This window comes from Enoplosus armatus, chromosome 1 (genome assembly GCF_043641665.1).
Source record: "Enoplosus armatus isolate fEnoArm2 chromosome 1, fEnoArm2.hap1, whole genome shotgun sequence".
NCBI classification, from domain to species: Eukaryota; Metazoa; Chordata; class Actinopteri; order Centrarchiformes; family Enoplosidae; genus Enoplosus; species Enoplosus armatus.
The window spans coordinates 10715149-10776096 of record NC_092180.1 but is presented as its reverse complement, the minus strand read 5'-3'; the positions used below and the strand labels follow the sequence as shown (position 1 = coordinate 10776096).

Here is a 60948-nt window from a genome sequence, read left to right as displayed (position 1 = left end):
CAACTAAAACGACTTCTTGGTTTTGGTGAAAGCGTAAGAATGCTGTTCACAGCTGCTCCCTTTTCGAGAATAGCAAATTAATCCCAGGAAAAAGCAGCGTCTTGTCCCGTCTCTCCGCACGCACACATGGAGAAAGTTAAAAGTGAACGTTAACTACCTCAACTTAAACTGTGACGAAGACATTCATGTTTGTTGTAAACTTTTGCGTTGATTTAGCCTTTTCTTGGAGTAAAACAACAATACGCTGGATACATGGTGATACTCTAGCACAGATTTTCAGGATACCACTGGAGCACTAGAGAAGCAATGGAGAAGAAGAACAAGGCGACCAATCGGACCCGCTCCGCCGACGGTAGAGCCAAAGACAGAGTGGACAGGTAACGTTAGCAAACGTAACGTTGGGCTTTGACGGTTATCTCAGCTTGCTAAAACGTTTAAAATCATATTTTATTGATTTGAGAAGGTCAAGGGTAGATGAGTAATTTACCTGACGAGTAAATCCAGAGGCAGCTAATTGCGTTATCCCTCATTTCGTGGAAACTGGAAGCAGTAACGTTAGCCAAGTAACTACCGTAGACCGTTAACGTTACTCCAGCCGTTAGTTTAACGTACAGCTAATGGCTAACGTTACTAGTGCAAAACTCAAATCGCGATAACTGAGGTCATTCGTAGTTTTCTCTCCCAAAACATTTAATTTGCAGTACAATGTGAAATTTGTTGGGATAGGTTAATGCAACATTCTTCTACTCTGAGTATATTAGAACTAATGACGGACTAATAATCTGATTTACAGAGTAGCTAAATTAGCTAATTTTACCTAACGTTACTTTCTGTAGGAGTTGTGCAGTGGCCTGCTGATGTTTATAGTTTTGTTTAACTACATTTTTGAACGTAGCTAATGTTTGTTCATTTGTAAAACAATCAGTTTTAGAGTTTTATTTTCACTCAGTATATGCTGATCCACACTAGCGTGTAGTATATACAGTAGTTAAGTGGTTTCATGCCTTAAAGTCTGTTGGGCTTGAACATGTTCAAAGCAGATGTAGCAGCCTGCCACATTGCTGGTCTGCAGGTGCATTTCTTCTTCAGGGATGACTTTGCTCATGTGAAAGGGTTAAGCTGATTATCGTGTTACCTAAGGCATTAGGTTGAGCCACCTACACCTATAACTTTTACATCTAGAACCAGATTGTAGATGTCGGTAATGGAGATAAACATGCTACATGTGAAATATTATATTAATTTTGTGCTGTAATGGCTTTATCCAGTCTAGTTATGCATGAAGAAGGTGCAAACTGGGGATGAGGAGGCAGAAATGCTACAAACACTAGCACTTAAATGATACTGGACTAATGTCTGAGGTTTTTCTACATTAATTGGGAATTTGTTGTCAGTCTTGCCTCAAATATATTCATAATAAATAATATAGTACACAAGTAAAAGCACGTAAACACACATACACAAGTACACTTGGACAGGCTCACCTGATCATGTTCATGTTGTTTGAGGTTCACAATGCTATGATGTGAATGTTCTGTAACTCTGAGGATGATTGTGATTGTGATATACTGACTGAAAACAATCCTTTAATGTTTTTCATTAAAGTTTAAAAACTTTGTGCATTTTGGCCCAGTGTGGATCCGTATGGCTTTGAGCGCTCAGAGGGCTTTGATTATGAGTCATATGAGGAGCTCATGTCTGAGTATCTAGTCGTGCTCACCCGACGATCCATCAAGTGGTCCAAACTACTGAAGGGCAAAAGCAAGGTGCAGAAGAATGTAAAACGTGAGTGTGAAAACCGAACACAACAGTATTCTCACACAGTGAGTGCACATGATGAAACTGAACTAAACTTAAATGCTCCCCTTCTTCTTCAGTAAAGCGTTATGTACGTAAGGGGATTCCCAATGAGCACCGGGCTCTGATCTGGATGGCAGCCAGTGGGGCTCAAGACCAACTAGAGAAGAACCCAGGATACTACCAGTCTCTGCTCGGAGCCCAGCACGACCCCAAACTGGTGGAGACCATCTGCACAGGTCAGGCTGTGAACAGTTTCTCACACCCATGCGCTCACTCAGACTTCCTTAAAGCCCTGACACCCACAAAGCCAACCTCAAAGAGCGAGCTCCAGCAAAGACCTACAGTGCATCGCCTCACGTCTTCTGTTAAAAATTGCACTTGAACCTCTATCTAACCCCTGATCTGGGGAAATAACTGTTTCTACTCTAAAGACCATCATTAACATACACAACAAAAGAGCCAATTATTTTCACGCCAATGTGAATCTGATTAAAAGTCTCATTATACTGTGTTTGGAATACAAAATAAGTGATATTTATCACAATATAAGTGAAATTTGTGATTAAAAAGTTGCAGTTGGTACTGTAAAGTTTTGTTTTGCACTGGCATTGTCATCATGCAGCCTTGTGCTTGTGAAACAAGAACAGGCAGAGAGGAAAAATGAGGAGATACTGCAGTAAATGGGTAAAATAACAGATTTTGTTTGAGAATTCTTTCTAACCGACTGCCTCTGAGGCTGATTCAGTATGCTGATTCGGCTGAACTGTTGCTGATTAATGCTGACTACAGCCAACTGTGCCAGACACACTGCAAAACCTGCAGGCAGCATTCAGCCACACAGGGCACAATGATGGCCAACAGTTTTGTGTTTCAGAGCCCTTACGCTTAACATTACAGAATACTAATGTAGTGTTCAGCGTGACATACGCATGGCTTTGTGAGTCAGCGAGAGGCTAGCTCTACTGTTGATTTTATTTTTGTTTAGATTGCTTTAAAAGAACTTAACAGGCTGCGTTGGTGGAGGTGTGTTGTTTCAGGTACAGTTGAGATAAAAAACAACCCAGGAAGGCCAATTTGAACAATAGATCCTGTAGTGTGAAGGTTTGATGAGATGCTAAAACACTGCACAGTGATTTATAATAATATCACGTCTCTGAGATGGAGAGGGGGGGTAAACAATACTTTACCCCATAAGTGGTACAAGTACCTCTACCTCTGCAGTCTTTCCAGCTTTATCTGCAGTGTTATCTGCCAAAAACAACACGTATAAAAGTTATTTAGCTAGTCAAGTTTGCATTTAGACATCATTTGAACAGACTGTTGTAACAACTTCAGTTGTAAAAGGAGATTCTGTGGTGCTTCTTTTTTCAGACTTGCTTGCTATCATGCACCCATAAACACACAGCGCTAAATATGAGTGTCTGTGCTGTCTTTTTCTTTCAGACTTGAACCGAACATTTCCAGACAACGTCCAGTTCCGCAAGACATCCAACCCATGTTTGCAGAAAGCTCTGTACAATGTGCTGCTGGCCTACGGTCACCACAACCCAGCTGTGGGCTACTGTCAGGTAATATTACCGAAGATCCAGCCTGAAATGTATTTTGCATGATACTATTCTTATACCTTCTTACACGTGTGGCAAAGATTTCAAAGAACAGTGTGAGAATATCGGGTATTGTCGAGGACATTGTCTAATTTCCCCCCGGGGATCAATAAAGTATTTCTGATTCTGATTCTGACTTTGCAATATGATCAGGTGTTGGTAATGTTGGTTATAAAAACAACATACTTCATATTGTTTCATTATTGTTTATAGTGCTGAATGCAGTGAAGGATTAGCTTTGTTATTGGTGTGAAAAAATGTATAAAAATATGCAAAACTAAAGCCTAAATAAAGTAGACTTCAATTTTAGTGTTTGGAAACATATATATCCATTATCTGGTTGGTCATCATTCTGTGTAGTGTTTTTATATGAATGACTGCACAATTATTCAACGTGTATGTGTTCAAAGAAAGGGTGTTTGTGTTGATGTCACCTCAGTATAGCCCTATGTTAATCATTAGCATTTGAAAGACAAATTTCATTCACCAGCGCGTATGCAGCTTAGTTTGCTATTCAAACAGGCAGCAGGGCCTCTGTTGATGGTTCCATCTCTTATATTGTATGACTGGAACTTATCTATCTGTAATCACGCTCAGGTAGCCTGTTTCATGTCCAGTGTGCGCTTACTGACGCGTCTCTCTTTTGTCTTCAGGGGATGAACTTCATAGCTGGGTATCTACTTATCATCACAAAAGATGAAGAGAAATCCTTCTGGCTGATGGATGCACTACTTGGTAGAATTTTACCAGGTGTGTGTAGCTACATTTATTTGCCATTGTTCTGGTCTCATGACAGGTGTGTGTGTAGGCGAATGTCTGGGCTAAGAATAATCCTGTAGGCAGTCACATGGTCTTTATCTGTGGCTTAAGACCCACAGTATGTTTTCATTTGTATCACTCAGAGAATGTCATTAAAAATGAGAAAAAACTTGACAGCAGCAGTTATGACAGGAGTAATGAGCTGTTAGACACAACATGAGCAATTTAATTGAGTTTAATTTGAACTGTTTTCCTTTTAAGCTGTTTGTAGAGCTTTTGTTTTACAAAATGGATTTGTTTATATCTGTTTGCATTTAATTGAGAGCAATGTATAACTCACAATGCTATGGAGTTGATGAGAAACACACAGAAAGGTGTGTGTGTGTGTGTGTGTGTGTGTGGTTACAGACTACTACAGTCCGGCCATGCTGGGGCTGAAGACGGACCAGGAGGTGTTAGGGGAACTGGTGAAAGTGAAAATCCCCAGAGTCTGGCAGACCATGGTGGATCATAATGTCATGTGGACCCTGGTGGTCTCCCGGTGGTTCATCTGTCTCTACATAGACGTCTTGCCAGTAGAGGTGAGTGAATCTGTTGTGTGTGTTTCACAGTGAGGCCAGGAGGGAAGTCCTGCCATTGTTTTACCTTGTATCCTGGGTCAAAGTTTTTTTTATTCAAAAGTTTGATAACAGACTGTGAAGCAAGTCAGAGACAAATTCTGGTCATTCACATTCAGGACTACTACACTGTTCACTAAATCTATGTGCTTTATGTCAGCACTGCTTTTAGTGGATTCAGATAGAAATTAGTTTTTTAATCCTTCTTTTCTTTTGATTTGGACTGGCCAACACACCACAAGTAACAGTCCTTGTTGTTGCTAACTACCTCTGTTGGCCTGGAGAGGGGCGTGGACTGCTATGTTTGTTCTCCAAATACACATGGAGGGCGTAACACTTGCAGAGATTCATGCTATTCCCTCGAGATTTCACCCCCACACACACTGTGGTGAATCTGTGGGAGTTTTTCCTCTGCTCCACTTGAGAACAGCACCTGAGTTACAAATTTGAAATTTTAGTGCAACATAGGGAAGGAAAGAATATTTGGAAAATATACATGCTAACTCTGATTGAACTTTCAGTTGTAAAATTATAATTACTTAACACTATTTCTGTACCCTCTACCTTTACAGTGCAAAAAGCATTGCTTGTTTGGTTCACTAGTAATACAATAAGTCATTAGCCATAACAACCCCAAGATGATCAAGAATACGTACACACTTTCAGTAGTTTACTTACACTAACTGGTGGCACTTGGATATGACTCTTTATACAACAAACTAAAACTGGGTTTTTGATGTTGCCTATCACTGTTTCTAATTACTTTGTGCACTGAACTGAGTTGCACTTGCCTGCAGTTTAGCTGCTTAGATGTTTGTTCAAACTGCAGATTAAACTTCATATTGGGCATAATTTTGTATGTGTTTGCTGGTGGAACTTTCTTTGTTGGTGTTTTCCTGCAGACAGTTCTGCGGATTTGGGATTGCCTGTTCTACGAGGGCTCTAAAATTCTGTTCCGTGTAGCTCTGACACTGATCCACCACAACCAGGCTCTGATTCAAGAGGCCCAGTCGCTGCCAGACGTCTGCCAAAACTTCAAGCAGATCACCCATGGACCATTTGTTGATGAATGCCACACTTTCATGCAGGTAAAAGGATGGGGAGGTATCCCATCACTGCCAGTTTATTAAGAGTGTCATTTCACTGGGGGAAAGACCATGACGTCTAAAACAAACATCCCTTGTAATTTACTGTACCTTTAATCCTATAATCCTGGTGTTTCTTGCCTTTCCTAGAAAATCTTCGCTGAACCAGGAAGTCTCTCCAGGGCAACCTTGACTAAGCTGCGGGCTACATGTCGATCTCGCATCATTGCAGAAGAATCCTGAACCAAACTCGACTACCTGTCAAAGTTAAAACACATTCCACTGGGAAGATCCCACACAGCTCGTTTGCACCTTCTTTTTTTACTGACTTTATGTCACAGTGACTACTACATACTGTGTATTTTATGTCTTAAACATATTTTGAGACAATCATACAGCCTAAGTGTAAATATATGGTGAGATGAGAATATTCTAAGCAATGTGCTGTATGAGTTGACGATTCCATTTGAAATCAACATGTAGTTTGTCTTCTTTTGCTAAAATGTGGAATTATGCACTTTACTCCAGAAAGTCAGAGACACTGTAGAGTAAAAATCTTGGCAGCAAATGGCCAGCTCAGATAAATGATGTGTTGTAAGCACAGCCAAGAGGAACGTGCCTACTGTACTTCACATGGAATGATAAATGAATGATTAACTGACAAATCTCCATGCTGGCACTACCTGCTGTGGTAATCGAATGTGAATCATACTGATTTCATGATTTTAAAACATTTCAATTTCAATTCATGAATTAATTGGTTGTTTTCAGCATATGTCACAGTTCCTGACCTCAACCATTAAGTGCACTATGAAGAAATGATGTAAGCATAACTGAAAGGGCTGCTCTCTTTTTCTAACCAAGGTGTGTCCAGTTTGTTCCGTGGTCCCTTAAACTCTCATAGTACAGATATCAGATTTGGTTGCTCTAGACTAAAATAACCTTGGCGTTGATCCCAGCTCGGAGTAATCTGTGTAATGTACACCTGGGTGAGCAGCTCGGAGTAAACAGCCATGTTTATTTCATACAAAACCAGATAAAAACAAATCATACTGTTGCATGAAAAAATGTAGTGCTGGACTTTTAGATTTTTATTAACTTTCAGTAAGATGCATAGTAATAGAAAATGAAATCAAACCATTTTCTATAAAAATAAAACATCAAATCACTACAATTCATATTAACATTTCTTTAAGGAGTGGGTGAGGAAAGGTAAGAACAGAAACTGAACCCATGCACCTGTTCACTTGTTCACAATATTAAATACATTTTAGTAATGCAGAGTAGCACTCTGTATGCCCAGAGCACTACACACTGTTTACACAAAGCAGCAGTCCACCTTTTTATCACCACAATTACCAGACTGTGTTAAATTAGTTGGATTTAACTGTGCCTCAGTGCTCTATTGGGACAGTTCAGGCTTTTATCAGTCTCCGCTGTGGAGGAATATGTTTGGAAAAGACACACATTCAGAGCTTTCCCTTTTCTTGGAGTCACTGGGATTATTTTATGCTCATGAAGTTTTTAAAAAAAATGCTAGTGAGCATGTGTAGGTGTAAGAATAAAACTCCACCTAACCTGAAATGTTTTTACTTGCAAAGACATTCTTCTCTTTTAAACTTTTGATCAACAGTGGACAAGCTATTGGAGCTTTGTCCTGCAGTTCATTTGACCCTCTGTCTCATTAATTGCATGGGATGTTAAATAATTACACAGCTAAAAACAACAACAGCAGTTCAAGCAAAGTCAACCAATTCCTAGAACATAATGAAACATGAGTAGAGACAAACAGCTGACTGTGAGCTTTCCACAGCAAATTCAAACTGCCTCCATCCTTGATTATGTGACTCCGTCCTCTCGGGCTTCATCAAGATGCACACCATCTAAAGTTAAGCAGGTCTTTGGCTTTTCATCATCATCATCTCACAAAGAAAGTGAAAGGAAAATAAAATATCCAGGTCACATAGGATATGCAAAAACATGCACTCACCACAGAGTAACAACTGCCTCCATTCACTCATGCTCGTGTCCACAGTCTATTACTTGCTCACTTACACACTCGGGTTCATCTCTCCACCATTCAGTCTGTCAGGCTTAAGTTCAATGAAGGGGTCCATTCAGATGGTTTGGTATCCGGCATGGCTCCTCTTCCTGCCTATTAGATATGCAATGAGGACGATCAGCACCAGGCCGGCAAGAGCTGCTCCAACAATGATGGGGATCAGCATCTGGTCTTGGTCCATCTGACACTCCTCCGCTGGAGACAGAAAGAAAAGAGGGAAAATAAAGATATGTGCAGTAGCTTTCTTTACTGACCACTTTTAGCAAATAATGGTTAGATGCTTTATCAAAATGCAACTTAAATAGAGGGATTACTGATTCTGAACCCTTGGCCTTGTTGATGCTAACCTGGCTCTCTCCAAAATTAACAAACATGACAACCAGCATCAAAAACAAGTGAAAAAACTGAGTTACATGCTATAACTATTTCTTATGTCATTAAGGTCAGAGAACAAAGATAGAGAAAACTTTGGAAAATAAGTGGATAACAGCAGGGGCGATGAAAAGAAAGCATTTGTACCCGTAGCAAACTGGTTGGTGGTGACTTCAAAGGGCTGCACCTGCAGTCTGAATGTGTTGAGGGAGAAGGTTGGCACCACAGCCAGAGTTTGCTCCGCGTTGCACATGTAGGAGCGGCCCAGTGTGCTCCGCAGGTAGTTCAGACTGGTGTTACTGGCTGAGAAGGGAGCTGAGCGGAGAGAGATGGGTCAGTAATTCTTTGAATTAAGTAAATGAGAGGCAAGAAAAAAAGTATGTTGCTTGCTGCAAATGACATACCAGTCATATCAGTCCAGTTAGCGAGCAGAGTGATCTCACTCAGGTGGTACTTGTTGCTTGTGGAGTTCTGTGGACGGGAGTAGAGGGGTTTAATAAACACTTATATCCACACACGCACAAACAAAAAACAGCTGATAATGTAGCTAAATTCACAAAAGAGCAGAGGTGATCTTACCAGAGTGAAGGTAAAGTTGAGCGTGGTGGCTCGCTCCTGTGTCAAAACCAAGGAAGCACTGCTGGCTTCACATGATCCTGATGAACTTGTCAGATTGGGAGTCAAGTTTACTAACTCTTGGACAGTCTGGCAAAGTAGACAAAGATACATTTGGTTTATTTGAGGTTTGTTACGCAAAATAGACTGAAAGGGTATTTTACTATGAGCTGTCCTTGCTTGTAAAGCTCTCTTTTACCTTATTCTGAGATAAAGAGAAATAGGAGATGTTGAGCTGCAGTCCCATTTGGGCCAGGAGACATGCGGTGCCGTTGCTGTTGTTTACAGAGTAGGTTCCCCGTTCAGGCGTTCCTGGAGGGGTTGGTGCTGGAGCTGCAGTTGTTGTAGTACTGGCAGTGGTAGGTGGAGCTGTGGTACTGGCCTGATCTGCCATACATACGCTTTCTGTGACAGGAGAAATGATAAAAAAAAAAATATATATATAATCGACTACAAAGAAGCAGGTCAAACAAGCTCAGAAACAAAAACCCAATCAGAGTGGTACCTTGTGGACTAAGGTCATTTCCTGGCATGTACGCCTCCAGCCTCATGTCAGAGAAAGTGACAGTTGCTCCTCCAACTCCAAAAGCGGCGGGACTCACACAGCGGTAGGTAGTGTTGATAGTCGCCCAGATCCCAACTGAAGAGGACACCACAGTGACCACATCTAGGACAAAATCAAACAAACAGCAAATCTGTTATAAATCTGATATAATACCAGCGGAATATGAGCCCATGAGTTTGAACTATGTTTTCTTTATTTCTTTATTGATATAAGATTTAAATACTATAATGAAATAAGTAACATTGTCTTTACTTACTTCACATATTTAGATCTGGTGTGAATGTAATTGTCTATACAGGCACCACATGAATTTAACCACACTCGACAACAGACGGAATCTGCACTGTGCTGGACAGTTTGTTGCAGTATTTGTTCTCACCAGAGCTGTTAGCCTCAGGGAAGATTGAAGCGTCGCTGAGGTTATACTGCAGTGTCAGGTTAGCGACACTGTACAGACTTCCATTGGTTGAAAAGCTCAGCCCCAGCGTGTGGCCAGGTCCAAACATCGCCACCAGCCACGGTGAGCTGCCGTCTGTGCCACATGAGCTGCTGCCTGGATCGACGGTGGCCGAGTCGGGCATAAAGACCTGCACTGTTCTCTGAGGAAAGACAAGTGATATGACTGGTGTTCACAACGAGATACAATCGATTAAATCAATACCAATGCTTTCAGAGATGGAAACCACTTGTTGTCATTGTACATACCGTGCTGCTGGAGGTGTTGTATGTGATGGAGAATGATGCCGAAAGCTCAGCCTTAATGCAGGTGGAGTTCCCTTCATTCACCTCGAGAGTAACCGCCTGAATGCAACCTGTTGAGGAGAACATAATGAGAACTCAAACTGAAAATATATTAGAAAAATTCTTTTCAACTGTCAAATTTTCAAATATATGACATTTATTTGTGTGTCATAACTTACAATACTAAAAACATCCCACAATGATTAACAATAAATATATATGTTGCTCAGCACATATTATTAATGCACAATGTGACCCGATGATGAGTTAGACTGCTAATACAGATCTGTTTGCTGGTAACCATCTTTACTGTATTGACATTATAATACACACATATTGAATAAGTCTTCATTATCTCTGTCTTGTGTTTGTTTTTTTTATTTGACTTGCCCGGTTAGATAATACGTCACAAAATGAGTACAAATTATGACAGTGAGGATTATTACAACATAACTGATTCTATATGATACCATGTCCTACACACACAATGAAGCAGTTCACACAAGCCACCACCAGAGGTCAGCAAACAGCTATAAGTGAGAGACCAAGACCAAAAACCCGTCCTGACTCTTTCCTGACAAAATTGCAGAGCTTATTAGAGCTGCTGCTCCACTCCAGACTTGTGACAGGTGTAATTGAACCTCTCCTGAGCGATGGAGTCAGGTGCCATGCTTGTTAGCTATACTAAGTGTGGCTCCTATGAACAGAATTATCAAGTAGCATTTACCAACTCAGCCAACTTTCACTCTTTCATTGTGGGCTATTAATACCTTTATGCCCTGGAAACTGCCAACTCACCGCTGAGTGTCTATGTGTGTGTGATAGTGGCTGTAATTCTCAAACATATTGTTTGGAAGCTACAGTAGCTATTCAGGGATCATGTACTTATCAACCCCACATCTCGTATCCTTACAAAGACGCACTCACCTATTTTATAATAGAGTAACGCAATACAGGAGTTTCACCACTTGCTTCACACTTCCCAGAATGTCTACAAAGAAGTTGAGGCTTAAATGTGGTTGTTGTATGACTACGACTATTCCTCTTTGGTGAACATTCAAACAGCACAGACACAGACTCTTATTTACTGTATGTTATTAGATTGTATTTTTTTTATTAGGTTCTGTCAGACATAAGACTTATTAAATGATTTTTGGAATTGAAAAGATACTCCAAATAGTAGCTGGTTATGTAAATATGAGAGACATATTTATTCAGCATTTGGCTTGTGGGCGGTGTTAGTTGCTATTGCTAAATTCAAAACTCATTACACAGTGATCTGACAAAGCTCTTCCCTCTTTCATAGTCTTCTCACTTCCCCTCCCCTCTCTTCCCTTCATTGTGAGCGTTCTCCATCAATATAATCTATTGATCCTAGTGGAGAGAGACACTGTGCTTCAGTCATGTGTCGGTCTCTGTCAATCACACACTTCCTCCACTGCTGCCTTTGCTGAAACTTGACCCCGTTGTCACCTCTCTGTTCACCCTGAAAACACACAGCAGACGGTTGACACAACACCGCAATCTGATCATGAGGTAAAAGCTGGCTGTGTGTACAAAGTATCAAGCTGCAGATAGCAGCCGGGTGTGGAGGGAATAACAAAACAGAAAAGTATCCCACACTGCCACTTGTGTTGTGAGGATATGCTGGCGCTGGCGGAATTAAACTCTAAGGTCACCAGCGTCGTCAGCAGAAGTCCTCAATATGTTTCAGGGTGGGAAACAAAACTAAACACCAAGTTAGTGATTACTTACAAAGAACTACAGTAATATATATATTTTAGGATGAGCATTAAGAGGTTATAATAAACATACTCAAGCTATATTGGCCTGTTTTCCTGTGTCAGCAGCAGGGTGTGTGTCTGTGTGTGTTCAGGGCGATTAAACTGGTCATAAACTCACTGTCAGTAGGCCTCTACTGGGCTGTGTGCAACACAAAGCCATCACAGCGGTCACATGAAGCTCTCAAATGACACAACAATGAGACCAATCTGCTGCCCCACAACATTAACAAAACCTGGGCATTACATTAGAATAGCATAGAATAGAATAGAATAGAATTGAACTGAATAAAGTCCAGCAACTTCTCTGGTAAGTCTGGTCTGTTTTGACAGAGGACAGCTGACGTTTGGATTTTTTTCAAGTTTTCAAAGTCCATGTGAAACTTTAAGAGACTGTAGGTCCAACAGCACTGATCCACTTTTTGGTCAAACTTTAAAGGATATGTCTGAGTTACACCAGGTCCCTTATTATATTCATATATTAAGTCAAGCCATAAATTAATATGAGCTATTACTAATGTCTACATCCTACACAGGTGGTTCAAGGTGTAACGTTAATACTCCTCGTCTTGCCTAAATAATGGCCTACCTACCGTAAGTACATACATATGACTATATAGCTACATTTAGACAACACTTGGCTGCAACTAACAATATAGTTACAATGTCAGCATTTTCTATAATGAAAGACAACAGGAAAAAATCTAAATTGTCACAATTTGAGAAGCTGGAACAACAATGATTAATCGATAATCAAAATAGTTGCCGGTTATTCTTCTGTCGATATATACGATTAGCTAGCTAACTAACTGACAACTTGTTTCGGCTAAACGAGTGAACCCCTATAAGCTAACGCTGACGCTACAACTAACCAACGATAGATTTCGTGACGTCGTTTGGTCCAACGGTAACATTAGCGGCAGGATGGTGATGAGTAGCTGTAAACCGCAAAACACTCACCTAAAACCGCAAACCAGGCGATGATAAGCGCAGCCAAAGCGTGAGAGAGTTTCATCTTTCAGTTCAGATCACACAACAGGGCACACTTCACTTATTTTGTTCCCGTCGAGGCAAGAAAAAAAACAAGCCCGGAGAGGTGTTGTTGTATCGCCGCTGTAGGCGCAGGTGGGTCGACACGTCGCACCGCGAACTGCACTTGACTTCACGAACCGTTAGCTAAATCCGAGGCGTCACTGTTGTTCTTCCTGTTGTTGTTGACGTTTCTCCGCCGCACGTAGGTAGACGATAGGAGTTATTTTATGCTCCTAAAGCACTTCCTGCTTGTTGTAACGCTCACTGAACGCAGTTAGATGTCGGTCACAACCACACTGACTGCATAAGCCATGTCTCATCATGTGAACTGGTAGCATTCAGATCTACCCAGTCACGTGAGACCGCCCCCCCTTTCTTTCACGAGGACTGAGCTCTATTCAAGGCAATACTAATCAACTGTCTGCTCCGTGACAAAAACAAAATGCCACAAATATGCACAGTAGAGTAAGAAACACCACAGTTTTGTCCCTCGTGACTGCATGAAAAAGTGTTGATTAATATGACTTATTACATCATTACATAACTGTACATGATGTTGGGTAGGTGATACCAACAGGGTGTGAAGAGACACCTAATGAGAAAATAGTGCACTTCCGGGAATAATATTACAAAGAAATTACTTCTTTTTCGGGGAACTCTAAGTGACACATGTCAAGGCTGATTAATTAAACGTAATTTAAATGTAATGAGCGGGGAGGAAAAACACCAAACCAAACGCAATAATACATTTGCTTCGGTTAGTTGGTTTGCCTTCACTTCTTGACACTTTTTACTCAAATTTATATGAAATATCAAGTATATAATTCTATATACAATAGCTGCCTTGTAAAATAGTGACCATGAAGGCACCAACTAACTAACGCACACTTGAACACAACATTCCAGGAATGATTTAAATACATGGCATGTAAAAAGATAAATTATATGGTGGATTATATGAAATGTATGATCTGGAGCACATTATAGTTTGCTATAAGAGTTAGTCCACACACCCTGTGCTGTGCAGGCAGCAAAGTGCTTGTGTTGTGGGTAGTCAGCTGACACCTTCATCAATTCACGAGGGGGTGCAAAACCCTAGATGGAACGCAGAGGTTGCTTTAATGCTGCTGTCCAAGACTTATCAGGAGCCTGCTACATTCTCCGTGCATACTTCAACCACAAAACACATGCCATTTTCTTGTCTTAAAATGAGATTGTAATGTCAGACAATTAGCTATTGTTGACATATTTGTTTAAGATCTTTTTCTTAATAACACAAAAGCTGTACATTCCCTGATGTGATAGTGAAAGTATCAAGAAACACCCTTTCATTTTCACTTCCATCTTTCAGTAACTTGAGGCATTAAAATTCGGAATGGCTAATTTCTATCAAAGTGATGACTATTATTTATTGAAAATAGCCTTTAAATCTCAAATTATTTCATCATAGCTCAAAAAATAGTTTATGGAAAGAGAACAGACAACAATCCACTCCTTATTGTATTAGTTGGGGCTGAGTGATACAAACTGGAAGAGGATGACATAGTGATATGTATGTGTATAACACACTGTGGTCTAAATAGTGTCCATGTTTTGATGCTGCACACCACAGCTGCATACAAGAAAAAAATCCTTTGTTGCTCACTTGCCCAAACTGCCCTTATTCCACTACTATTAACTTGTTTTGTTTTTACTGAGATTCATTTGATCTCCATCAGATTAGACTGGGAGGAGTTGCACACTGTGAACATGAGGAACTACATACTGAACTCAAACTGACAGGCAACAGAGCAGTCATGTTAAAACACACACACACACACACACACACACACACACACACACACACAAAACCCCACCACTAGCTGGTTATCTACGAATCATTCAATGAATCATTAAATATCCATTTATTCAGGTTCACTTTTCTCACTCTTACATAGAATACAATCTGATCTACAAAAACGTCAGCACATGACATTGGACATTTGGACATTTTGGTCAAAACATATAAGGTACCCAAAGAAATACCCAAGTGGCTTGCCTGCATGTCATTTAGCTTCTGTCACAAGCAATGAACCCTCCCTCTGAGCCAAACGTGTGACCCAACTCCTCTGGCCCACTTCATCATTTTCAAGTCTCTTCTTGTCCTCAACAGCTGTTTCTCTGCCAAATCAAGCAACCAACCAATCAGGTTTACACTCAGCAGTTTATGCAGCCAACTTTAAGGAGAACGCCTTGAACAAAAAAAATAAAAATAAAACAAAAAAATCTTAAAACTCAAGACAAACCAACTATAGTAGAAAATAAGTGATTTTAGAAGGACGTGATGGAGAAAAAAAATTCAAATCCCGAGGAGGAAAATAAACCAAACAAAAACAGGAAAGTGCTAGTTATTTTCAGTTGAGTTTTGCATTAGCAGATTCGTAAGTCACATAAACCAGCCATCAACAACCCAGGTCACTCCTCCAGCCCCGTCCCACTAAAGATGACGCAGCGTGGGAACAGTACAGCCAAGTCTCTTTTGTCTCTCTGGAGCTCTGTGGGATCTGGACACTGCGTCCAGGATCGTGGATGGAGGGAAAGATGGGCACCAGAGGAGAGTCGGGTGGCTGAAGGGCTGTAATGCTGTTTTTGGGGGGCCAGCTGTACGCTTGCTGTGAGGAAAGCATGGCAGTGGTACCCCTTCAGGCAACATAGTGGTACTGGTTAGGAGTCTCCTTGTCACGTTCCATGTAGTCTCTGTCTATGAGTGACTCGATCCGCTTCTTCAGGTCACCCGGCTGTGGAGAGGAAAGCAAGTCAGATGCTGATGAGCTGTGTGTGTGTGCGAATGTGTAAAATAATGAGAATGAGAAGCTTAAGATACATCACCTTGACAGGGAACTTCAGCTGGTTGTAGAGCTCTGATACCAGGAGGTTGTGACTGAGGGTCTTCCTCATCTTCATGATGCGCACCACAGCTGCATCGATCTGATACTGCCTATCTTGAAACACACGCTCTGTGGTGCTTACCTGCTCCTCTACCTGTAAGGAAAATATCTTTTAAAAACGGGTAAGAACCACCATTTTGCACAAGAAGACATATTTAAGTGGTAAATAAAAAACAGCAAAGTAAAACCTGGCTGAGGAGGACGCGTATGTGAAGAAATTTGGAAAGAAATATGCTAGTATTTTTACCGTTTCCTTCATTTGGATCTGGTTGATCTTGATGCGGAACAGTTTGTGTTTAAAATCATTGTTGAAATTGAAACGGTCTCCATCCTCCACGTCTTTCCCTCGAGGGTTCTTGTTGAGGACGCGTGCTTTTCCGCAGGCCAGGGACTGCAGTGTACGCCTGAGCTCTCCCTCCTCTGCGCAGGACAAGAGAGGATGATAATGTGATACAGCAGGTGCCTCTTCCACAATAGAATAGTTGCACTACATATTTAAAGACATGTGTAACCTATGCCAGTGGCAGTGCGAATCTCCTCCATGCTGAACTCCTCTCCCTCATTAAACATCAGCAGCACCAGCGTCTGGAACAGAGACACCTGCAGCTCCTTCTTACCCTGCAGGATAAAGTAGTCATTGTAAGAGTTGTTCAGACGTTTTCTCAAGTCAATTTGTCTCTCTTCTCTGTGCCCCGTTAGGATGTACCCATGCCCATACCTCTTTAAACTCCGCCTTTAGGACAGCGTGGCCCAGTGTGGGTTGCCACTGCAGCTTCCTCCCACTGTGCTTCCCCAGGTAGAACAACTTGAACACCTCCTGGAGTTTTACCATCTACCAAAATATAAAGACATTTGTTGAAATGAAGATAATAACTTCACCATGTTGCTGCTTAGCTACTATAAATCAAGACACTAAATGGCACTATGAATAAATAAATGAACACATTAATATTGTTTAAAGAAATCGTCTGATGCTCAAATTCTATTCAACCCACAAAAATAAATATTCAAATTTAGCATTACACTGCTTTCAGGTGCATAAACTGCTTCCATGACTCCAATGTGTTGGTCAAGTGTGCACCAAAAACAGAACCCAAACATAAAAATGCTTACCTCTGGGGGCAAGTGGACCTCCATGGGTGTATATGAAGGCCAGTAGCCCATAGTGAGGATGTTGACAGTAAGTTCTATGTTGCTTGGCTCACTCTGGTTCTGTATATACTGAGTAGAAATATCATAACTTTTACAATGATGCATTAAAAATAAATGACACAGTACAGAGTGATACATACACAAACTGTAAACATGACATCGATATTTTAAAGCTACACATGTATGTTTTTAAGTGTGTCTATGTGCACAGAGACGACAAGTACCTGTTTGAACTGGATCATTATGTCTTTGGACAGTTCCATGTCCTTGAACATCCCCTCTAGCTTACTGGTAAACGCTGCTCCGCACTCTGGAGGACATCAAAACCACACAATATCACAACTGACTTGTTCTCACACCTTACACCACCACACATGCACCCATGACAGACTATCTCCGACTAAGACATTGGACTCACCATGTTTGAGCTTGGAGAGCATGGACTTTTCAGCATCAACAGAAGCACTCTTGCCAACCAGCAGACGCTTGGCTAAGTCCTTCTTATAAAAAGCTTCAAACACATCTTTTCCTGGAGGGAGCGAACAGACATGAAAGGGTCTCATGTAACAAGCTTCATAGTGGTTAGTAACACTATTTGACTGAGAATGCAAATATATGCGTTCACCACGCACAGAAGTGTAACTGACCGTGTATGAAACGGAAGATTATCATTATCTTGTCCAGGATTCTCTCCAGCTCCTCCTCTGTAGCCTCCTTGTTCCCGGCTCTTAACTTGGAATCCACATATTTAGCTGGATGGGAAGCAATAACCAAGAAAGCTGTTATCACATGCTGGAACTAATAAAAAAAACACATTAAAATGTAAAAAATTGGTAAAACTGAAAAAAATGCCCTGGCATGTCATTTATTTGTCCGACCCACCAATGAGTTCGGCAGGTTTGTTGGGCCTCTTGTTGATGAAGGTCTCAAAGGCCTCCTTCATGGCATTGATGAACCCCTCATTCCGTGTAAAGCAGCTCTGTGCCACATTGTCCATCTTGTCCTTGAAGTCCAGCAGGTCTTGCACCATGTCCTTGTCTTTCTCTGGAGTACATACAATCTCTCCACCGAAGGACTAAGAGCAGAGAAAGTTTCAACAATGTGTATGAGCATTTTTCAAGGACATGCTTTGCTGATGGTAATGCTTTGTGTTATGCGTCTACGTATATGTTGAGAGATGTGCGTACCTTTATGTAATCCCTCCAGAACTGCAGCAGTGTAGGGAGTCCTCCCTTCACCTTGCTGAAGAGCTGGTAGAGGAGGGCCAGCTCAGTCACACGATTCTCATCCAGCAGGGTGCTCAGACCTGGAACAAACATATATGTATTTTATATATTAAACAAAACAATTTAACTGTATTCTACAATTTAGGAGTAAATCAAATTCACAAATTGAAAAATTAATGGATGGGTACAGCTGCACAAAGAGGTTAGATAACATTTTTGCTTTAGTCATGGACTGTGCTCTAGTAATTTCAATCACAACCATTTCACAACAGGTCACCAAGCAGGCTTGATTAAGATTTGCGAATGAGATTGAGATTAGCGAACTAAACCGTACCAGATTTACTGAGCATGTAATGCAAACCAAAGGAAGAACACCACAAAGCACAACAAAGATTTCACACAATATGCTTCACAAATGTAATCTATATTTCCACACGCAAACACACTCATTAAGTATTTAATGACTAACCCTTTTGTAGCATTGCAGTCATATGTTCTCCTAAAAGTTGTTTCTCAACGCAGCTAATAAGTGGCTTCCTGTGAAATAATGAGGAGAAAATGAGAAATAAAAAAAGAGAAAATGTATCCAAAAGCTGGAACAGATGCAAACATATTCAAAGTCTGTCCTTGTGACCCCCTTTCAAGAAAATGCCTTCAATCTCACCTCCTGACCTTTCTGCACAGCACAGTCTTGTTGCTAATGAAAACTGGGGTTACAACTACTACATATGTTACTAAGAAAATACATTTTATACTATTACGTCAACTTTTAAATCATAATTTTTAAATTGTAAAAATCTACTTTGAAGAAAGCTACCAAGTTTTCAGTTATGTGGGGGAATAAATAAACAATCAGAATAAACTAGAGAACACTTGAAGATTGTTGAAGGAGCTTAATGTGAAAATATTTTAAAGAAACAGTGTGAAACACAGTGGACTCGACATTTAGTGAAGTTAACTCTTTGTACTGGAAGCAATCTTCATTTTCCTACTTGGCCCAAAAGACCATTTGCCAGTTTATATATCACTCTATAAAACAAATATATGCAAATATACCATTCTGTTTTGTACTGTGTTTCTTTTGAGTGACTCCTAAAATTCAAGGAGGTGTCTAATTGTATGGTGTTAATGGCAGAATAGTGTCTATTTTGTATATGTGACATGAGTTTTGTCTCCATGATATGTGATGATAACATAATTGAAAATGTAAAAAAACTATTACTGAGTGCTCTGGTCGAGGTAGCTCATGATTCGATCATTCTCCTCCTCCAACCGACGAGCCACATGGTGCAGGTACTCGGGCACCTGGACACATACAAATACAGGTTACTGCCGAATAACTGACACTCTCGAACCACAGATCCATTAATAACCTCACTCACATCTCTCTCCTGCATCAGCCGCTGTCCCTCTGCTGCATACAGGCGATTGGTCTCGATCAAAAATCTCTCCTCAAAGGAATCTTTGTAAACCTTAACAAAAGTCAGACAGTCGGCAAGTTAAAACAAGGACATACATTCAATCCATCTACTGATTAGTTGTCGTAACCAGGCGATCAGGTACCTGTAGGTCTGACAGCATGCCCAGTAGACTCCTGAGCAGACTGCGGTCTATTGTCTCTCCGTTCCTCTCAAGTTCTATCTGCTCCAAAATGCCATCTACTGTGCGCTTCTGAACTCCACTGTCACTCACAATGTGGGTACGAAATAGTTCCAACCCAGTGTCCCTGCAACGTATACGTAACATCAGCCTCCTACTGCACAGTACACCTTAACAAACTGAATCATTTGAATAAACTGTGATTTTACCAAATGGAGGGGAGTAGGGAGTTCTGAAGCACATAGGTACGATCCAGGAAGAGAAAGATACTTCGGATCATTATCTATAAAGAGGAAAACAAGAACTGTCTAAATATGGGATTTACACCTTCCTGTTTGCAGAACAGTTTTGATATGCATATCTAACATTCAACTTACAGTTTGCCGGCAGTGGTCCTGCCAGCAGCGATTCATTCGCTTCAGGAAGGAAAGGTTGTCCAAAGACTCTGTGAGCTCCATGTTAAGGAAAAATCTTCTGTTCGCTCGTCACTAAAACAACATTTTGAATACATACTTTACAGGCAGCATGTATAAACATCTTGGTTTCGCTTGTTGTCTCAAAAGGATTTGGTGGGTACTGGGTGAACTAATGGCTTTTATTATATTATATTATATTATATATTATATTATATATTATTTATATTATTAAAGGAAGTTTTTCCTTGCCACTGTCGCCAAAGTGCTTGCTCATGGTGGGAACTGTTGGGTCTCTGTAATAACATTATAAAGAGTCGGTCTAGACCTGCTCTATTTTGTAAAGTGTCATGAGATGACTTTGTTGTGATTTGGCACTATATAAATAAAATTGAATTGAATTGAATTGAAAATTGAATTATTCCTATCTGTATTGAGCATGCTGAGGTTCTTATTAGGGCCAAAATACATATCTATATTTTAAGTCCATAAAGCAAGTCCAGCCTGCCTGAACAGTCTAAAAACAGCTATAAAGCAACTGGATGACAATAAATATGATTAAAGGTCCTATAATTGGATTGCCTATAATTTGATTAATCAGTGACTTTGTGTTTTGTTATAAAGCTGCTGTTTTATCGCACAATATGTCAAGCATATTTACACCATCTGCCAGTCACAGCCACTGCTTGTTAAACCCCATTGTGTTGGGGTTTGGAAATATTAAGGATAACTGCCAAACTTGTTATATGTTGACCCCTTGTGAGAAAAGACTGTAACAACACCTGTACTGTGCCAGCAGATCCCACACCTCCCTAACTTGAGTTGCTCCTAATGAACAAACCTGCAGCATTATATTTAACAGCAGGCTGAGATCGGGCAAAATGCATTTTGGTTGACAGTAAATTGCTGGTTTAGTACTAGTAAAGACAGAGGTCTACTGTCAAGGAAGTCTCTCTCTCACAATGCATCATGATTAAAAAAAAAGTAAGAATATGAAACATTTACTGTCCCAACCTCAGTAAATGTTTCAACAGGTTCGACAAATAACTTGCCTGATATGATTGTGCACAAAAAAAGGATATTCTCTAAACTGGTGGATCTGGGCCTGCACATGATCTTCGCAGACCTGCCGTAGCTGCTTGTACAGCGTGGGGGAGACCTTATACGAACAGAGGTTCTCTACCGCCTTCAAGAGAGAGAGAGAGACAAGAGCACATGAGATCGTTTCACAATTCTGCTCAAAGACAAACTGTTAAAATCAGAGAACACTTGCAACATTATTACTTCCAGACAGGTGTTTTTGGTCATTTATAACAACTTATGAAATTAAACTTCAAGTCTGTATTGTAAGATCTGCTGAAATATCAGGTGTTAAAAATTATAAACTATAAAGCATTTGTGCTAGTCTTGTTGAATTGTTCTGTACACTGCTACACACTTTTCAGGGCCAGGGAAAATAATCAAGCTGCAGGTGTTTAAAAAGAAAGACAGCAAACCTGATAGAGCTCTTCCAGATTGTACTTGATAGAGGTGCTGTTCTGGATGGCACCCACTGCATCCCGTAGCTTCAGCCATGTGTCCTCAGTATAGTTCTCGGATAGTTTTGGCCTGTCTGTTACAAAAAGCCAGCGGCAATGTTATAGGTTATAGGTCATGCACACTGGGAACTGCTGCAAATGAATCAATATTAGCATTTGGATAGAACATATTTTGACATGTTTCACACAAATATGACAGGCTGCACATTTGGAAACCATCAGTCCATTCAGTGCCTTTTTTCAAAGGCCTTCAAAGTAAAAAAAATCTATAGGTAATTTCTTACTTAGCTCCACACCAACATCTGCAATGGACAGTATTGTATATATCTTGTTTAAAAATTCGAATGGATGCAATGTAATATTAGTTTTCATGGTCATTATTGGAATAACCGACAATGAACTAAGGGCTGCCTCCACTGCACACTTTGGACCCACAGGAAAGGAAATAAATACACAGTGCAGACTTTTTCACTGTCTTGTCAGTGAAATAATCAATTTCTGGTTTCTTTAACAAATACATAAGTTGGACATTTATTGTTCTGAGAAAGTTTGCACAAACAGTATGTATAGTATAGTCATTAAGAAAGCTTACATATTTAAATTTTAAGTTTTTTACATTAAAAACACACTTTAACATACTACAAAGTATGTCTTTGAAGATCTAATTCTTAGATCATTCATTATCAAAATAATACAGATAGTATTGTCAAAGATTATTGTAACATGAATATGCATATCAGCACGTCTGCTAAGCTGCCTATGTGAAAAGTTCCTGTCTGTTATAACCAAGGATTCTAGCTCTGACATCAATTATTACCTATTTAACTAATAATCCTTTTTTTTTTGTTGGAGTAAACATGTACTGTATAAATGGTAAAAATAATGAAAGCCTATCACAAGTTGTCACATTTAATGTTCTTAACGAGTATCTGCTTGTTTTATTAATTTGTGGAGTGAATAAAACGATTTATAGAATAATAATCTCTTGCAGAAAATTAATTTCCTGAAAATTCACTCAATGATTAATTGTGTCAGCACACATACACTGCTTTATACCTTTATTAATACCCGAGTTAGGCTACACCCAATATGTGCAATTCTCTGATGGGACAACCAGAAGTTGTGAGAGGCTTTTAAAATGATCACTGTCCACAAGCAAAAATAACTGAATCACTGGGAGATGCAAACATGTATGATTACAAAATCAAGCCCTATTCAAATCTGACATGTGAAGCCTTCTAAGCAACTGCTGTCACAATATGTACACAACCCAGAGACAGACAACTTTTTACAGTATGGTCTAAAAGTTACATCCTCTGTCGTATTAACATACATCGATGATAACTTATGTTGTTAGATGACGAAGGTGAAAACGATCAGTGACGATACCTTTGAAATTTTTGATCACTAATTTCTTTGAAGCGCCAGTTTTGCTTGAGGCCACAGCGGAGGTCCTGGCCATCCCGTTGGTGTTGTGCTCCGTTATAGCAGAGAAGCTGGCTCTCTTGTCCTGTCGGGTGTCCTCTGCCATTATCAGATTAGCGCTTTGGCTTAACGCTGTATGGTTCAAGTGTTTTGCTAAATTAGTGTTGGATTGTTCAGTCGCCTGTTTATTTACTGTCAGCAACACAGCCTCTTTGTTGAACCAGTTGTCTTTGGTTGACAGCACAGACAGTCGCAATGTCTTTAAAACACATTTACAAACAACTAACTAACGTTAGGTTAATTAATCAGAAAACATAACTAGTTACCGTCAGCTAAGTAAACAGATAGCTAGCTAACAGTGTGATATCTGAAACTGCAGCACACTTTAGCTACCAGTTTTCGTCTTCTCCACAACTCTTTAGCTTTAGCTGTACAGGCTAGTCCATGCCAGTCTTGACTACTTACAGATTTTAACACGTTCAATTGTTGTATTTTGCGACAATAAACAAAAACGTAAAAGTGACATAGTTAGCGTTGATATAACAGACCCATAATATTGGTGGCTTTCTTTACCCACATAGCTAGCTAGCACAACAAAATGGCTTTTCTCAGACAGTTCAGTTGGACAGGTGCATCTTGGGTGAAAAGCGGCCGAGTTGCGTTCAGCGACAGTTTGGACTTTTACCGTTGGTTACAGTTTTTCTCATTTTCTTTAGACACTGTTTCAATTCCCAAAACATTGAATACAATCACTACAACAATTTATTCTGCACAGCACAACAGTTTATTTTTCCTGAAAAAAGGCCGGCACAAGTAAATAAAGTACATCGCCATTAAAAAGGCATTTAACCCAAGACAGTCAAAGGTCTAGAGACCAATATCAAGATATTAGTAGACTTATATTTTTTTTCCTTAATTGAAGTAACAGCAATGTAAAATACAAATGCTTTTCCTGATATGACACGTCAAAACGTCTGGCCACAGCACTTCATCTACCTTACATGTGATATTTGCTCTGAAAATACACAAAAGTCTTTTGGCATGGTGCAACATGTATGCCGTTATACATGACTTTCATCTGTGAACAAACTTGTGATCATTTGCACTAAAATTTGAGGATGATCGAGGTACAAAAATATCAATTTATTATTAATAATTTGTATGACAATACCAGATTACTGAAATATATTAAACATTTCTGTTTGGTTCAAATGTTTTGCATGTGAAGATTTATACAATATGCATGTTGATGAACATGTCTGAGAATTATACTGAAAATGAACTGTGGATCTGAGAATATAACAGAGAATTCATGCTTTTCATGTGTCAAGCAACTGAAAAAGTTTGTTATATGAAGATTATAAAACGTCCCACGATTGATACATAGTTTTTGTAGTAACACATATTAAGAAGTCAGTTTGAAATGTGTTGAGAAATCGCCTCTAACAACTTTCCTCCTTGCTAGATAATCTTGAACGCACCCCTGTATCACCTGCAACCAGCCAGACTTCAGTGCAAATGGGCGGCGTTTTATACTGGACAAGGAAGACCTAACTCTACCATTCAAGCCATATTTTTCGTTTGTCGGTGTGGTGCCGACCCGAGCGCCATGGCTATATTAATGCTTGAGTGTAAACATATGTCGTGGCCGTTTTTGTTGTAGTAAGGCTCGCCTGTTTGTGGTGATCCGGCCTGCCGTCCTGAGCGCTGCCTGCAGCGGTAGGTATGCTTGCTAACGCCAACAGCTCCAGGAGAAACTAGGGAGGGAGTTGGTGCGCAGAGCATCATCTCAAGGGAGGGGAGGCTGGTTGGAAACTCAGTGGTTTTCTCCGGGCAGACATCCCGTGATTGTTGTAACGTAACAGTTCAGCTTGTTTTAACCCCTTATCAATAAGCCCTTCTTTAGCCTCATTGAAATTTTTGCTTAGCGGTAATTAGCTTGCTAGCATTGGCATCAGTGGAGAAGTCTCTTTAAGCTAACGTTAGCTTAGCTAGTTGGTCCAGAAGCTACCTTATCAAGTAAAAAACTACCACGACTTACTCACATGCGTAATCTACCATAGTCAACGAACAAAGTATTACACCTCCAGACGGCCAGTGTTAACCAGTGAACTTTGTTTTGCTACTGTTAGCCTCCATGGTTATGGCAAGCTAGTAAGCTAGCGTTAACGTCATTAGCTATCTTGAGCAACGTTACATGAGAAAGTATGCTAGCAGATGTTTTCCAGAATTGTTGAAAATGAACCCTAGCCAGACTCAACATGAATAGTTATTAGAAAAGAGGACTGGTTTAGCTTCAAGACAACACACTGGAGAGTTTGGTAAGGATGTGAATTGCAAGATAGCAGGGAAGGAGCTAAGTTAACGTTACCATAACAGCAACGACATTGAAGATAACTATAACATGTATTGCTAGGGAAAGAAACCACTCATTTAAATATAATCAGTTATCTGTAAGTTCATGGTGGCTAGGTACTTTTAGTCAAGTGTGACACAGCCCATGTGTGGGCGTGCAATACTTGCTTTGCATACAGTGACAAGAAAGAACAAAACAAAAGCAAAACACACGATACAGTATATATCCACATGGGTCATTACATATAAGATGTCTCTTAAGTCACATGCCTAATATGTAAACATGCACTGTCATGTCAAACAGGCTGTGATGTCTGGCAGGCATTTCCAGGAAATGTTTAACTAAGTTAAACTAGCAGTAACTAAGTCTTTTCATTTGGTTAAATAGTTGATTCTTTGTTTGAGCTATAAAATATCAGAAAATTGTGCAAAATGGGCAAAAACCTTAAGATATTGGGAATTTTCATGGGAATGTGTGCATTTTTAAGGCTCACACTCCTGTGCGTCAGCATTTAGCGGTAAATCAGTCAGAAACAAGCAAAAGCCTGAACTTCCTGAAAGCAGAATCGATCCAGAGTTTGTTGTGATGAGGGACACACCCATGCCTCTGTATACCCTATTAATGAATAGTCATATTGCCAGTGAATGAATAATGTATCATAAGAAAATGTTTTTCAGTGTACTGACATTGATTATTGTAATTTATCTGCAGTTTTGTTGATGCCTGTCTGTTTTCTATCATCTAGTGTAGATGCCTTGGCTGAGATGAGTGTGAAGGCCTTTGAGCTAGTCCCCGCTGTGGAGCGAGATCTCCTCATGGGCGACAAGGCTCGCATCAACATCGAGTGCATTGAATGCTGTGGAAAGCACTTGTACATGGGTACCAATGACTGCTTCATCCACCACTTCCTGCTGGACGAGGTCACGTCCTCCAAAGGGAAACTGAGTTACTCAGCTCAGAAGCTGCTGCACAAATATCTAGGCCTCAAGAAACCAGTTGCTGAGCTGCGTGCTGCCTCCGCTTTGGAGCGTCTGATAGTGCTTTGCGATGGAATAGTGTTCCTCGTCGACATGGTGACCCTGGAGACTGTGCCCTCGGCGGCAGGAGGTGGAGCCAAGATCAGAGGTGTGACGGCGTTCTGCATTAATGAGAACCCGGTGAATGGTGATCCGTTCTGTGTTGAAATGGGTGTGCTCTCTTCCAAGCGTCGGACAGTGCAGATATACATGGTGTATGAGGACAGAGTGCAGCTGGTCAAAGAGGTGACCACTCCTGAGCAGCCCTGTGCTGTCAGTCTTGACGGTTACTTTTTGTGCCTGGCCCTCGCTACACAGTACATGATTCTGAACTACAACACAGGAGCATCCCAAGACCTCTTCCCTTACAACAGGGAGGAGAGGAGACCCATTGTGAAGAGGATCGGCAGGGAGGAGTTTCTCTTAGCAGCACCTGGTGGTTTGGGTAAGTCGGGACAAAAACAGGGTATCTGCAGGTCTTTAAAACTCTTAAAGCATGGAATTCAGTTCCCTCAAAAAAAGTCTTAACTTATTAAAAAGTCTTAAACATAATTTACAAAGGTCATAATATTTTTTCCTGCCTGCCATAGACGGTAACATTTTTATTATTTTTGTATGTGGTTGTGGGCAGTCGGGAGACATTATCCATAAACTACAAGTGACACTGGTGTTTCCGTCAGCCACATCAGACCTATAGTAAGCCCCACTGTCACAACTGCTCGCTGCAGTAGCTAGTAAGCTCATCAACTCACAATGGCAAGTGTCAATTTCAGCGGAAACTTGAATGAATTATTTTTCATCAATTTTCTGCCACTTATGTGACAGTTTGCGTGACATTCCTTTTTATCTTCAAAACTGTCCCTCTCCAGGAATGTTTGCCAATGCAGAAGGGGTATCCCAGCGGGCTCCAGTCAACTGGTCGGAGAGCGTGATTGGTGCGGCTGTGTGTTTTCCGTACGTGGTGGCTTTGGATGAGAGTTTCATCACCGTCCACAGCATGTTGGACCAACAGCTAAAACAGACCCTTTCATTCAGAGATGGACACATTATGCAAGACTTTGAAGGTATCCTCACATATTGCTTTCTTAAGGATTTTCAAGGCATGTCATCTAATCAAACCACCTATTTACCAAAAGAACTTTATTATCTAATTGAATCAGAATCAGAAATACTTCATTGATCCCTGGGGGGAAATTAGGCATGATGCCCATGCATTTTTGCATTTTTATTCATTTAGGTTGTAATAGATTTGATCATAAAGGTCAGCAAGCTTCTATAATAATAAACACTTGTGTGAAAATATGTAAGAAGAAGATGAAGGACTGATATATGAAGTTTAATGTTTAATGTTTAAAGTTAATGTTTTCTATGCATTACAGCCCATCGGGTGTCCTGCCTCCTGCAGGTCTACTTGTTTGTTTTTATGTACCTGAGTTTAAACAATACCAATTTAGCATAAATAAATAACAAAAACAAGGATCAAAATCGATTCAGCAGAACCAGAGATATCTTCTTTTACTTCTTCTACACATTCTTCCTTGTCAAAACATGGTGCCTACATTACCCACAATGCAACTCGACCTCCAGCAGGTCACAAAATGCTTTTCCACATATGCAGTAGTACTCCTCAAGACCTGTAAACAGACTCCATCCCATATAGATTATTAAAAAAAAATGAGTGAAATCATGTGTCTTTTAACTGTCAAGTGCTTCCTTGGTGGAAAACAATTCCCTGAAAAGTGGAACCGGGAAACAGGCCTTGGTTATTAAATATTCCAGGGATGGACAGAGTCATTGCTTTGGCTTCCTGGACTGAGAAACCAAAACCTTTTAGCAGAAAGCTGTGTAGAGCTGAACACTGGGGTCTTTATTTGTAATGGAATCTGAAGCACTAGAAACCTTTTCCTATTACAGTAAATCTTCCAGCTCAGTGTTAGAATAAAACATATTACTCAAAGGAGCTTTCCAAAATAAGCAACTGAAATGATGTTAAGCTCTGGACTAATGTACATGGGAGATCTCAAGTGCAACACACATTCTTTGTAGTTGATGCGCTGAAGAGCGAAACTCTGTCAGAGGGTTTTGTGGATATTGTGTAAGACACATGATTAATATGAAGTCTGTTGGTTGTTCATAAACAAGACATTTGTGGTATCACTATGCGTATTTGTGGCTGTTTGAGAGTGTTGAAGTTCTCACCTGTGAGTGCTGTGTGTTTTAGGAAAGGTCATTCTGGCTTCCACAAAGGCAGTGTATGTCCTGGTACCCCTGCCGCTGGAGAGGCAGATCCAGGACTTACTGGCCAGTCACAGAGTGGAGGAGGCACTCGTCCTCACAGAGGGAGCGCAGCAAAATATCCCCAAAGACAAGTTCCAGGTAACAAACCATGTGTTGTTTGGACTTTATGGCTGAAATATGTCGAAAATATGACATTGTGTGTGATTCATGGCCACACGATGATACTGGTACCACTAATGATGATAATGTAATAACTATGCCTGGACCGAGGTCCTCAATGTAAACTAATAATCTGAGCTGAATGACGTTGACAGTATTTTCTAAACCAAAAAACACAACTGTCTCATATATTGTCACTTTCTGCATGTACAGATTTTGCACAAAAGAATCCTCCAGCAGGCAGGTTTCATACAGTTTGGCCAACTTCAGTTTCTCGAAGCAAAAGAACACTTCAGGTAAGAGTCTGAGTCAGTGATCATTTTCCAGCTTTTGTTAAACTGCTCTGTTTTGTCATGGGAACTGTCTGCAGCTTGAGTCTAACAATTACCATTCATGCCAAAGGTTTTCCTTGAAAAGCCCTGCGTCACCTCGTCAATAAATATGTTTTAGTGATTAATATTGCAGTAGAGTGTTTCTTTTTTCCATATAACTGCTATTACTGACCTTACCATACCAGTACATATTGAGTTGTGGTCATTCAAGATGAAATCAAATCAATTGAAATCAAATCACTGTTGGAATAAATTGTTACACCTTGAACAGCAATCGTGTAACCCCTCAGGTCATCCCATTTATGTTTTCCAGTTCCTATCTTTGTCTTTTCATAGCTTGTTCAATTCATTATGACTGAAACTTCTCTTCCATGGCAAAAAAACATTTCCAGGAGACATAACCTTTCTTAAGACCTAAGACACTGAACAACCAATTTTGGTTTCCTGACCAAAGTTGCTTCCCCATAAGTATACAGTCATAAGAGTTTCTGCACTAACTTTAGTGGGAACCTCTGATTTTGCAGATTTCGCTGCCCAGGAGATTATGTTTCAGTCCTGTGGGTTTTCCTGTTTGAAAGTCTGTCCATGGGCAGATGAATTCTGAATTTCTTTTTGGTCTAAATCTGGATCCACTTCAAACCTTTTTAAATGTATTTTTCATTATCGATCAGTGCATTTTTCTGCCATGCAAATGGAAAAAAATATAAATCTTTTCTATTATAAAAAATGCTAACAAATTTTGACGATTGTTTTCTAGTTCCTCTAGTTTCTGAGCTTTTAGTTGTTGATTGCCTCACTCATTAGCAGTTTCTTGTGACCCTGTCTTTACATTTGCAGGAAGGGTCAGCTGGACGTGCGGGAGCTGATATCTCTCTACCCATTGCTGCTGCCAGCTTCCTCTTCATTCACACGCTGCCACCCCCCTCTCCACGAGTTTGCAGATCTCAACCACCTGGCACAAGGTGACCAGGAAAAAGTGCTGCGATGCAAGAAATTCCTGATCACTTATTTGGGAGAGGTAAATGCAGTAAAAACTGATTTATTTACACAGGATTTTGCAGTGAGTTCACTTGTCATACGTTCTTGTAATGATATATTACATAATGTTTTTCTCTACCTCCACACACAGGTACGAAGCACAGAGGTGGCCAACGGCTGCAGAGAGGACGTGGACACTGCACTGTTAAAGCTGTATGCTGAGCAGGATCATGACAGCCTTCTAGACCTGCTGGCTTCAGACAATGCCTGCCTACTAGCAGACAGCGTCCCATGGCTGGAGAAATATCACAAGTGTGTATACTATCATTTTTGGTTTTGAGTTGCTCATTTTTAAGACTAAAGTTAATGTAATTAATCCCATGAAAAGGGGTTAGGGTTAACAACAACAACAGCACTGTTTGTTAATATGCAGTGATTTTCATGGGTCCATTCATGGGAATGGACACACAAATATCACTCTGGACTTCTTAAATGTCATCTTTACATGAGTGTGTGATTAGTGTAAATTGGTAGTCTCAGTTTGATCATGTCATATCATGTTTAAAACTGTGGTAATTAGCAGAAAAATTAACACTCTTGTGGACACTGTGGGAATCAGTATAATGTTCATTAATTATTGCGGCGACAAAATTAGCAAATTCCCGGCGGGATGGACTGAGATGGGGCTTTGTTGGGTAAATACTTACCCTTGCCCCTTGCTGTTAATTACCACCCTGGTAAAGCTTTATTACTGTGTCCAGTTTAGACAAGCCAGTTTAATTACTTTGTACAAAAATATAATCTTGAGGGAGAGACTTTACTTCATTCACTTTTTTTTTTTCTTTCTCCCTCTCATAGATATTTTGCACTTGGGCTGCTCTATCATTATAATGGTCAGGATTCAGCAGCACTTCAGGTTTGCACACCTAAAATTAGTCCATTATAAGTTCTCACAGAAGAATCGGCACCAACATGATGTGTAGGAAATTAACGTATTCGCTCTTTATTTTTCTGACAGTTGTGGATTCGCGTGGCAGATGGGGATCTGCAGGACTCCACAAGATCTGACCTTTATGAGTACATTGTGGACTTTCTCTGCTCCTGTTCCAATCTGGACCTTGTATGGAAGTATGCAGACTGGGCCCTGCGGAAGGATCCCACTGTAGGTTACCAGGACTTTTTAAATTACCTCGTAAATGTAAATGTGCTGTCAGTCAAAGATTATTTAATATATAAATCAAAATTTTAAAAATGCACACATAAACTCATGTGCTGTAGTTATATGTGGTAAAAACAAGTAACAATCCTCTACAGCCCACATTGAACATTGGACAATTTAATACACAAAATGAATATAAAAGAAGACTGTCAGTATCGCTGGAGACTTTCTAGTGATCACAAGCCATTTCTTCACTTCCTCTTTGAATAAAAAGAAGGGACTGAGTTCTTATTGCGCTCCGGCATACAACTCCATTTATGTGTGGCTTGAATAGAAAAAGCAGACAGACTAAATGTGCTTTTTTGTTTTTTATTTGTCTTTAATATATTTTATATTATACATCATTTTCTAATATTTCACATGAAGTTGTAGAGCTAAAGCGGTAACCTATCCCTTCTTTTTTTTGTTCACAGGTAGGTGTCCACATCTTTACCAAGAGGCCTGCAGTTGAAGATCAGTCAGAATTGAACTCTGATGATGTCATCACTTACCTGGGAAAGCACAGCCAGGCGCTGCTTCTCTACTTGGAACACCTGGTGCTGGAGAGAAGGACACAGGTATAACAAAAGGATACAATTATCAGCTGTTAATGACAAATGTGACCGTGTGGAAGTCCCTGGTTCAGGTCTTAGTATTGGGTTGGCTCTGTCGAAGTGTCCTTGAGCGATACACAAAACCTGTGCTCGCCCTGGAGATGCTGTGTTGTCAGTGTTGTAGGAATTTCCCTGCAGTATCAGTTCTCCAAACTACTGAATTGCCTTATTATCATGGAAACATTTACATAGACTGAAACAGTCTCACTACTGACCACATTGTAAATATGAAGCTGGTCACATGAGACACAGCGGCTCAGTGGTTAGCACTGACCTGTTGGCTAGGTCAATTAGGTTCCCTTTAAAGGCAATTTACACCCTCAATTTCTACCTGGCTCCTCCCAGGAGTCTTGCACCATAAGTACTTGAGAAAATGGATGGATTAATGTTATACATATTTTCACTTAGTGTAGCAATGCTTTTTTTCCTTGAGTGCCCTGCTCCACATTCACACAGTTACACAAATTCACATTTGAAGCTGCACAGTAACAACCACAGTTGGTTACTGTCAATGTAGTAGTTGGGGGAATAAGGGCCTTTCTCATGGGCGTGTCAGTAGCTGTTAAGATCCAACCTCAAACACTTTCTTATTTTATGTTCTTTTGAGGCTATCTTTAATAACACTTAATACATTTCTTATTCAGATTAAAATCTCAATATTGCAATCAATGTAAACATAGTTTTTTAGGATAACTGTTCTGGAGGATTTAACCGCCTTCCTAATGGAAAGTTTGTTGAATTCTGATTGATTTCTTCCATGTTTGTGGATGCAGAAAGAGAAGTTCCACACACACCTGGCTGTGTTGTACCTGGAGAGGGTCTTGTCGTTGCTGTCGGAGTCGCCAACAGCTGAAGAGCAGCTCAGCAGAGCTCGAGAGAGGCTCCAAGCCCTGCTCAGGGAGTCAAACCTTTACCGTGTACAGTGTCTTTTAGGTGGGACACAAGTCTGGAGATGCCACTACACTTGAATGTTTTATTTTTAAGATGTATCTTTCTATTTTTGTGTAAACTTTGATGAATGCTGTTTTGCAGCATTCTAAGCAGCTCTTTGAAGATATTCAGTTATTTAGTTTTAATGATGTTGTCATAGTACAATCAATAACTGTATCTTGGACTCAGCACATATTGTATGGCAGACTGTAGCACCATGAATGCAGTGGGTGTAGAGGTGACTGGAAAATCCTTGATAGCAAGGTGTGATTCTCAAGACTTTAAAATGTGTTGACCTCTTTTATGTTTCATGTCCTTCTACGCTGTTTAGGTAAGATGGAGAACTGTGAACAACTGCTGCTGGAGCGTGCAACACTACATGGGAAACTGGAGGAGCACGATAAAGCACTGCACATATTGGTGCACAAGCTCAGAGACTTCTCTTCTGCTGAGGCCTTCTGTATGTGGGCCTCTTCTTGTCGGGATTCTGCTTACAGACAGCAGCTATTTCACCTGCTGCTGGGAGTGTATCTAGACGGGAACCAGACAGCCGCAGGAGGTGGCAGTGGAGACCTGGATATGGCGGCAGTGGACCTCCTGAATCGGCACGGCGAGGTGTTCGATGCAGTCCGTGTCCTGCGCATGCTCCCTGAGGGCTGGTCACTGCAGCTGCTGCGGCCCTTTCTGGGTCGAGCTATCAGGGCCAATATGCATGCCTGCCGCACCTCCCAGATCGCTCTGGGGCTAGCCCACTCTGAAAACCTCCAACTGCTGCATGACAGGGTGAGAAACACGTATGGTTTTACAGGCTTTGGTACGACACCAAGGTTAACAGCAATAATAATGATAATAGCAACAGAAATGACTACTTGTTTTAAAGGTATTGGTGAAGTTACATTTCTCTCAATACTTCTTCAATAGATGGAGCTATCTTGAGTAAACTAAACAAAAAATGAACAACTGAGGTAGAGCTGCAAAGATTAGTCATTTAGTCGACAGGAATGCAGCTTCTCAAATGGGGGGATTTGATGCCCTCAACTGAACCTTGGTCTTCCAAATTGAAACTTTTGTGTGAACTAAATATAATATATATGAAGAAAATATAACTAGATATATAACAAGATAAAGCACATTAGCGAGCGAGTGATTTATATTGTCCATAAAGAGTAACATGCCCTGTGTTTACAGTGAAATGTAGTTGTTGGGCCAGTGGCTCGAAGGACAAAATAAATAACATTGGAGAATTGGGGCATCCCTGTCAATTACCTCTAAGAACAAATACTGTTAGTATGAACACCTGCTGAGGGGTTAGCATATATTGTCTTAAGCATATAATTGATTATTCTATTTTCGTTTTAACATCTGCTGCGTGTTATCTTTGTGCTCATTACTGCTTTAAGTCATTGTAACTCTGCTCTCTTCTTGTATTTTCTCCACAGCTGAAAGAGCGGAAGAAACCAATCTTGGTGTCTGAAAAGAAGGGATGCCACCTGTGCCACAACACCTTCAGTGAGCCTGACGTGGTGTGTCTGCCAGGTGGAGTGCCTGTCCACACTCACTGTGTCGCCCAGAGAGTAAGAGACTCTCCCACAAAGAGACAGTTAACTAATAGCAGTAACCATACGTGAGACTTGACCCTCCAAACTACCATGTGATCTGTGATCAGAGGCACCAAACTAAAGCGGGACATGCTGAGGACTGTGGGGATAACAATAAGCACAGAACACCCATTGCCATAGGATCTGCTATGGAGTTGATGAGAAACACACAGAAAGGTGTGTGTGTGTGTGTGTGAGAAACGGATGATTTCATCTCTTTATTCCTGTGCTGCAATTATACCACACTTTCAGACTGCAAGTTTTTATAGAAGTAACAAACAACAGCTAAGTCACCCGGCCCTTTAATCCATTTAAACAGAGAACTACTTAAAGACATGCTCCTGTGCTTATCTGTGGGTTCAGTGCTGTAGCGACCTTTGTCTTTGCTTGAACAGTTTTAAACCTGAATTTAACAAACTGCTTGAACTACAGAACACACAATATTTGAAACCTGTTGCAAATATTTCTGAAGCATGCACTACCACTCTTACCACTCTCTCTTCTGGTCTAATCACCTCATATGGGTATTGTGTTAATATTGTCCTAACTTGCACATTGCAGTGTTGGGTTTTAATGTGAAATACTACAAAGACTCATCAGTACTGATTGAAACAGAGTCTTCTATGTCTGTCTTTTTCTCTCTCTCTCTCTCCGAGATCAGCTCTCACCGCTGCTTTATGTTCCCCCTTAAGGGCACTGGATGTTTCAGTCTGTGACTTGCCAGCAGCAATTTGATCCAAACCCATTAGATTTTGAATATCCTGTTATCAAGGTTAGAGGCCTTGTCTCAGTGTATCTGTGGAGAAACAACAGTATAAAACACTACATGAAATCTTGCATTGCTCCACTAATCATCAATAAGTGTAACTGGGGAGTCAATACTCAAACTCCATCAAGATTGACCACCTAAAACTCAAATAATCTTTATTGAGAATATGTCAATAGACACATTGTGAAACATGTTATGGCTCAGTGGCAGATATGTAGAGTATCATCAAATCATGTGAAATCAAGCTTCATACATTTTTTTTTTTTTGGTTTTGAGTAACATGAAATAAATCAAGAGGGATCTTCACTACCTGCCTGCCACCATAGATCCATTCTGTTTCTCTCACATACAGTGATGCTTCCAGCAACACAAAACAAAAGTCAGTCTCTATCAAAATGTGCTGATGGCAAACTTAAATAATGAAAAGGAGGGCCACGCAAAGACTTATTTATTCTGACATGAAATTTGGCTCAAGTCTTCAGGAGGGGCAAGGAGGTGATTCGTTCCAAACATGTCAATTAAGTAACAGGAATATGGTGAGATAATTGTAATTCATCTTCATTATTACTATCTGTGGGGAATTCAGTTTTTCACAGCTTACAGCTGGTCCAAAAGATGTCCATTTATATTTAAGCTGTAGAAAAGTATTTGACCACAAGATGGCAGTAATGTGCACAATGTTTAAAACTAATGGGACGTACCACAGGTGAAACATGATGGAAATGAAAGAACGAAAGTAAGGAATGACTGTCAACGAAAATGCTTGTCTCATAATGCATGATATTCCACTGCATATAACTCCTGAACCGTTTTTTAATATTTGGACATTGTGAGAAAACAAAATCCATGGCTTTGATGAAGAACAACTTGATACATGTGGATTGATACAGCTCAGCTTTCTTAACTGACTCCCCCACAGTGCTGGAGTTATGGCTTTAACCTTTTCGTCATGGCCCCCACTGTCAAAAATGGAAAGAAACTGAAGTCAGCCATATTCTATCACAGTGAAGCCCTAAAACTCTTTATAGGCTTGTCATCACAGCTTTTAGTGCTTTCCAAATGTCGTATATGTGTCAGACAACAATAAAGTGCTGGTTGGACCTCATAAATGTTGGCCAGATTGATGCAATTAATGGCAGGTGCATAATGTGTTTGTGTAGCTAAATTATAAGCAGTCACAATCAGGGACATATTCCTAAATATCTGCTGGAGGTGATGCTTTGCTGTGTGGTTCATGTTCACTATTTCAGTGTGAAAAATGGTGTTATCTGAGGTGGCAGAAGACGCATGAATTTCATCATGGAGGAATGAGAGAAAACCCTGACAAAAACTAAACAAGGTTTTGTAAATCTGCTGAACACACAATACACACTCTATGAAGTTAAATCCTTGTGTACCTCCATGTTTTCCCTCACCCTGGAGATGGCACTGCTGTCTCATTGAAGATGCCCATACAGATGTACAGTGATTAACAAAAAAAGCAACTTTGACGGTTGTAACTTCTCTAAGATCAGAAGAAGTGAAAATGAATCCTTACCCTTTCCACACTACAAGTTCTGTATACAATTTTCATCCAAACTAGTTCTGAAAAAGAGAAAATCAGTCCATATTCCCAGAGTCAAGCCTCCATGGACTATAATTTGGACTAAAAGTGTTGCCAGTTTTTGAGTAACACAACAGAAGCAAAAACCAAAAGAACAGAGAAGTGTATCTCCTCAGTTGTTTATTTTTAACTCATTTAAAATTGTCCAACTTTCTTAAACACATCACTGTTGTGGGTTTTTGCTTGTTTCTCTGGTGCCTGTGCTGTTGATGCTAGCCTTCTGTAACTGCAACCCGTTTCTTTAGGGAACTCTGTGCAAACATGGGACTATTTTTCTAACATGGAGATCTGAATATTGTAGATACGGTGGGCTTGACTCACTTTCCATGACAGAAATTCACAGCTTATGCACAGCATCTTTCTGTCTGAACAGTTTAAGTGTAGCTTGCTTAAAAGGCCTCCTAACCATAATTCAAATAATTTAAAAAATACAGTACAGTTGTCTGAAATAAAATGCTATTGTATTTTATAAATATATGTACTGTATACTGGTATGTATATACTGCATTTGTACTTGTTTGTTGCTTTCTAAATCAATGCCAATGTGGATGGGGTGTACAAACTGTAAATCCGTCCCATTTTAATAAACATGAAACTGTATATCAACTCATGGAGTCTAAATTTCACATTTCACACCTAAACGTGATTCCCATGTGTATTTTGGCATGATTATTGTTAGACAGAGTCTTGTGTTTTCCTCTCTGATAATAACTTGACAATGAAGGTCCTGTGGGCTTAATTGTGACAGCAAAAAATGATTACAATTACTCATTCAAAATTCAGAACAAATGTCCCCTGTGAGTGTTAAACTATTACATATGATATGATTATTACAGCATTTTACTGTAGTAGATGGTGTAGTTACTATTGGGTAGTTTAAGTTACATCAATTCTAAATTCATAAACTCATGTTTTTGTAAAATCTCAATCTGTTAAGAACTAAGGCTGTCAAATCATTATAGTTGGGTAAAAAAAAACATAATTTCCCACGTAATTATATGGGAGAAGAATAAAGTAGTATGAAATTAATATACTATTATACTAAGTAAAGTACAAGTACCTCAATTTTGGACTTGAGTCAATGTACTTAGTTAGCTAGCTAGCTAGCAAGCTACTTTCCACCACTGCTAACGTCTTGCAAGCTGGGTTCACGGCTCACATCATGATAAACAAGCACCACAGACGGGCCGTAGAAAAGACTTGCAAAAAGTTTAATCTTTAGTGGCAACATTTTAAAGCCAGAAGTACTGCAGACGCCCTCTGCCATAGAAGCGTGTATGGTGGTTGTGAAATGTGTGCGGGAGGTACTTGCTCAAGGCTGGGCGCCGGAGTTCCTCTTCTGGCTGCCGCATGCCGACTAAGCTAAGCTAATTGCTAACAGCGCTGCCAGAAGCGAGCGGCGCCACCACCGAAGCTACTGTAGCATATCAGAGGTGTCTCCCCCCCCCCGATATTAAAACTCTCCCGACGCCTGCTTCCGCTTTCTCACTTTCACTAAAAGTAAAAAACAAATCAGAGTAACAATTTACTTAAGTGAATAACGCTAAATCTAAATCGGTGATTCCAGTGCATAGAAGATTACTATGGCAACATTAGGGCAAAAATCAAGTTTTCATTTAAAACGTTTGACAATTTCAGAACTAGATACACAAGTACCAGCTCGTGAAAAACAGGACCGTAGCCACTACAACAAAAATCAGGAGGAAAACCTCTGACACATGAAAAGAAGAAATGACAGACATGAGGTAATAACATAAGTTAGATGTTAGAGTCGTTTCTGTCTGTTTGCATGCAATTAATATTTGTTTTGGATTTAACTAATAATGTAGTTTTAGGTAATCTGGGTGTGTAGTTAGCTATATTGGGTGATAATATTGACCAGCTACTTGAGTGATGTAGCTCAGTTGGAGTAAAGAATTATGTAACAAATGTTACAACCATATATTATCATATGTTTAAAACCATATATTATTTTACACATCAACATATATTAATTTCATAAAAAATGTATGTATGGTGACTTATGAACCAATCTAATGGGCAAATATATTGAAGTCCCATCAGTTTAGGTGAGGAATGGCATCACAGGTGGCTTGCCTGGTGACTGCAGGGGACTAGCAAATTATAAGAAGCTGATAATCATGAAGATATGTGCATTTTGAAAACATACAATTCTTTTGTGAATTCATAAAGACAACTTTTTAAATGTGGTATTTACCCAACAGTGTGCTTTTAGAATCTCTTGTTTACAGTAACATCTCTTGATCCCTTTTCTTTCTTTTTTTGTCCTTAGTCTTGCATGTGGACATTCTGGTGAGGAACCGGAAGATATTATAGTTAGTATAATTCAAGATGAAATGGACAGAGGAGAGACTCAAAAAAATCTAATGAAAAGGCTGCGATCCAATTGGCAAGCTATTTTGTTTGGGATTTTGATGGTGCTTTTTTGTGGTGTGACCAGTGTCCTATTTAGTGCGTGGAACAACATCAAGCACTTGCAAATAGAAAACAATCAGCTGAGACAACTTCTGAACTCATCAAACTTCACCTTACTTGGAAGTGAATGTGGACAACTGAAGCTGCTTGTAAATGCAACACTGCACAACTACACCTTGTTGTCTGCTGAAAAGACACAGCTTGGCCTGCTCTTGAAGAACACGTCCCAGGAAAAGACAAACCTGAGCCTGCTCTTGAAGAACACGTCCCAGGAAAAGACAAACCTGAGCCTGCTCTTGAAGAACATGTCCCAAGAAAAGACACAGCTGAGCCTGCTCTTGAAGAACATGTCCCAAGAAAAAACCCATCTGAGCCTGCTCTTAAAGAACACATTGCAAGAAAAGACACAGCTGAGCCTGCTCTTGAAGAACATGTCCCAAGAAAAGACACAGCTGAGCCTGCTCTTGAAGAACACGTTGCAAGAAAAGATACAGCTGAGCCTGCTCTTGAAGAACATGTCCCTAGAAAAGACAAACCTGAGCCTGCTCTTGAAGAACATGTCCCAAGAAAAGACACAGCTGGGCCTGCTCTCGAAGAACATGTCCCAAGAAAAAACCCACCTGAGCCTGCTCTTGAAGAACATGTCCCTAGAAAAGACAAACCTGAGCCTGCTCTTGAAGAACCTGTTGCAAGAAAAAACCCACCTGAGCCTGCTCTTGAAGAACATGTCCCTAGAAAAGACAAACCTGAGCCTGCTCTTGAAGAACACATTGCAAGAAAAAACGCACCTGAGCCTGCTCTTGAAGAACATGTCTCTAGAAAAGACTAACCGGAACCTGCTGTTGAAGAACACATTGCAAGAAAAAACCCACCTGAGCCTGCTCTTGAAGAACATGTCCCAAGAAAAGACACAGCTGAGCCTGCTCTTAAAGAACACATTGCAAGAAAAGACACAGCTGAGCCTGCTCTTGAAGAACATGTCCCAAGAAAAGACACAGCTGAGCCTGCTCTTGAAGAACACGTTGCAAGAAAAGATACAGCTGAGCCTGCTCTTGAAGAACATGTCCCTAGAAAAGACAAACCTGAGCCTGCTCTTGAAGAACATGTCCCAAGAAAAGACACAGCTGGGCCTGCTCTCGAAGAACATGTCCCAAGAAAAAACCCACCTGAGCCTGCTCTTGAAGAACATGTCCCTAGAAAAGACAAACCTGAGCCTGCTCTTGAAGAACCTGTTGCAAGAAAAAACGCACCTGAGCCTGCTCTTGAAGAACATGTCCCTAGAAAAGACAAACCTGAGCCTGCTCTTGAAGAACATGTCTCTAGAAAAGACTAACCGGAACCTGCTGTTGAAGAACACATTGCAAGAAAAAACCCACCTGAGCCTGCTCTTGAAGAACATGTCCCAAGAAAAGACACAGCTGAGCCTGCTCTTGAAGAACCTGTTGCAAGAAAAAACACAGTTGCAAGTGGAGAACAAAGAGCTGCGCATGTTTCTAAATTCAACCCTGGAAAACTGTAAACTTGTGGAAGAGGAGAACAGACAAGTGAACCTGCATCTGAAGGGATCATTGCACATCATCACCGTGAAGTCTGCAGAAATCAAACAGTTGCACCTGCTGTTAAACACAGAACGGCAAACCTCCATGCAGCTGGACGCAGAAAATGAACTTCAACGTTCAATCCTGTTCTCCAACAAGCTGTCCTTCCTCTGGAGTTTCTGCAACAAAAGAACTCTGCAGTGTTCACGTTGCCTTCCCAGCTGGGCCGAGCATTCTTCACGCTGCTTCTTCCTGTCCCCGGAAACACAGAAGTGGGAAGACGCTCGCAGGGAGTGCCTTGACATGGGGGCTGACCTGGCTGTTGTTTTGAATGCTGAAGACCAGGCGTTCTTGACCAACTTGACTTTTCAGTTTGTACAGCAGCACCCTCAAGAAAACTTTCATTCAGCGTGGATCGGGTTGCAGGACATGGTGAAGGAGGACACCTTCTTCTGGGTCAACGGCAACAGAATTCAGTCTGATGTAATTTACTGGATGCATCTAGAGCCAAACAACGCCATAGCCTCGTGGGACAAAGACCAGGCAGGACAGGACTGTGTTGCCATTGTCCCGCCGAGACGCATTGGACAGGAGGACTGGTTAAACTCCTGGGATGATATTGTTTGTGGTGGCAAAAGGCACTTCATCTGTGAGACCACAGCTCTCAGCTTGTCCTGACCTGAGGTGTAGCAGCTACTTTGAGTCCAGAACTCCTGATGTAGGCTGAACTCCTTCTCCCAAAATCTGATGTACATATGTATATAATGTATGTGTATAACTGTATATAGTGTTTTCATAATATTGTGGAGTGTCATTGTTGTAATGTGAATGTTGTCTCATCTTTTACTTAATCTTTTCATTGATGTCATTCTTAATCTTTTGTTAATTCCATTAATGGGCCTACATATTTGGCATATTTTGGTAATCATATTGTCATATTTTAAAGTAAAACAAATGTTTCATCAGAGACTCTTTGGCATGTAGTCCTTGTAGTGTAGTGTACAGCGTATCTCTTTTGGGTATGTTTTTGTAGACTGTTTATTCTGAAATGGGTCATTCTGCAGGAGTACCTTTGATACTTTTGATGCTAATACTTTTGAACGTTTACTTAAGTAAGATTTTGAATGCAGAACCTTTACTTGTACAGTATTTTTATACTGTGGTATTACTACTTCTACTTCGACCTGAGTACTTCTTCCACCGCTGTTGTAACCTGAAAAACAGTTAAATCAAATGTTATGGGGAATACCTCCAGCTGAGTTAAATGACTCCCCCTGCCGACACGTCAATGTAACTGCAGGCCGGCCAGCCCACTGACTCTGCTCGTCATAACAATACAAGCGCCATCTTTAGCTGACAGGCAAACTACTGAAGTAGAGTTGTGGTGGAGCGAAATTAGGTCAGGCGCTCGAAAAACGAATATACGGTTGAAAAACTAGATTTATGAGCTTCTAGTCAGTGTTTGCTAACTTTCCTACACACCGTGCTGTCCTATGGTCCAATGTGTGTGATCGGTCGTCCAGCTAGAACGCAGTTTTCTTGTGTCGGTCCCGGTTGAAGTTGAGTGATCGCCTTTTCTGATAATCAGCCGACGGAGGTGAAAGCCAGGTAAGAGGAATGGGTCGATAACTTCTGAAAACTTTTTTCCAAATGTAACTCTATTAACTACAACTTGTTCGCTAAGTACGGTAGTAAGATGAAACGCTCGGTTCGGCTAAGCTAACTTTCGTCTTGGTTAGCGTTAGCTTGACGTGTTTTTGTTGTAAAGTAACCACCTGTTTTGTCATTAAATGTCGCCAACACCACGCCATTTATTTGCAAAAAGGTGCAACTGAAGGCAGTTTTTGCGAGCTGAAGCTAACTTTTAGCTTATGGATAGTACACCAGACTGTGGTGTTGGTTGAGGCAGAGGGAGGCGTGTCCTTTTACAATGTTTTCGTTGTTGGGTGAGCAGAACCAGTGGAAATACATCTTGTTATTGACACTCTCTGGGTCTGGGAAACACTCAGAAAGTAAACACCACAATGATCAGAGGACTGTCTTCCAAAATACTGACCATTATCATTTTTGCGTGCATGATCTGGTACTTGTTCAAATAAACACGCACTGCATCATATCAGTATGACTAATACTGATATAATAAGCAAATTATTAGACATGCTAAAAACAGTATTAATGTTGCTTTTTAAAAGCTGGTAGAATGAGTGGAAGATATACAAATCTGTCATGGTATATGTAATGCTATATTGTGATATTGATATATATTGTGATATAGCACATTGTGGAAAACCAATAGAGAAACAGTTAAAGGACAAAACAACTTGACAGGACTGTCAGTTTCTGGCTAATCCAGTGAATTAAATAACAATGGCCAAATAAAAGAGATAAAGAATAGATACCTCAGCAGAATATATGACACACACACACAAATACCAGATAATTGGCATTGGCTTAAAAAATATTGGTGTCAATACTTGTTTCAGCCATTATTGTGGGAGAAATCTGATTTGTGTTAATTTTGATAGCAAATAGCATGTCATATAAAAGATATTATGCCATTGATAAGTGTTAATATGTAGAGACTGGGTTTTCACGCAGCAAACCTGTAGTGCTTTAATGATTAATTGATTAGTCTAATTAACGAGTAACAATTCTGTTAATTGTCATGAAGTCAGAACATTTTTTGGTCACAGCGTCACAAATGTGAGGATTTGCCGCTTTACTCTGTTTCACATAATTGTGAATTGAATTACGCCAAGAAATAATTGATAGATTGACTGATAATGAAAATAGTTGCAGCTCTACAACCATGTATCATTTCACTGATATATACTCAATATGTGTCAGCATGCATCAACCTACCAGACATGAACTGCAAGCTTGTTAAATGTAGGATGAATGGTATAACATTTAGTCTGCCAAGCACGTCAGGTCTGGTGATGAAGAGGCCCTGCATAAATAATACTGCTAATCAAGAGTTCCTTTCCCCATTAAGTTAACTCAGCCCAACCATCTGGATTTTGTTTACCCAGGATGAAACGAGGTCTGCCAGGGAATGAGCAGGAGGACGGAGGTGGCACCAGCGCTGGGTCTCGGGAGACTCTTAAACGGTCCCGCAAGCAGAGGAGGGAGAAAGATATGGAGGAGGAGGGAGCCCGCTGGGAGTGTCTGCCACAGGAGATCCTGCTCCACATCTTCCAGTACCTGCCTCTACTGGATAGGGCTTACGCTTCTCAGGTACCCATGTAATAATGAGCCATCAGTCACTACACGGGAGGGCTAACAAGCAACTTTTTCTTTTCAATCCAAATGGTCAGATGGTGGCTTGTAAGAACTCACTAGTCATACCTGTTAAATAGGGTGACTCCTAGCTTTGATGCAGGACTGTCATACGTCATTTCTTATCTTATTTAAGACTGCAGTATTTATCCTGGTCTGCTTGAAATAACGAGGCAGGCTGCAAAATAAATGCAATATAGCTTTTGTTAACAATGAACCAGGGAGGGACAAACACACACTCATACCTGGTGTTTTTCTGTCCCAACAAGTGTACTCTTGAAATATGTGCTGGAGTGAAGGCCAGGGAAAATTAATTGTTTCTTTTTCTCTCCTGTGAGTCACATTTTGTTCGTTTTAATATGTTATTATGTAGGTTGAGGAAAACTTGAATCATCTTTCGTTTTGTCAGTTTTGAATAACTAAAGTTATGGTCCTTAAGCTTAACCAAATAAGGAATATTTCTGAAAGAGACAGATGACTTGAATCAGATTTGGATTTTTTTTGGTGTCACAACAGGTATGCCGGGGCTGGAACCAGGCTTTTCACATGCCAGAGCTGTGGCGGTGCTTTGAGTTCGAGTTGAGCCAGCCAGCCAGCTCCTCCCTGAAGGCCACACACCCAGACCTCATCAAACAGATCATCAAAAGGCACTCCAACCACCTGCAGTATGTCAGCTTTAAGGTATGATCCAAGTGATGAAGAAAAGTGTGCAGTGATGGGAATTCTTGCGCTCTGTTCAAGTTAAAGTGTCTCTGGGTTTTCATTTTCTCTCTCCGTGCTGCTCAGGTGGACAGCAGCAGAGAGTCTGCAGAGGCAGCGTGCGACATCCTCTCTCAGCTCGTGCATTGTTCTTTGAAAACATTGGGGCTCATCTCCACAGCCAGGCCCAGCTTCATGGAGCTGCCCAGGGTCAGCCTCAGCAAGATAATTATTTCTGTTATTGTCTTTATCTGCAGGCAAAGCTTAGACGCTACATTGTCTTAACAGTCACCTGATGCCACAAGTTTTAGATTACTGTTACAATTACAACAGCATTACAACATTTTCTTTATCAGGGTTTCAGCACTCAAACATGAGCTTCTCTGAACTGTAACATACTGTAAAGATGTAACTCACCAATTCACCAGTTTAAGGATGCACATACACCCAGAGTAGTGTGAAATGAAAGGGCAGTAATGCATATGTACAGTGGAACTAGATGGCAGTTGCTAGCTACGTCTGTATGTCAAATGTCTTGGTAAATAAAACTTTAGAGCTACCATGTTCACTAAAGACAAGGGGTGACTAAGTGTTCCTCTCTTTTGCTCTGGTCAACAGTCTCACTTCATCTCAGCTCTGACAGTGGTTTTTGTTAACTCCAAATCCCTGTCCTCCCTGAAGATCGATGACACACCGGTGGACGACCCCTCCCTCAAAGTCCTGGTGGCCAATAACAGAGACACCCTCAAACTGCTGAAAATGAGCAGTTGCCCTCATGTTTCACCTGCAGGTACTGACAAATAGAAGGAATGATAGAGATTAGGGATCTTAATGGTTAATAATGATTGACTAATTATTGGTAAGAGAAATTATAGCTGACACTGAACATCTGTCCCCCCCCCGTGATGTTTTTAGTAGCTGGACTTGTATATTAAAGCACTTTTATTAGCAGAGTTAATTGGGCAGAGGTGACTTAGAAGACATGAATGTAGATGGAAGGTGGTATTTATATTTTAGATTGATAGATATTTTTTTTCAATAAATCACTGTTCCTAAATGTTACAATAAAATCAGCTGTAAGTCTGAAAGCTACAGGGAGACAGAACAGTGTCGGCCGATATTGCTTCATCTTTTTTGTCTGTCCTCCGCCTTAAACAGGCCGTGTAGCTCTATAGTCTCCTTTACTCCTTTACTTTACTTTACTTTACTTTACTTTACTGTGCTTGACTTTACTTTCCTCTCTGTCCCAGGCATCCTGTGTGTGGCTGATCAGTGCCACGGCCTGAGAGAACTGGCTCTCAACTACCATTTGCTGAGTGATGAACTTCTCATCGCCCTCTCCTCGGAGAAGCACGTTCACCTTGAGCACCTTCGCATCGACGTGATTAGTGAGAATCCTGGCCGACAGTTCCACACCATCAATAAGAGCAGCTGGGACGCCATGGTGAACCACTCTCCTAAATTTAATCTAGTCATGTACTTCTTCCTCTATGAGGATGAGTTTGGCCCTTTCTTCCGCGATGAAATCCCTGTCACGCATCTGTACTTTGGCCGCTCTGTCAGTAAAGACGTGCTGGGCCGCGTCGGGCTCACCTGCCCGCGTCTGGTCGAGCTGGTGGTGTGCGCCAACGGGCTGCGGCCGCTGGATGAAGAGCTGATCCGCATCGCCCAGCACTGCACGCAGCTGTCGGCCATCGGCTTGGGAGAGTGCGAAGTGTCCTGCAGCGCCTTTGTGGAGTTTGTCAAGATGTGTGGAGACAGGCTGACGCAGCTATCCATCATGGAGGAGGTACTGGTTCCAGATCACCGCTATGGGCTGGATGATATCCACTGGGAGGTGTCGAAGCATTTGGGTCGCGTCTGGTTCCCAGACATGATGCCTACCTGGTAGAGCTCTGGGAGAAGATATAAGTTATGTCCAGGTATTTTTGAGTGTTGCTTGGAGACCTACATTTTTTGAAGATGCCCCTCATCTTTCTCCTGTTTTCGAGAAAGGCCCTTTCCCAGGCACCATATGTATGCTTTTCTCCCTGAATACGTGAAGAAATTTGAATCACTTTGAATTATCATCCAGCTCGCCATGCCGTTCCATGTATACAATTTTTATATTTATATGTATATTTTAATCTAAATGTATTTGTCTTATTGTCTTTCATAACATTTAGCACCTTGTTCTCTGAGCCCTTTCTCAACGGCTGACACTCATCAGATTGCTTAGGTGTGGTCTTTCGGGAGTATTCAGGGGTGACACTTTTCCATGGGAAATAACAGGAATGAATGGGAAATTGTGGGGATTATTTCATGTGCACAACCTGTCTTTACTGCATTATATGCAGGCAGAGACATAAACATTTTGCCATATAATGTCTTTGAGGTCGGGTAGTGTGGTAGCGCACATGCATTAGATGGGGATGATCACCATTATAAGCCAATATGTCACCAAAATTCTCGTCCTTAACTGTCATGAGAGGCTTCTGAATTGAAGCTTGTTATAGACTGGGTGGTTGATTACGGTCATAAGGATTAACTATTGCCTCCTATCATCGTGTCTCTATTTGTTGTCTTGTGTTCCTTTGTCACTGCATCTCATTTAGAAAAATATGGCTTTGGCTATGTCTTTTTCTCTGTCCTCTGATTTTATATAGACAAAGCTAACGACAGTTCCATCTCCCTTTTTTCTAAGAACAGAAGATTTGTGAAGGTGAGGCTCTCAATTTACTTTGGCCATAATCATCTTAGTCTGTATATACTGTGTGTTTGTTTGTGTGTGTGTATGTGTGTGTATGTGTGTGTGTGTGTGTGTATGTGTATATATACACACACACACATATATATATATACACGCATATATATAAGTGATGTTTGAACATATTTTTGTGTGTAATGTACAGTAGCTATTTTTCTGCATTGCCTGACCCATGTTCCTATTGTAATTGTAAATATCAAAGTGTTATATTGCAAAACAAATGGGAGGGAGACATTCTAATTGTGGTATATCGATACATTTACTGAATCCCACTGATGCACTTTTACTCTAATGGAGGACCCAAGTTTATCAAGATGAGCTGCAACGTCATTAGGGCATGAAATTAACAGATTTTGCAGTTTTGCATTGTGAGTGACTCTTGGTAGTTAACATGCTTTTCATGGCGTTATTTTCTATTCTTAAATACGTTTTAGGTTCTAAGAAATTAAATTGGCAGGTGGAATTGTTTAATTGTTGACAGTTGACAAACCAAACCAAAGCTGCTTAACAGCTAATAGTCTACAGAGTCAAGGGTTTGTCTACAACAAAGATATATTCTGGCTTAGCATTTGTAAAACATATTTTAGAGGTAACTGTACTTCAAATCCCGTGAGGAACTGTCAAATTGATAGATTGAATTGGTCTTTTAATCCATGTTATAAATATGTACTGAAGTTTGTTAACATCAGCAATGTTAGCACACAGCAGAGGAAAGGCCCATATTTTCAATTACGATCAGTTGACAAACACAGAATACATATTTATTGATCTTCAAGAAAAACAGTTTTTCTGTAAATGTGAATTTAGTGAAGTTATATGGTAACATAACTAAGGAGTGAGGATTTAAATGTTAGTACAGGGCTGCACAATTATGACCAATGCTGTACTTTTATCAATAGGTTTCTGAGGCTATCATACAGAAACTATTTGCTGGCCTACAACAAGGACAATTACTACAACTTAAATTGATGGTGGCCCTTTATATTTAGTCTTGGATCATATTTATCTGTTGCATAAAAACATTAAGTGCCACATCATCCAGAAACTTCAGTGCTTATTTGGGTGTGGCAACTGTTCTATTACATTAGAACATAGATAAAAATATGAAAATCATGATTTCAATGAGGTAGTTGTGCTGCCCCGAAGACGAGATGTGTGGCAGCTGAATGTTGATGTAACTGAATGTGTAAGAATGAAATATTGTATATGTCTCGCTATTGCTGTCTTGCAATAGCTTGAAAGAATAATAGTTGGAAGATGTGTTAAGGTGGACTTACCCAGGATGTTGTTGCCTGTGCTCAAAGATCACCCTTGGACTATGCAATGAAAGAGACCTGTAAATCATTATGTTCAGTTTAAATGGATAATTGTTTTAAAGGGTTGATATTCATCCTTTATTGTGTATTTTGTTTGCAAATGTTAATTGAAAAAAAATCACTACTTCACATTAATATTTCTTCAGTTGTTGCCCTCTAATAGGGTCCCACCATGTCTTAGGTTTATGTTTTCTGAATGTCAGCCAGGCCTGGCAATGGACTTTATCCTTTACTGACTTACAGTACATTTTATTGTGTTTATAAAACCATGCCATCTGCTGGTTAATATTAACTGCATTTGTATTCATTGCTTATATATGATTATTGTAATATTAAAAGGATAGGCCAGGTAAAGACTACAGTTTTTATAGCGTGTACAGTGACAGCATGTTGTTTTTATTTTAGATAAGGTCGCATTGTACTGAGAAGGTTTATTGGAAGGTAACCTCTTGTAATTTCCCCAAATATATGTAATATTTGAGTGAAGTTCATAGCCACATTAAAAATGCTTGCTTGAATATGTATTCAGTGTCAACACTGTTGCTTTAATTAGCTTATAGTGTTTGATGTTTTTAACTTGTGTTGCAGTTATCTTGTTTCAATACAACACAGGTCTGAAGAGAGCTGAGCTGAGTTTGACCTGTTTGTTAGTAATAGTTAGTTGTTAGTAATGTATTTAGTAAAACTGACTGTAACTTCAAATGACGATGCATCTGCACACATGGCAGGGAATGATTAGAAACTGGGATGAGGGCTTATGAGGACCGGGATACTCCAAAAACCATAACCAGGATAATAGAGAGCATCTCAGTGAAGCCCACAAGGGCACATGGTGAGAGCTGTGAAGTTACCCCAAACAACTACAGTATGTCCCAGTCAATTTCACGTTTCACATTTCTATATATGTGAAAGAAATTAAAATCAGACAAAGATTAGTCAAGGAAATAGACAAAAAACTCAAGATTTACTTACAAGCATCTCACCAGTAGATGAGGTTTGCTCAGTTGTCTTATGTGGATAAAAGCTGTAGTGGCCTTGCAAGGTCACAGTCGATCTTCCACCTTCAATTCAGGGAATGCTTTATATATATATATATATATATATATATATATATATATATATATATATATATGAAAGCTCCCTGTTAGATGTGGTGAAGTGGACTTTGTGTTTTGCCTTCAGACCATTTCATTGTGTGAATAAAGCCCCGGTAAAATTACAAACCTATGAAACCTTGAAAATTAAATGATTTTCATACGATTATTTGAATTACTCAATGTAGAGATATCACAGAGGATGTAAAGGCCATTCACAATCTAATTTTTTCAGACGTTTTGAGAGTGATGTTGCTTTTCTGGAAAGTGGACTATGCTGGATCCAACAAAATAGCAGGAAGGTGTTTTTCTTTATATTCTTTATTCCTCCATACAATGCTTTTGTCACCCTCTATAACTCTTTTGTGTATTTCCTGCAGAGCTATTATCCTCTGTCCTCTAAATGGGTCAGGTCGAACATTTTACGAGTCAAACACTGCTAAACATCTTGTATCTAATGTACAAAAGTGAAAAATAGGATGAATATATCTCATGTTACTAAGTGGAATAAAACACCCCTACATAGGATATACTCTGAGTAAACTCATTTTCATGTAGCATTTAAAGGTTGGATTGTTGAATTAAGCTTCAAACATCCCTGTGAGGGAATTGGATCATAACAGAGAAAAGGTGTAGGAGTGTAATACAATACAAACAAATGTTATTCATACTGCACTTAGCTCCAAGCAGAGTGCTTTCCAAGAAGGTATATAAACAACAGTAAACATGAGGACATAAAAACGTAAAAACGGGCACAAGCAAGAGAGGAGACATTCAAATAATAGCTCCATTAAGTGAAATCAGATAAAAGACATAACTTGAGGGCTGTCTCTTGTTACACCCACAGCTAATTAAAATTTTAAATCTTAGGCTATAAAAGCACAATAAGTGATGTGGGAAACATGCTCGTAGCACTTCACGTATGGACTAAAGAGCTGATGAAGTCAGATTGCTGGTGTTACCCAAATCCACAATATTTATGCGTTATTCCAAACACAGTTTTGTAAGTTTTATGAAGATTGTCAGCCATGCAGATTTTACAGAAACATTCACAGGAATATTTTTGTCTTTATTTGTTGTCAAAATAGTCCTTCAATTGTTTTAAAAACTCTATGTGTGTTAATTTGGAGTCAGCCGTCAAACTGAACACTGAAATCATGAGCTGTGCTGCTGGAACATCGCACAAGAAGGGCAAGTAAAAGAAATTGTGGACACAAGATTATAACTAACCCCACAGGGCAGGGTTAGCGCAGAGGCAAGCGTCAGTTTGTTTAGCAAAATACTTGAAAATGAAATTATATTATTAGCTGAGATGTGTTTTCTTTTATTATGAAGTGGCAATGTTTACACAAAAAGTAAGGATTAAAATGATTTATTATCAACTTCTTTATTTAATCCAAAATATAAAGACAATATAATGCAGTTCTAAATGCAGAAGGTCTTGGTTTTAATCAGTCAGCAGGCTGGGAGAATAGATGTTTAATTAATAGATCATAATAAATCATATTTTAAATACATGTGGTTGCATATATGTAGTTTGTGTTTGTTGTATGGGACTGCCCCGTCTGTAATCCAGTATGATGAGGCTCTTAAAAAGCCAGACCAATCAAGGACAGTCTGGTGGAGCAGATTTAGAAAGCTGATGATAAACACTTCCATAGACACTCCCCTGGGTGGCCTGCAGCGGCTGCCAGCTCGGCCACGGCAACTTTACGGCTCTGGGAGGGGACAAGACGGCGCAAGGCGGGTCTGCCTTCCCGTGAAAGCTTTGGTAACTCAGCGAAGGGAACTAGCACACCAATTTATGTCAAATTATTAGCTACGTTTCTAAGCCTATCGTGCTGAGAGGTGATGCTGGGAGTGGCTGGAATGACGGGCAGGTAAGAGTTTTCATTAGCAAACATAGAAACCGCTAACTTCAGCCAGCAAGCTAAAGCTAACGTCAATGGATGGCCAACGTAACCACTGGGGCGAAGTTAGCTAACCGCTACGCTAGAACAGATGCCTCCTTCTTAAGACACCATCAGAAATGTTATTAGCAATGCATATTTTGGTCCAGGGCAACAGTTTAACGGTTGATTCATTATTGATACGTTATAGCTAGTTAACTAATATTAAGGAAGTAACGTTAGTGTTCTTCTCCACATTGGTGCTAACGTTAACTGTAAGGTTAGCATGCTAGTTAGCTGTATAACTCGCCAAACTTCGTTTTAAATTCTCAACAGTATGCTAATTATTACCACTCACCACCCCTGAACTTTAATGTCCTTTATGGACGTTCAGGTATGACCATGAATGGTTTGAAGTTAGCTACTTGAAGACAGTATTACTGGGAAATGATGAACTAACATTAAATGACGTTTGGTTGGGTTAGGTACTGTTATTTTAGTTTTACTTTTACCATCTTTAGGTTCCACACGTCAGCATTGGCCTTTAACTATACTGGACTACTAACAGAAACTTGTGTGTTGTGGCATAGTATTGAACTGTATAGTATTAAGGTAATATCTGAGTCTGGTTTAAAGTCAATTAACTAACGTTAGTAAATATGTATGTGTGTGTGGAAGAAAGGCTGCACATCATCTCTCAGTTAGGTTTCAGTACCTCTATTGCTTTACCAAATTAGGTGATGGCTGTGCAGTGAGTAAGAGTGTCAGCGAGTTCTCCAACTGATTCACATATTATTTCCCCTCTCCATGGTGACAGCTGCTGAAACAAGCAGAGCAGTTAATGTAGGAGTTATGTGAGAAATGATAAACACTGGTCCAACCTTGCATCTCAGATATTTGTCAGCCTAACATTTCACAGGGACTCTTGGGAAGTACTAATCTGTATTTTCTTGTCTCATGCAACAGCATTGCTAATGCCCTGGCCTCTGCGGCCTGTGAGCGATGTAAGAGTGGCTTTGCAGCGACTGAGAAGATTGTCAATAGTAATGGAGAGCTGTACCATGAGCAGTGCTTTGTGTGTGCCCAGTGTTTCCAACAGTTTCCAGAGGGACTCTTCTACGAGGTATTGCACTCAAATAGTCATTGTAATTCATTTCACAAATCAACGCAATGAAGAGGCATACTTTGTTCGCTGCATGTGTGGTCGTGATATGTGTAGCACTCTTTTATATAGACAATGTTTTGAATGTGTCTCTTGAGTGAAAGAATCTCATTCTTCTTTTCTTCACAGTTTGAAGGAAGAAAATATTGTGAACATGACTTCCAGATGCTGTTTGCCCCTTGCTGTCACCAATGTGGTGAGTGTAGGGCCTCATTCCTTTAGGGCCTGTCCAGATCTAGTATTTATGGGGTTGTGTGGACCCCAGAAAGACTAGCGATTACTTTGTGGGAGCTAATGGGGATCCAAATAAAGAATAAAGTATCTTGTATTCTGATATATTCAGACTATGTCTAGGTCTAATTGTATTTGAATTTTAGACCTGGTACCAGAATGCATGTGTGCCTCAAGTGATTAGACTTTGCTTCCCTGCACACATTTGATTTATTTTCCAGGGACTGAAAAATGACATTTGCACTTAGCCATACGGCTAGAGAAGGGGATTGTTTTGCCTAGTTGTTTGGCATTAGCAATCAGTTGTGTGTGGGAGGTTTGCCATGAGATAAGCAGATTAAAATGTTGACTGAGCCTTCATTTTCATTGCTGTCACAGACACATCTGTGTTCGCGCTTCACCGGTGGTTCCCAAACCCTTTTGTGCATAAATTTGGGTCCATTTCTGGATCGTTGTCCACTCAACGTGTATTTGACAGACCTTTCATAAACTTCTCCATGCTTTGCAAGCAGTGTATACCACTGCACTGCGGCACATATTTGGATGTAAGCATCCCTGACCTCTATATGTTGTTTGAGTAATTAGATCCCAGTGTGTCCCCACTGATCTTTAAGTCTTTTCATACATTTATTTAGAACTTCCCACTTGTGTTTAGATCACCCAAGATGCATTTTAGTGCTATGTAAGCTTAATTTAAATACTGCTTGACTGTGTCCAGGGAGAGACAGACATGCTCTAATTAAATTAAATAGACAATTAAAATGCATTCAACATTAAAGTGTCACTTTGAGAACACTATAGAAGCATTGTAGTACCACTAGGAGTCCATAATGGAGTGCTCATTAGGAGCTACTGTACAGTACCCAAAAAATAGCATCTAGTCCCAGCAAATATTGGAAAAGTCAAACTTAGACTTGCCTCAAGCTGATTTCTCACTTGTGGTTTCCCTCAGGGGAGTTCATCATTGGTCGTGTCATTAAGGCCATGAACAATAGTTGGCACCCTGACTGCTTCTGCTGTGACATTTGCCAGGCTGTGCTTGCGGACGTGGGGTTTGTCAAAAATGCTGGCAGGTAAGCATCCCAACTTATTACAGTCTTAATATAACACTGTGATGGCCTGTAAAGCAGGCGGTTACACACATGTCAAGCTGCTGACTCACTCACTTCTGTGTTCTAACAAATATTTTTGAAATTTTGAGCAGCTGTGACAGAGTATGTCAAAACATCATTTGAGGCTACAGATTCTGTCTTGACACCCTTACATTTTGTTCTCCTCCATTTACCTTAGGCACCTGTGTCGCCCGTGCCATAACCGTGAGAAAGCCCGTGGCCTGGGCAAGTACATCTGCCAGAAGTGCCATGCCATCATTGAAGAGCAGCCACTGATCTTTAAGAATGACCCCTATCACCCAGACCACTTCAACTGCAACAACTGTGGGTCAGTCTTGCCACTCCACCCCACTGTTTAGTACATAAAACAGCATACTCTTAGCTTCAGAATATGTGTCAGGTTCACATAAATAATGATCTAACATCTAAAAATGCGTTCAAAGCCTGTGTTCCTCTCTCTTTAATGCGTTTCAATGTTTCTCTGTCCACAGGAAGGAATTGACGACTGAAGCCAGGGAATTGAAGGGAGAGCTCTACTGTTTGCCCTGCCATGACAAGATGGGTGTACCAATCTGTGGTGCCTGTAGGAGACCCATCGAGGGGCGTGTCGTCAATGCCATGGGCAAGCAGTGGCATGTGGAGGTCAGTGAACAAGAATGAGACTATTAATCAATACACTAGATACAATGTTGCATTCCCACATTTTCAAATTTATGTATAATATGTTGTTGTTTGTTGTTTTAAGGCCTAGTTTGCGTTAGGAGTTTGTTCTGCCTAAAGAAAGCTCGGCCATTAGGAGTTTACTTTAGGAATCATGATCATGTTTACGATGTTCATGATTTGGTATTTGTTTGGAAAGAAGTAAGGATAGACGTTTTAAGTTTTTTTTTTTTTTTTTTTTCAGTAGTTGGATAGCAAAGGAAACTCAAGTGTAACTCATTTGGACATCATCTTTGCCAACTTGATGTGTCCAAATTCCCAGAGAGAGGTACAGAAAGTGGGCCATTAAACACAAAAACGAATGAAATAATTAAGAATAATTAACAAAATCATGTGGCATTATTTCATGCACAATGTTCTGTGTTGCTGTAAAAGTTCCTGTCACATTATAAGTTGGACCACAGGGAGTATTGCTTTAGAGAGATCACTGACAGTTTCATAATGTTGGACAAATGTCGTTCTGACCACCCTTTTATAGTTGATGTTATATGTAACGCTGCCTTCACACAGAAGCAGAATAAAAGTCAAATGAATTTCACATTTACCATTGCACAGGAAAATTTAAATTCATTAAATATACCACTTTAGAACCAAAACACTGTTAATGAGCTCATTTTGAGGCAGTAGGGGAGATGTGAGCACTTTTAAAAAGATTGTTTCTCCTGAGGCAGCAGATCAAGTTGTGTGTTCATCTGTCTGGAGGCTGCTGAATTTTATACTGTGTTCAAAAAGCTCAAGACTATCAACAGTGTAAAGCAGTCAGTTTAATGCTAAAGACGGTCATTAGCTGAAATTGAAATGTTGTATCTAACCACTTCAGGAATTTTATCTGGTAGGCACCAAAAAAAGTAGCGCTATTTTAAAAACACTGTGGGAACACAACAGTATTATATTACAATATTACAGTGGTTTCTCCATAACACAGTTAGGCTAAATGTGATTAAAAACAAAGCAACACTAAAAGATTACTATCGTAATATTTCTCCAAAGGTTAAGTCTATAACATTTCTAAGTGAGTAAACATATTCATGTTATACTATGTAATATTCATGTTTCAGGCACTCTCTCCATGTCTGTTGGCACCTGCTCCTCTACTCACTTTCACAAGCTTTCGTTTGGAGTTTTCCCCCGTCCCTCAGCAACGTTTGTTTTTGTTTACAGCATTTTGTGTGTGCCAAATGTGAGAAGCCTTTCCTCGGTCATCGGCATTACGAGAGGAAGGGGTTGGCTTACTGTGAGACTCATTATAACCAGGTATGAAAAAAGAAAGAGCCACAAAAAGTTTACACAAAAACTGATCTGTTGTATGAACACCCAATCTCCTTGTTTCTCTGTTATCAAGCTCTTTGGCGATGTGTGCTATCACTGCAACCGTGTGATTGAAGGCGATGGTGAGTATCAGTATAATAAAACTCATATTCAGTACATTCTTTTTTGCAATTTTCAAAATGTTGCTTGAAGATACAACAGTTGAATGTTCATAATTTCCTGTCTTTTTCTTTGATATTCAGTGGTGTCTGCTCTCAACAAGGCCTGGTGTGTCAGTTGTTTCTCATGTTCCACCTGCAACACAAAACTCACTCTCAAGTAAGTCATGTTGCTCATTAATAGCTTCTTTTGGTAACTAATCGTGTACAATACTACCAGCAGTTATTTTCCTCTCAGTTTTCAGTAACACTCCCACTTAACCCCTACTTTAGAGTTAGTCTTAACACTTGTTTTGTCTTGTCTTTCTCCTGCTACAACTCTTCCCTCTTTGGCTCTTTTACTTTTCACCCTTTTCCTTCAATTTCTCCTCTTTACATGCTTCACTGTGGTAACTCAGAGATAAGTTTGTTGAAATTGACCTGAGGCCAGTGTGCAAGCACTGCTATGAGAGCATGCCGGAGGAGCTGAAACGCCGCCTGGCTCGACGTGAGCGTGATGCCAAAGACCGCAAGAAAAAACCTGCTGTCTGTCTGTAGAGTTATTGTTCTTCACAACTCACCACTCCATCCGTTGGTTGGTGCTATCTCTGCCTTCCTCTTTTTACGTGGTGTTCCTTTGACAGTACAGCATGATGTCATTATTTCTCATTTATTTTGTAAGGTAAAACCAACACTCTGCAATTGTTTTGTGTTAAAGGCGTTTGTGCAAAACATCTGAAGTATACGTATATTAAACATACGCATACATAGACACTTTGCAGCGTTTTTGTTTTCTAAATGCCGCAAATGTGCTCTCAAACTGGTGAAGAGGTTTTCTTCATTTGCATGTGTTTTGCCCATTCACGTGTTTTCTCAAGCTGCAGTGTGTTGAGCTCTCAGGGCCACCGTATTTTTGGCATTTTTGCTTGAAGATCGACTGAAGCGATTAAACGATTTATCACTTATCGAAATAGTTGCCAATTCATTTTCTGTCTGTCGACTAATTGTTTCAGCTCCACTTATGAGAAACTTTAGCATCCATCAAGATTTAATTGTTTTGGTTTGAATGAGATAAGTATAATTGCTGCCTTGCACTAAAGGGGAAAGCTGCAGGATAATTTCAGTGGTTTCCATGATAATTCCAGATCAGATGGGGTGTTACCTCCTAAAGGTATGGTCCTAATGCTAATATAATTTAAAGTGAGGCGATTGTGACTTCAATTAAATTTGAACCTGCAGTGATGATAATATTAAGATAAAACATCTGCAGGTCGGAGGGAAATCTAAAAGGTTAATAATGTGGGTCGTTGGATCACATAGTACTGACATGATCTTTCTATCCTTCTTTGCAGGAACAAGTTTGTTGAGTTTGACATGAAGCCTGTTTGTAAAAAGTGTTATGAGAAGTTTCCTCTGGAGCTGAAGAAAAGGCTCAAGAAGCTTGCTGAGTCCTTGGGACGCAAGTGAGCTGCTTCTGGCCAAACGACCTGGAAGGAAAATATCCAGGAGAACTGCTGCATTACAACATAAGGACCCGGCATTATCCCAGTTCACCAATAGAAGTCATTTAAATCTGGGATCCGTTTATAAATATAAATATATATATACACTGTGGTGTTGTCATAAAGGTGCCTGTTAGAAGCTGTTGTTTTTCTTTTTCTTTTTTACACAAATGTTTCTTTTTTTTTTTTATACATTCCTAAATTGTCCAAATTTGTTATTTTCTCCTAGACAAGGCACATGGTCCCAGTTTATTTTGACTTTACCATAAGCATAATTGCTCACTGAAATGTCTAAAACTGTTCTGAATTTGAAAAGATTGTTGTTTTGAATTACATGTGTGCCTTGAATATATGAACTATGTGTCTTAAAATGTAACTTACATATAATTATGCCTTAGTAAATCTATCTTAATTAGACAAGGTAACTACTGCAGACTTTTACTAGACTTCCCACCTTTTGAGCATTAACAAAGCAACCACTGTGTTCTTTAGGACGAATTCTCTTCTTGCTTCATGAAAAAATAAATAACATGTTTCAAGAAAAACTTAAAATTAGCTATTACTTGGAGCAAGGCCCATCTAAAAACCAGTAAGTGTTAATGTTCAGTTTGTACTGTATGCTTTCAAGATGTGTGATAGTGTAATGGTATTGCTTGTACTGTAAATGCCTGGGGTTTGTGTGATATTTTTAGCCAAGTGAATGTTCAAAGGAATCCAGATGAAATGAACCATCATCTGATTATTTAACATGAGAACGCTTTGATGTTAAAATATCATTAATGTGTCAGCATATTGCTTGGGCTGTTTGTAAACTGGCAAAGTACCACACAACAACAAACAAAAAAAATTCCCTGGATGAGCATTTTATTATGGGACATTGGGGTATACATTTAATTTGCCACAGTTTACATTTTATTGATTTGCATGCAGTACTGCAGTACATATACAATAGTTGATTTCTGCTTAATGATCAATAAAAGTATTCCTAAACACATCACAGTGAATTTCAATCAATTAAATACCAATTATACTTAATATCTAATTCCTGTTCAGGCTCTGAAATAGATGCAATCCTATGTCTGTGCATCAAAGGGATTTCCACAACCTAAACATTCAGTTAATATTCTCTGACTTTATTAAAGAGCAGCAAAACATAACAGAAGTTATCTCAGGGCACTTTTCATATAGAGCAGGTCTAGACTGTACTCTTAAATATTACTTACAGACACCTAACAATTCCCACCATTCATGATGTATAGCATAGGCACATTTCACACCTCATTATATACATTCACTGATTCCATAAAAATGTTACAGTAAAAGTCACAGTACTTACATAATAAAAACAACTGCAACCTGCCAAAAAAAAAAGTAAACGGTAGTAAAACCTACAATCAAGTTGCAATTTTGTGCACGAAGGAGCCTCCTGATAACCCTCACAGTGAACTGCAGCCTCAGTAGTTGATGGAACATCCCATCAGTTTAGATAAATATCTTCATGTTCATGTCAGTGTGATAGAGTGGTAAAGAGAGAGTGAAAGACTTATAATAGAGCCCCTGGAGCTTCTTATTTTAATGTAAGGTGTACATATATATTTGAATAGTACTGAAAATGACTTTAAAAGCAATAGTAAAATAATAACTGGTCTGTGTTTTCTTTAGGTAACGTGTTTCACAGCCTATTATCTTCCTGATCCTTTTCTGTTTGCCACCTTTACTATAACACACTGACAGAAAAAAAGCAACAGTATTGTCTCGTAATAGACCCTTTTCACCGCAGACACTTCGACTTATCATAGTAGGAAAAGCACAGGTGTTATTAGTAACTCTAACAATGGCTCCATTCTGAGCAGCTCATTACAAATAAAGTTTGAGACCAGAGAGAATGCAATTCAATTTGGTATCATGGCTCAATGTGTCATCACTCTCCAGATGAGAAGGGAGCGATCAATTGAAATGCCTCAAGAGGATTGTAGAGAAGAGGTGTATGTTTGAATGGAGCAGGAAGCAAAGGAGAATGCATGAAGACATTTGAGCAGCAGTTTAGCAGTTCTGTCTGAACTATTGCGCGCCACTTTCTAAATGCGAAAGAGGTCAGAGGAGAATGGTCAGACATGTTCCTGCTAAACTGGTTTATAGCTAATATGAAGACATACTGTAGTGATTAATGTTTGACTATAGTGTGAGCCAACTGAAGTGTTAAACAATCAGATAAGCTAATAAGGACTCGAAAGATTAGTTCATTATTTGGGGGCATACATTTGCATAAGCTTAGTTTAGCATAAAGACTGGGAGCAGGGGCAAACAGCTAGCCTGGCTCTGTCCAAAGTTAAAAACACACTAAAGCTAATAATTAACATGTTGTATCTTGCTTGTTGAATCCATACAAAACAGAAATGCAAAAATGTCAAGTTGCGGTTTTACTAGGAATTATTTGTTGTAACTCTTGGCGAACGTCTGGGCGCACTGATAAGTGTTAATTAGTGGAGTTTAGTTGGAGGTGTTGGTAGGTGTATAAGTAAATTTCCCACAATGATTTCCCAAAAAGTCGTGTTAATAAATCTTACACATGCAGATCATAATTTTAGGGATATCAGATATCAGGCTTTCTGAAAATGGATCAGATTCCTACATGCAGCTGTTACAGACTCAAGTAGACGGGAAATTATGGGGAACGCGTAGGGTGAACCTAGACGGCTGGTTCCGAGGTTGCG

General features: G+C 40.0%; 7 protein-coding genes across 9 annotated transcripts in view; 4 read left to right on the top strand and 3 right to left on the bottom strand.

Moving 5' to 3' along the window:
- The first annotated feature begins 244 nt into the window (after positions 1-244).
- Positions 245-6614, top strand: grtp1a (growth hormone regulated TBC protein 1a). Its single transcript, XM_070915879.1, has 8 exons — positions 245-377; positions 1634-1785; positions 1878-2036; positions 3244-3368; positions 4058-4154; positions 4572-4744; positions 5683-5868; positions 6016-6614. The coding sequence occupies exons 1-8, from the start codon at positions 307-309 to the stop codon at positions 6106-6108; spliced, it is 1056 nt and encodes a 351-aa protein (XP_070771980.1). The 5' UTR covers positions 245-306; the 3' UTR covers positions 6109-6614.
- A 324-nt stretch (positions 6615-6938) lies between these two features.
- lamp1a (lysosomal associated membrane protein 1a) lies at positions 6939-13347 on the bottom strand. Its single transcript, XM_070915757.1, has 9 exons — positions 12962-13347; positions 10185-10291; positions 9859-10078; positions 9420-9581; positions 9114-9319; positions 8879-9004; positions 8704-8770; positions 8447-8614; positions 6939-8122 (listed from the first exon to the last, which is right to left on the bottom strand). The coding sequence occupies exons 1-9, from the start codon at positions 13014-13016 to the stop codon at positions 7983-7985; spliced, it is 1251 nt and encodes a 416-aa protein (XP_070771858.1). The 5' UTR covers positions 13017-13347; the 3' UTR covers positions 6939-7982.
- Positions 13348-14922: 1575 nt separating this feature from the next.
- Positions 14923-23534, bottom strand: cul4a (cullin 4A). 2 transcript variants are annotated; one of them, XM_070910004.1, is made up of 20 exons: positions 23278-23534; positions 21847-21962; positions 21433-21536; positions 20315-20384; positions 20147-20220; positions 19902-20064; positions 19721-19810; positions 19561-19643; positions 18808-18875; positions 18300-18418; positions 17995-18187; positions 17760-17864; positions 17531-17641; positions 17331-17422; positions 17074-17181; positions 16679-16792; positions 16473-16578; positions 16208-16380; positions 15902-16054; positions 14923-15810 (listed from the first exon to the last, which is right to left on the bottom strand). In XM_070910004.1, the coding sequence occupies exons 1-20, from the start codon at positions 23417-23419 to the stop codon at positions 15715-15717; spliced, it is 2280 nt and encodes a 759-aa protein (XP_070766105.1). In that variant the 5' UTR covers positions 23420-23534; the 3' UTR covers positions 14923-15714. The 2 variants fall into 2 exon arrangements, with proteins under 2 accessions (XP_070766105.1, XP_070766096.1); XM_070909995.1 differs by having other exon boundaries at positions 17337-17422.
- Positions 23535-26433: 2899 nt separating this feature from the next.
- tgfbrap1 (transforming growth factor, beta receptor associated protein 1) lies at positions 26434-35023 on the top strand. Its single transcript, XM_070908180.1, has 12 exons — positions 26434-27130; positions 27555-27749; positions 28907-29061; positions 29296-29378; positions 30252-30432; positions 30544-30704; positions 31251-31308; positions 31411-31554; positions 32025-32168; positions 32978-33137; positions 33466-33917; positions 34574-35023. The coding sequence occupies exons 1-12, from the start codon at positions 26434-26436 to the stop codon at positions 34760-34762; spliced, it is 2619 nt and encodes an 872-aa protein (XP_070764281.1). The 3' UTR covers positions 34763-35023.
- A 7530-nt stretch (positions 35024-42553) lies between these two features.
- On the top strand, positions 42554-46949 carry LOC139287465 (F-box/LRR-repeat protein 3-like). Its single transcript, XM_070908504.1, has 6 exons — positions 42554-42686; positions 44111-44315; positions 44874-45038; positions 45144-45266; positions 45675-45846; positions 46307-46949. The coding sequence occupies exons 2-6, from the start codon at positions 44112-44114 to the stop codon at positions 46945-46947; spliced, it is 1305 nt and encodes a 434-aa protein (XP_070764605.1). The 5' UTR covers positions 42554-42686; position 44111; the 3' UTR covers positions 46948-46949.
- A 5028-nt stretch (positions 46950-51977) lies between these two features.
- Positions 51978-59228, top strand: LOC139286673 (LIM and senescent cell antigen-like-containing domain protein 1). 2 transcript variants are annotated; one of them, XM_070907601.1, is made up of 11 exons: positions 51978-52092; positions 53068-53224; positions 53393-53459; positions 54447-54567; positions 54785-54934; positions 55098-55248; positions 56488-56580; positions 56669-56717; positions 56838-56913; positions 57152-57286; positions 58085-59228. In XM_070907601.1, exons 1-11 carry the CDS (start codon positions 52064-52066, stop codon positions 58197-58199), a joined length of 1143 nt encoding a protein of 380 aa, XP_070763702.1. In that variant the 5' UTR covers positions 51978-52063; the 3' UTR covers positions 58200-59228. The 2 variants fall into 2 exon arrangements, with proteins under 2 accessions (XP_070763702.1, XP_070763780.1); XM_070907679.1 differs by lacking the exon at positions 57152-57286.
- A 1655-nt stretch (positions 59229-60883) lies between these two features.
- nkpd1 (NTPase, KAP family P-loop domain containing 1) overlaps positions 60884-60948 on the bottom strand; it is a 5328-nt gene continuing 5263 nt past the window's right edge. The window contains exon 6 of the mRNA XM_070905906.1: positions 60884-60948. This exon is cut by the window's right edge and continues 205 nt beyond it. Coding sequence (XP_070762007.1) covers positions 60884-60948 — 65 coding nt within the window.

Coding starts and splice junctions, on each gene's coding strand:
- cul4a (XM_070910004.1), bottom strand. CDS start 23,419: ATGGCAGAGGACACCCGACAGGACAAGAGAGCCAGCTTCTCTGCTATA. Junction 17,182..17,330: donor TCCAGTTCAAACAGGTACTT/GTCGTCTCTGTG, acceptor ATTTCTACTCAG/TATATACAGAACCAGAGTGA. Junction 16,055..16,207: donor AGATCCAAATGAAGGAAACG/GTAAAAATACTA, acceptor TTTTCCTTACAG/GTAGAGGAGCAGGTAAGCAC.
- lamp1a (XM_070915757.1), bottom strand. CDS start 13,016: ATGAAACTCTCTCACGCTTTGGCTGCGCTTATCATCGCCTGGTTTGCG. Junction 8,615..8,703: donor TAACTGGACTGATATGACTG/GTATGTCATTTG, acceptor CTCTCCGCTCAG/CTCCCTTCTCAGCCAGTAAC. Junction 8,123..8,446: donor CACCAACCAGTTTGCTACGG/GTACAAATGCTT, acceptor TTCTGTCTCCAG/CGGAGGAGTGTCAGATGGAC.
- LOC139286673 (XM_070907601.1), top strand. CDS start 52,064: ATGCTGGGAGTGGCTGGAATGACGGGCAG. Junction 53,225..53,392: donor CAGAGGGACTCTTCTACGAG/GTATTGCACTCA, acceptor TTTTCTTCACAG/TTTGAAGGAAGAAAATATTG. Junction 55,249..56,487: donor GCAAGCAGTGGCATGTGGAG/GTCAGTGAACAA, acceptor TTTTGTTTACAG/CATTTTGTGTGTGCCAAATG.
- tgfbrap1 (XM_070908180.1), top strand. CDS start 26,434: ATGAGTGTGAAGGCCTTTGAGCTAGTCCCCGCTGTGGAGCGAGATCTC. Junction 27,750..28,906: donor CATTATGCAAGACTTTGAAG/GTATCCTCACAT, acceptor TGTGTGTTTTAG/GAAAGGTCATTCTGGCTTCC. Junction 32,169..32,977: donor TGCTGGAGAGAAGGACACAG/GTATAACAAAAG, acceptor TTGTGGATGCAG/AAAGAGAAGTTCCACACACA.
- grtp1a (XM_070915879.1), top strand. CDS start 307: ATGGAGAAGAAGAACAAGGCGACCAATCGGACCCGCTCCGCCGACGGT. Junction 4,155..4,571: donor ACTTGGTAGAATTTTACCAG/GTGTGTGTAGCT, acceptor GTGTGGTTACAG/ACTACTACAGTCCGGCCATG. Junction 5,869..6,015: donor AATGCCACACTTTCATGCAG/GTAAAAGGATGG, acceptor TGCCTTTCCTAG/AAAATCTTCGCTGAACCAGG.
- LOC139287465 (XM_070908504.1), top strand. CDS start 44,112: ATGAAACGAGGTCTGCCAGGGAATGAGCAGGAGGACGGAGGTGGCACC. Junction 44,316..44,873: donor ATAGGGCTTACGCTTCTCAG/GTACCCATGTAA, acceptor GTGTCACAACAG/GTATGCCGGGGCTGGAACCA. Junction 45,039..45,143: donor TGCAGTATGTCAGCTTTAAG/GTATGATCCAAG, acceptor CGTGCTGCTCAG/GTGGACAGCAGCAGAGAGTC.